This window comes from Pectinophora gossypiella, chromosome 13 (assembly GCF_024362695.1).
Source record: "Pectinophora gossypiella chromosome 13, ilPecGoss1.1, whole genome shotgun sequence".
Taxonomy (NCBI): domain Eukaryota; kingdom Metazoa; phylum Arthropoda; class Insecta; order Lepidoptera; family Gelechiidae; genus Pectinophora; species Pectinophora gossypiella.
Window position 1 is genome coordinate 433195 of NC_065416.1, and position 70787 is coordinate 503981.

At 36.6% G+C, this 70787-nt stretch overlaps 4 protein-coding genes across 4 annotated transcripts; all 4 read right to left on the bottom strand.

Annotated features, from left to right (window-relative positions):
• Positions 1 to 262: 262 nt before the first annotated feature.
• Positions 263 to 11501, bottom strand: LOC126371720 (putative inorganic phosphate cotransporter). The gene is made up of 10 exons (XM_050017053.1): positions 11241 to 11501; positions 10052 to 10356; positions 9702 to 9887; positions 9340 to 9478; positions 8475 to 8698; positions 8138 to 8290; positions 7761 to 7893; positions 7403 to 7524; positions 5726 to 5845; positions 263 to 528 (listed from the first exon to the last, which is right to left on the bottom strand). Exons 1-10 carry the CDS (start codon positions 11314 to 11316, stop codon positions 319 to 321), a joined length of 1668 nt encoding a protein of 555 aa, XP_049873010.1. The 5' UTR covers positions 11317 to 11501; the 3' UTR covers positions 263 to 318.
• A 5987-nt stretch (positions 11502 to 17488) lies between these two features.
• Positions 17489 to 27013, bottom strand: LOC126371715 (putative inorganic phosphate cotransporter). The gene is made up of 11 exons (XM_050017044.1): positions 26863 to 27013; positions 25950 to 26395; positions 25431 to 25610; positions 24595 to 24733; positions 20619 to 20836; positions 20147 to 20296; positions 19759 to 19891; positions 19121 to 19239; positions 18570 to 18689; positions 18028 to 18157; positions 17489 to 17565 (listed from the first exon to the last, which is right to left on the bottom strand). Exons 1-11 carry the CDS (start codon positions 26933 to 26935, stop codon positions 17507 to 17509), a joined length of 1767 nt encoding a protein of 588 aa, XP_049873001.1. The 5' UTR covers positions 26936 to 27013; the 3' UTR covers positions 17489 to 17506.
• Positions 27014 to 28364: 1351 nt separating this feature from the next.
• Positions 28365 to 38964, bottom strand: LOC126371721 (putative inorganic phosphate cotransporter). Its single transcript, XM_050017054.1, has 11 exons — positions 38792 to 38964; positions 38180 to 38499; positions 35897 to 36076; positions 35368 to 35506; positions 31802 to 32019; positions 31338 to 31487; positions 30369 to 30501; positions 30143 to 30261; positions 29827 to 29949; positions 29291 to 29420; positions 28365 to 29093 (listed from the first exon to the last, which is right to left on the bottom strand). Exons 1-11 carry the CDS (start codon positions 38844 to 38846, stop codon positions 29026 to 29028), a joined length of 1635 nt encoding a protein of 544 aa, XP_049873011.1. The 5' UTR covers positions 38847 to 38964; the 3' UTR covers positions 28365 to 29025.
• Positions 38965 to 41878: 2914 nt separating this feature from the next.
• LOC126371724 (putative inorganic phosphate cotransporter) lies at positions 41879 to 55688 on the bottom strand. Its single transcript, XM_050017058.1, has 11 exons — positions 55505 to 55688; positions 51157 to 51296; positions 50131 to 50313; positions 47818 to 47956; positions 46777 to 46991; positions 45996 to 46142; positions 44179 to 44323; positions 43590 to 43714; positions 43050 to 43172; positions 42407 to 42563; positions 41879 to 42032 (listed from the first exon to the last, which is right to left on the bottom strand). The coding sequence occupies exons 1-11, from the start codon at positions 55566 to 55568 to the stop codon at positions 41947 to 41949; spliced, it is 1524 nt and encodes a 507-aa protein (XP_049873015.1). The 5' UTR covers positions 55569 to 55688; the 3' UTR covers positions 41879 to 41946.
• Positions 55689 to 70787: the final 15099 nt, after the last annotated feature.

Consider the following 70787-nt stretch of genomic DNA (forward strand, 5'->3'; position numbering starts at 1 on the left):
TGTCTATGTTTATGTAACTTACCTATTTATTTCCTTACCAAATTTAAAGTAATTAAAACACATAATAACGGGTTCTTACCGTGTTTAAATCAGAGTTATGAGACTCCCGATATTTCCCTCCCGATATAAAAAAATGTGTTTTAATTATGATAATAACCGCGTAAACTTAAAACAATGTACCAATTTAAAGTGTAGTAGATACGTAGAAAATGATTTATATAAGTGATTTGGTAAATAAAAAAAATAAACCAGACTAAAAACTTATTTTTTTATTCATAATAACTTTATACTAACTCCTTCAATACTTGTTACTAAAACTCAGCTATCTTTGCGGACGGTTTCATTATTGACGCCATTATTCTTCTTATCGACCATGGGTTTGGCTTCAGGGTCCTGGTCATCCCGGTCTTCCTCAGGGTCATTCCACGGAGCGCGTTCGGCGGTCCCGAAAATTACATAGACGAGGTTGGTGAAGAAGTATAGCCCGGCGGACACGAAGAATACCTTCCTCCATTGGTATTCGCTTGTCTGATAAAGAAAAAGAAAAGAAAAAACATTAAGGACAATAAAGAGCAATAAAGAGTTTTTGTATTGTATTTGTAAGGATTAAAGAAACATTCAGATTTTTTACGATGATCAATAAAAAGAACCGGCAAAGTGGAATTTGGACTCGTGCACTCGGGTTCCGAACAAACAGTTGTAAATTAACAGAGATTGCCGTTCAAAATCTATCTTCTTCTTCTATCGTGTGGGTTGTGAGGTGGATGACCAAACTCATCAACCCTGGTGTCAGGGTTATTATTGAGACAATATCTATTGCCGTTCAAAATCTATTGTCTCCATTGACATAACTGCGATACAACAAGATTGATTACCCTTTCTCAGACGCCATATAATATTATTTAGTGCTTAGTTTGATACCTTACCTACAATTCAATTCAATTCAATTATTTATTGCATTCCATGTAGTATAATGGGGTGTTACATAGGCGTAGGAACTATAACATAACGTAACACGCCTCTATTCCCAAAGGGGTAATCAGAGGTAAGAAATAACTAGGCAGGTACCAAATCATATATTAAATAAGCCCAAATTTAACAATTTTTACGGTAAACGAGTGTCTAATTACATTGTACCTGACTTAATAAATCAGATACCAATTGAAATTAGGCATAAAATCACACCAAAAAACCTCAACAATATATTAAAAAGGTACATGTTTGAAAACCTACAAAGTATGTGACTTGATGTGTGAATTTGGAGCACCCTGTTTACGGTTAAGGTTAAGTGTAAGGTTGTAAATGTGAGTCTTGTTTGCTGCTTGCCAGTTTCTCGGAATCGCCCGCTCATACGTAGGTATGATGCGCCTCACTTGTGGCGAATTACCTATTCTACCGGTTCTTTCGTCCATGTATGCGTTTGGCGTTTGACATGTGTACTTTATTTGTTGAATAGTGTAATTAATTAGTGGTGTACTTCTGAAGTACAAACTGTAACAATAGCGGAATATTGCATTGAGACAAACCTGCAAGGTTTAGCAATGCGATTCAATTGTATCATTATGTAAAATGTTTTCAACAATAAATTAAATTAAAAAAAAAAAAAAACAAAAGGTGTATGTCTACACACGCACTCCTCGGCAGCTGGGCGAGCCAATTGCCATTAACCGAACACAAATTCTGGAATCCACATGACATAAAGTACCTTCTTATTTGTGAATAAAAGTAAAACCCTCATTACATAACGTAGGCATTATATTATCGTCTGTGATAAACGACTAACATTTATAATTTTGAGCTGGCGAATTCAGCCTGCAAGATTATTCTAAATTTAGCCCTCTTTTAAAGCATATAGAAGATAATGTTGAATGGTAGTCTTGTCTAGACGATCTTCTTCTTCTTCTATCGTGTGGGTTGTCAGGTGGAGTACCAGTCTCATCAACTCTGGTGTCAGGGTTACTATTGAGCCGCTAAGGGTCCCTGACATGACTCATGTAACGACTACGTATTTACATCAGTAAGTAGTAACCGGGACCAACGGCTTAACGTTCCTTCCGAAACACTGATCATCTTACTGTCGGACAATCTGGTGATCAGCCAGTAATGACCATAATGTAATCTAATGTATGTAATGTAATGTGTTATCTAGACGATGCAAGGAAAGGCCATGCCAAGAGCATTTTAATAAGATGAGCGTGTGTGAAGACTTTGATCTGCTTCTATTCTATTCACCCGCACTAACTGCCGGTGTTACACAGTGACTTTCAGCCAATGAGGTCCGATCAAAGGTAAACTTTTATGCCCGATATACGGACGGACATATATACAAACGGATAAACGAGGAGACGGGCGGACAATATAGTGATTCTATAAGGGTTTTTAATTTTGAGGTTCGGAACCCTAAATTGCAGACAAAGAATGTATGGTAAATATAAAAATAGGAAAGATGTAATCAAAGTGGACAAAGAGTAGAAATTTTCCGCGTTACACTAAATGAGGTTCCCTTCGTATAAAAACCCTTACCAAGGGAAGATAGTTTTTGGGATAAATTTGGACAGTAATCGACCTCCATTGTCAACACAGCCGCATTACCTGTTGTCTACTGTCCGTGATATTGTTTGCTTATTCCGGATATTGCTATTTCGTGTTTGTTATTTACCGTAGTAACATTGTCTGTTTATTTGAGGTTCATATTTCTGCCCTTATTACCATTATTATTGTTATTTTTAATAAAAAAATACATTTATGAAAAAAATATGCTCTATACTCCCTCCTGTTGATAGAGAGGAGTGTACCCAGCAGTAGGCCGTATGTAGACTGTTTGGGTATGTACAGTCATGGCAATATAATGTACCCACTTTAGGACTCTGTCGCACTAACACATTTGACATTTAGTGAGACTTACAGTTCAATTTGTCAAACATGTTAATGTGACATGGTACCAAAATGTATATGTTACCGGCCAAACCCGATTTTAGGCCAAACTAGTTTTGCCTAGGCTAAACTAGTTCATCCTATGTGCGATCGGATAAACCGGTACAGACTAGGCCAAACTGGTCTGTCCTAAGGGTGATAGGAGGAACTAGTTTATCCTAGGAGGAACTAGTTGAGCCTAATAAAAATAAGTTCACTTCAGGATAAACTAGTCTGGCCTAGGAGAAACTGGTTGGGCCTTCTATGAATGGGTACACGTCAAGAAAGCTATAGTTAGCTTAGCCTATTTTATGCTAACAGGGAATAATAAAATACCAGACATACTAGTTATAAAATCAAGAGGTATTTATCATTTGTAATTTGTAAATTAAGTACTTTACTACCTGACTTTACTACCGAACAATCAAAGCTTATTTTGCCATAAGTATGGCTCGACAATGAACACAACGCATTATACACTTTGTGTCTCGTTCGTAAAGACTACTTTAGCTTAAAACATAACTGTCATTCTAGTCCAGGTAAATACGGCGCCGACTTTAAACATTTCTGACTAGGAAATATTAGTATAGACTAGGCCAGACTAGTTTATCCTGAAGTGAACTTATTTTTATTAGGCTCAACTAGTTCCTCCTAGGATAAACTAGTTTCTCCTATCACCATTAGGACAGACCAGTTTGGCCTAGTCTGTACCGGTTTATCCGATCGCACATAGGATGAACTAGTTTAGCCTAGGCAAAACTAGTTTGGCCTAAAATCGGGTTTGGCCGGTAACATATACATATTAATGCTCGTGATAGTACCTTATGTATTTTTAAGCCCATACTTAAGGTTCTAATTACATTACCCGATATATCGGGCACGATGCGTCATTTAGGTAGGTTATAGTACGATTGAGTGTGTGTTGTGTGACAGCATACAGTATTATAGTTCTGTTATATATTTTGTTTTATTTGTATGTATTTTATATTATGTGGAAACTTGTTTATGACGTTATGGATTTCTATTATGTTTCAAATGTAATAAATGTATAAATAAATAAATCAGTTATATTAACTGTCAGACAGAGCTCTATAACTTCTATTTTGTTTATGTCACAAGCACGGTAAACAGGCAAGTGGGCCACCTGATGGTAAGTGCTTATCTTCTTCTACTGTGTGGGTTGTGAGGTGGATTAACAACCCCGTCAACCCTGGTATGTTATCATTAAGCCGCCAAAGCCCCTGGCATGACTCATGTATCGACTATTTAATTATATTAGTAAGTAGTAACCGGGACCAACGGCTTAACGTGCCTTCCGAAGCACATATCATTTTACTTTGGGACAATCAGGTGTTCAGTCTGTAATATCCTTATCAAACTAGGAATTACAAAGTGATTTTAATGTTATGTTCCCAGCGGGATTTGAACCTGGGACCTCCGGATTATGAGCACAACGCTCAAACCACAGTGGTCACCGCCGTCATTCTATATGTTGCCGATCTTGAAGAGCCTTTTTCACTCATTTTTTTAAGAACCCCATTACATAGCGCAGTGGAAAAACCTCGTATATTCAAGCATAATATCTCATTAGGTTATGTTAGTCGCAGTCTCATGTGTAATGCATGATTTCAATTGATTCTGTCAACAACAGGGTACGATATGACTGCGGGTCAGCGATTGTTGATGACCACTCGTGCGTTTTAGACTGTAATTGAACTGCGGGCTGTTTAGTGGCACAACCTATTTTGCTGACACATTTGAACTGTTCTAACATTTCATTCTATGCTTGATCAGCGACGTAAATAAAGGCTATCGGTCTCTGAATGACCTCTGTGGTCCAGTGGTTGGGCGTTGGGTTCGCGATCCGGAGGTCCCGGGTTGGAATCCCGGTGGGAAAATACCACAAATTACAGACATTACAGATCATCATCATTAGATTGAAAGTAAGATGATCCGTGCTTCGGAAGGCACGTTAAGTCATTGGTCTCGGTTACTACTTACTGATGTCACGTAGTCGTTACATGAGCCACGTCAGTGGCCGTTGGCGGTTCAATCGTAACCCTGACACCAGGGTTGATGGGGTTGGTAAACTACCTCACAATCCACATGGTAGAAGAAGGAATCAGACATGGCTTTTATAACGACTGAGTAAGTACTCGTTAGCCATACTAGTACGTACAGGTGTTAGTAACACTGTAACTAATACTGAGGGGGATGATTCAGATCATGATTCTGAGTATATATGTAGTGGAATATTCTGTCGGAAAACTATTGAAACTTTGTTTTTCTTTTAATTTTTCGACGGAAAATTCTACTTGATATCAACTCGAAATTATGGTCTGAATCATCCCTCAAAGTTTTCGTTAGAACGTCACTAACACCTGTATACGAATTTTAGTTAGGAATTTCTTAATAACTACGACATTTCACCACGTCGTTTAACGATGAAGTTCTGTCCCAGTATTTCCAAATAAAATCTCATTAAAGGGTTCACGTTTCTTAAAAGGTATTTCATTTGAGTATGTTGTTAAACAGCCTATTGTTTATTTGTTGAGGTACACACCACATCAGCCAGCAGGAGTCAAGGACCAGGGAGTCTAAGACTCATCAAAGCAATTCATCTTAACAATAATATTGCAATTTGACTTTTCCGCATATAAAAGTAAGGGCGCTATATCAACAAAATGTCAAATAGCAAAATTATTATTAAGGTGAATTGCTTTAATGTGGCCTTTGTAAACCCCTAGGTAAGACTGAAAAATTGCTGTGGCTCTTCATGGTACCGACGAAGTAATGAAACAGGTATACATACCACGTCAGTCAACAAGAATCCAGCGGCGAGGGGCGCCTGCGAGCCGACCAGGTTGGAGACGAAGTTGCTGAGGCTCATCGTCGTGCCAGCGAAGTTGGGCGTGATGTCGATGTGGGTCACCTGGTAAACAAGGAAGAATTGAGAGACACAAATACCCAATTTGGAGAACGGCTGACTTACATCGTAAAGTCACAGGTTAGAATTCCGGATTGACAATGTCAATCATATTAGAAACGACACAATCCCTCTGTCGGAGAACGACATGCCCGGAGAACAAGCAGCTGAACGTGTTCTATGTTTTTAATTGCCAGTCCAGCGTAGAAGCTAAAAATACTCTCATTTAATTAAAAAATGTCATGTCATTTTACTAAAACTACCCTTTACTAAACTTTGTCCACTGCAAAAATATCCATGAACTTCGTCCAGTTCCGCGCTGCACAAACACGATTATAAAAATCACTTTCAAAGCAAAGCAAATTTTATTTAATACTATCCATAATACGGACAATAAACTTCGTTCTCAGCTGAGGAAAATCCGCAAACAAAAAGAAGATGGCCGCATTTTCTCCCAAGCATTGGATTAAATCCAATTTTATCTTTGCCGAGAAGCTGCCTCGACGCGGCGACTCGACTATTGTTAGTCCTCCCGTCCCCGCGAGTAAATTAGTTTTTCTCCACAAAACTAGTGAGGAAGAAGGAAAGGTCCCGAGAGGACGGTATGTCCCTAGATAACCGCCCTATAACTCAGCTCTTATCAGTCACACTTGGTAAAACCAACACGAGCCGCGCAGATAATTTTGTGTGCTAAGTTGCGTAGAACAATTTATTTGAAGGGTTTTCTTGGGAGACAATTAATGTGAGAACTTCGTGATAATCGAATGAAACGTGTTATTAGTCCGACTCTGATCGAATAGATTTTTCAAAATATTTTTTAGCGATGGGTTTATTTACAGTATCTGATGAATTGTGTGATGGTGTGGGTGACGCTTACCTAAGTAAATGACTAATAAAATATAAGTTTATGTACTAAAACCTGACTATGGAAATACCACTCTCAAATAAGTATGGAACAATAAAAATATTTCTCTTCCAAATAGGTACCGACGTTAAGAAGATTTATTTATTTATTCACAATTTACATAGTCATTACAGGCAAGAAGCCGTGGTCGTATGTCGTGGTAAGCAAACTCTTAGGACAGATTTGCATACGACCACGGTTATCTCCTTCACATAACCATTCTTTTTGCTTCGACACAGTCGGGTAAAAAACAACTCGAAGCTTTCAAATTACAGTGTTCTAAAAATACTATTTCTAGTCATAACTCTTTTCGCGCAGATTTCTGTAAGATATAGCGATATCTGAAGATGAACAATAATCTGCTTCTATCGTGTAGGTTGTGAGGTGTATAACTAACCTCAGCAACCCTGGTTTTTTTTGAGCAGTCATAGACTCCTGACATGGCTTATGGCAACGACTACGTACTTACATCAGTAAATAGTAACCGGGACTCACGTATCATTTTACTTTTGGACAATCGGGTGATCAGCATATAATATTCTAACCAAACTAGGGATCACAAAGTAATTCTTGTGATATGTCTCCATACGGATTCGAACCCAACCACTAGATCACGGAGGTCGTTAAAAATAGATAATGATAATAAAGTAATTACTGACCATTGAACCAACGTGAGCAGCAATCTTGAAGGCGCAGATAAACACCAGGATACTCTCAATGACGTAGACGTCTTTAGGAGCGTAGGCCAAAACTACCAAACCTATTGCCGGCGGTACACCTCCTGGAAAACAATTATTTAACATACGCATTGTAATTATAACATAAAGAGCCTACGTATATACGTCTCACTGCTGGGTACAGGTCGCCCCTTAATCAACCGTAGCGGATATGAAGTATTCTCCATCAAAAACATTTTGTACGTTTCTATTAGAGTAGCGATTATCGAAATCTATTACCACAATTTTTCAGACTCAAATTTCAGAAAAGTTAATGACAATGTTTACATTTTTAACATACCTATGGTATTGGCAAGTTTCCTAGCATTTGTAAGACTGAGCCACTTCTTGACGATGATCATGTCGGTCAACCAGCTGAAGAAGAAGTTGGTGAACCACATCACGAAGAAGGGCAGCGCTGTTAGCATACCATTCTAGAAACAGAAAGAACCATAAAAATGTAACATTAACAACACTTGCATTTACTAAAATACTGATGACGTGAGAGTACCGTTCAATTTATTAGTGTGTATTGGTAAGAGAACACACAACTGTTTATAAGAAAAAAGCGAGACTCCATCTCCTCCATCAAACAACACAGTGCTCAATCTAGTCTGATACCGTCTAGGTGACCCGCACGAATTGTAAAACAATATAGCTTCATCTAACGTAACTTACCGCCTTGATATTCACACCCATAACCTTGTCCATGTAGGAGGGGATTTCGGTGAAGAGGGTCACCTGTCCCCAAGTGTTGCTGATATGTGCCACCATTATCGCGTACAAAGCCTTCGTCTTTAAGATCTTAACCCATGGTACGCGCAGCTTTTTCTGAAATTGATTACAATTCTTGTCACCTTTATACTCTTACTCTTGGATCTTAAGGAATTGATTTAGACATATTAGGATCTTTATTACTCATATGGGTACAAAAAAAGCCTAGAGCCTAGCTAGCTTCTACGCTGCAAAACTGCTTATGCAAAGAGCAGTAAAGATATCAATTATTATAACAAACCTGCTTCTCTCCATATTTCAACCCTAGTCCTTCTTCAATGTATCGTCTTTCAGCTGTGGATATTCTAGGATGTTGCGCGGGAGTGTCAGTGATCAAGAAGTAGACTAGCAGAGCTACCAGTCCTGATAGTACACCGAAGAAACGGAATATACCTGGCCATCCCAATGGCGATGCAGCTATGAAACCTGTCAGTGGTAGACCCAATACTGTTCCTATGGCTTGACCTGATAAAAACCAACAATATATTTTTGTGTGATATGGTCATAATGATGGTAGAATAAACATAAAAGTATCTGATCTACCCGAAATATCAAAAATACACCCTAGTTCGAAATCAAGGAACGCAACGTCAAAAGAGTATGAGTAAATAATATATTTATAACATCAAGTGACACATTAAAGACACAAATATAAAAATAACAAAATGGCAATTGAAAATCCTGCAAAACAACGTAAGACATCTTGTAAGTATATAACTTATTGTAGATTTGTTTTAGATGACATAAACTACTTGGACGAAGCAAAGCAAGTTATAGACGTCAAACAATTTAAGGAGTTAAATGAGAAACGTCATTTAAAGTATTCTCCATAAAATTACGCCGCGCTGTCTACCTACTGAATATGTATATTTATGTCATTGTTTTAAGACGAAATTTGTAGCTAACCCTATCACAGGCTTCGGTCTTTTTGGGTTGCTACTGTAACACTGCATTAAAAACAATTTATCGCGTTAACACGCTCTTTTGGGTCTGTTTTGGATAGTGGTGTAAATTAGCTATAAGAACTTGTAATAATAATAAATAAATAAAATAAATAAATATGAAGATAAAAATACAGAAAACATAATAAATAATTACACACTTACCTCCCATAGCAAATCCAACTAGTCTAGATCGTTCTTCTAAAGGAGTCCATTGTCCAAAGAATCCATACATGCCAGGTATAATACACGCTTGGCTCAGGCCTTGTACAAATCTACATATTGAAGCAAATATAAAACCTCCCTGTAATTGAAAAACAAAACTTATTAAAATATCAAAGATACAAGATGTTTATAATGAAATAATTTTAGAAGAATTCATAATATTTATCAAGATTTGCTTCGAACTAATCTAGAAATATAGTTAGGTTAGCGTCCCGCTTTAAAATTTAGTTAGTGAAAGTTTGTGAATAAATTTAATATTGTTATTTAATTTAGTAGGTAAATAATAAATAGGTGAAACTAACATAATACGAAGCCCATGGGAAACAAAATGACACTAGTGCATTGATGGTCAAAGCTCCGACGAGTAGACGGTGAGGTCCAAACTTGTGAACTAACTGACCAGCAGGAATTTGCAACAACATGTAACCCCAAAAGAATGAAGATATCACCACGTCCTGAATTTTCTTCGACCATCTGAATTTTGGGTACTGAAAAAAAAAAGGTATTAAAAACAACAAGTTCTACGCAATTTTCAGCAAACAGTAATATGGCTCTAATAATCCCGGGTCAGATCTTAATGGTGTTGCTATCTTATCTAAGTATAATGGTTAACTTATTATATTAAACTAGGATATTTCTATTAAGTACTTACAGGTGGCTTAAGAAGCATCCCATGCAAAATATCTCCTTGGTATTGAATCATTGTTGCATTTGATACTGTTTCATTATCGCTTATGACATTTACAATATATTGACTAGCATTTACAAATACACCCGTTTCGTCAAGGTCATGAACTGTATTGTTGATATGAGTGAGGTTATGGTGTGTCTCTTCATAAGGGTCATCTTCCATCATACCGACGAGGGCGACTCCGATACAAGCTCTCATGCTGTATGCAGTTGCCAGACATATGAACAAAACGAAACATTGTTGGTGACGGCAACCGAACCCTGAAACTATATATACACAAGTATTAACTACATTGATATTTGATATTAATGGAGTTATGTAGTTCGTTGTTGATAGTTACAATAAGAAGTATTTAACAGAAAAATAATCTGCAATGAGTGAGTACATTGTACAAAATTAAATTCTGATAGTTGCACAATAACAGTAAAAGTCTATTCTAAATGTTCATACGATAAAAAAGATAATCATCGATTCAGTTGTCCATAGAAAGAAACAACAACATCATAAAATATATCTACTAAAAAATAGTATTTTATGCAACAGTTGTATAAGAAGGGTCAAAAAATGCGAGTGGCGTGAGTTGCGATGTGAGCCTTGGCGAACATCGCAATAAGAGACGCCACGAGCATTTTTTGACCTAGTTATACAACGTTGCATACAATACTTTTTCTACGACGACGTAATTTTAAATGAAACAAAAATTTTCCAATTTATTTTCCAACGCGCGGGAAAATGGCGGCAAATGTTTACTTTTTTTTATAGTATATCTATGGCACCAAACAAAGTAAAGGTGCTAGTTTCCAGGTCAAAAAAAAAAAACAACAACAATGCTTTTTTGGCGACATTATAGTACAGTTACACTTTGTAAACAATGCTTTTATAGGCCATAGAGCGTACACTTTTTCAAAGAGTTTAATTATGTATGTACTTATATTAGACTTTTTGGTTATTTAAATGCCAGATTAAAGTAGAGGAGTAGAAAAAAATACCAACGTTTATGTAAGCATAGAAGCACAGTAAAAGCTTTGATATTTTACTGCCAAGGATAAGGCGGTTAAAAATTAAAATGACTAAAATTCTGATTACGTAATACTGCAACTGCCTCTATTCACTTAAATGGAATTGGAAAGTACGTTAACTAAATTCTTACCTTTGAATTCTCCATCAACAATAGTCAGACTATTTCTTCCACTATCTTTCCTATTATCCTTGGCATTCTTATTCATAGTGATTTTACCCTTATCAACAATATACGTTCTTCTCTAACATGTCTCACTATCATAATGAGAGTACAATCAATTTTCAGTGGCAGTATGTCTATGTATATTTAATCCATCATTATCTTTATGCAAATACTAGAAGCCTTTTTGTGGGAATCTTTCGTTTCCTTCTGCGTTGTACATGTAGACATCTGATGTATTTTAATGAAATTGCCGAATCTAAAGATATTGATTTTATTTCTTTTGTGCTTCGGTAACCTTAATCGCAATTTTCACTTATATATTTGGCACGACCATTAAAGACGGCAAAACGGCTGACTTATCGCGAGTAGCATTCTCCATGCTACATTTTTAAGGAAAAATTTTATTTTTCTCTCTTGCCGTCTGCCGTATTTCGTAGAACCAAAGAAAGTTTATTGTAAGTTTTAAACACATTAATAACATTATAATATGGTTAAAATGAGATGTCTAAGCTAAACGATATACCACTATAAAATATATCACACTTTATTTTAGGTAAGTACTTAAAACTACTCACATGGCTTAAATACAACATTTTATGATAGACACGTAATAGAATGAACTAACCAAATTACTGCTTTATTATTACTACTTTCGAAAAAACTTGCTTGAAGCAGTTGCACTTTGGAGAATTATTAACTTCTAAAGAATTCTTTTGACAAGTCACTCTCAAGTTCCAGTTAAGAACAAACATACAATTCGAGTGTGAGCGATTATGCGAGAAACGGCAAGCGAGTGTTTAATAATGGATGCACATTAAAACACAAAAAACCCTACTAGATATGTTTCAGAACATTCCCGATTTGGTCGATGCTTGTCATCTTAGGTTTTCTTTTTGCAGCGCTTTTAATGATCTTTGCAAAGAATAAATAATATTTATAAAATATGCAATGTCCAAAGTAGACCTTCCTCACACATTTATTCCTCTCAAAGAACGTTCTAAAGCATTATTTGTGCCGACCTGGGTATAAATAGGCAAGTATACCAACCTAGCGTCCTTAACGATCTTCATTTAGTTTTTTAGTCAAGTAATGAATTACATCTAAAATAATGATTATCACCAGATTTTCCGAGGTTGGTCATCCACCTCACAACCCACACGATAGAAGACGAAGTTCATAAATGATAATAAAAGAATCATAAAAAAATAAATGCTGCGATCTATAACACTATAATCACAGTCCAATACTGCTTTGTCGCAAAATTTTATAGAATGAAGAAGCTTAAAATATTTATTATATTCAACAAAGATTTTTCAACAAAAACTTCAAAGAATGCACTTCATTCAGCGGACTTTTGTAAACCTGACTATAAATTAGTCATCTTGGATAATTATGTTGATTTCGTGTCTCAAGGTCAATACTAAAATAAATGAGGAAAGACGCGATTTCCATTCGTAGTAGACCCAACAATGCTGAACCCATTTTTATCTCAACACTGAAAAGCATACAGATAAGCAGACAACAGTTCCTAAGTAAAGGAGACAAAGAAGATGTAATTATTATAATCCTCTCTTCATTTACGTCTACTGTTATCTCTTGATAAATATGCACGTGAACTTACTGGAATTTATATTTCTACTGTTTTACATATTTTATAGTCTGTTTCATCTGTTCCTTATGCTTGGAAGTGACGTATCACATTTTTCGTGACTCATGTTCAATAACTTCCATGAAATATGGAGAGGTTGACTTGACGGAAATTACTTTTTGTGACTATTTGATCCATAGCAACAGCATAGCAGTTCTTAGAACTATATTATACTTATTTAAAACTGGAACAAATTATTTAGACATCTTATAATGCACAATCCCCTTAACGTAATGTCTAGGTAATTCGCTCAGATTATACGAGGGGAGGTCAAAAAGTTCGCGGAATGGGGGTTGGTTTGCTCGTACAGGTAGCCGCTAGTTGCACACCTCATTAACAGTATATGTACCAAGTTTGAAGCAAATCGGGTCATTAACGTTTGAACTATCGACCAGCAAACAAGTGAATCGGGAAGAACTCAGAGAATATGGAGAAAATTGAACACCGCGCCGTCATTAAGTTCCTCACCAAGCAAGGAAAATCCGCTCAGACGATTTTTCAAGAGCTGTTAGCAGTTTACGCGGACTCTGCCCCTGGTAAAACCATGGTTTACAAGTGGCATAGTCTTTTCAAGTAAGGAAGAGAGTCGATTGAAGATGACCCCCGCTCCGGACGGCCCATTGAGGCCACCACACCGGAAATCATCGAAAAAGTAGAGAAACTTGTATTAGAAGATACCCGCTTGAAGAAAAAGCAGCTTGCAGCAATGGTCGGTGTATCCGAAACAAGTATTTTAAATATCCTACATCAACATCTTGGGATGACTAAGGTCAGCGCAAGATGGGTTCCAAGAATACTCACGCCACTTCAAAAAAGCGAGCGTGTCGAGTGTTCTCGCCAGTTTTTAGAGCTCTGTGGAGAGAATAAGGAAGAAGTTATGGCCCGGATTGTTACTGGAGATGAAACCTGGGTTCACTTCTATGAACCTGAGTCGAAGCAAGAGTCGATGCAGTGGCATAAAAAAGGCACACCTCCTCCAAAGAAGTTTAAGGTGTCACAATCGGCCGGAAAGATCATGGCCACTATTTTTTGGGATACAGAAGGTATTTTGCTGATTGATTATAAAGATCGTGGTGTGACTATAACGGGACATTACTACGCTTCTTTACTGGATAGATTGAAAGAGGCTATCAAGGAAAAAAGAAGAGGAAAGCTGTCAAGAGGTGTGCTCCTTTTGCACGACAACGCACCCGTCCACACGTGCCATGTTGCGACGGCTGCCATTCACCGATGCGGGTTCGAAAAATTAAACCACCCGCCTTACAGTCCAGACTTGGCCCCCAGCGATTATTATTTGTTTCCAAAAATGAAAAAGGAACTGCGTGGACGAAAATTTGGCGATGATGAAGAAGTCAAGTCTGCAATTTCGGCCTATTTTTGCTGTCAAGCAAAGAGAAATCTTTTTTTTATGATGGAATAAACAAATTATTTGATAGATCCGGAAAATGTGTTAAGGTTAAGGGAGAATATATTGAAAAGGAAAAATAGTTTCGTGTTTAATTTCGACCCCCTTCCCCCTCATTCCGCGAACTTTTTGACCTCCCCTCGTAAGTTGCGAAGAATTTTTGATAGCTTTTTTATTACTGTTTTAAATAAGTATGCTAAATTTTAATTTGCCCAGTCCAGAATATTGGATACAGTTCTGTTGTGATAATTCTAATTTATTGAATCTTATATCTTTTTAAATTTATAGGTGATAAAACATTGAAGGTTAGAGGAAAAGTTTTGTGGGTGAATAACTCTTTTTACCGACTTCAAAAAAGGAGGAGGTTCTCAATTCGACCGTATATTAAGAATAGAATAGAATAGAATAGAATAGAATAGAATAGAATAGAGAATAAAGAATAGAAATTGTTTATTATAAAAGGACGCCACACACAAAGACAAGACAATAACATCACTTATTTTTTTTTTTATTTTTTTATTTATGTCTGTTCGGGCATATCTTCGTCGTATATGAACCGATTTTGATAATTCTTTTTTTGTTTGAAAGGAGATATACCCAAGGGGGTCCCATGTCAAGGAAGTCAGGATCTGATGATGGAAGACCAGAGAAATCGAGGGGAATTTTCAAAAATCGTAGGAGCGACTAGTGCGTTTGTAAAGTCATATTGATCGGATCGATCTTTAGGCTTCGGGAAAACTTCCCGACCTTCGAAAACTGGTCAGCATCAGGGAGATACCCTATGGTCTGGCAAAACTATACAACCTGGAGCAATTTTTCTTTCACGAAACGTATTTAAATCTTGATCAAATTCAATCGCCGGTGCAAAAAAACAAAATGGCGGAAAAAAAAGATGGCCGCCATACAAAATTTTGTCGATTTTGGAAGAAGCCCGTTTGGGTAAAAATAATGTATGGGGCGCTTACTCAAAACGTCATGTAGAGTACGGAAATACTTTCTGGTCACCAAAAACTGCTCCGCATCAGAGAGATACTCTACGGCCTGGCAAAACTATCGCACGTGAACCAATATTTCTTTCAGAGCACTTATTTAAATCTTGGTCAAATTCCATAGCGCGTAAAAAAAAAAACAAAATGGCGGAAAAACAAGATGGCCGCCATACACAATTTTGTTTTTTCAGAAAATGTCTCGGGATATAAAATATATATCGGGGTTGTGATCGGATCGTCATGTTAAGTATGGAAATACTTCCCGATTTTCGAAAACTGCTCCGCATCAGGGTGACACCCTACGACCTGGCGAAACTATCACACCTGAACCAATTTTTCTTTCACGAAACCTATTTAAATCTTGGTCGAATTTAATGGCCGGTGAAAAAAATACAAAATGGCGAAAAAACAAGATGGCCGCCATACAAAATTTTGTTTTTCCAGAAAATGTCTTGGGGGTAAAAATGATGTATAGGGGTGTGATCGGAACGTCATCTTTGAAAACTGCTCCCAATCAGGGAGACATCCTACGGTCTGGCAAACCTATTGCACCTGGATTTTGTTTGTTTCCACGACACCCATTTAAATCTTGGTCAAATTCTGTCGCCGGTGAAATAAAACAAAATGGCGGAAAAACAAAATGGCCGCCATACGAAGAGGGACAGTTTCGAATAAACAGGACACGCGAGCTGCTTTAGCAGCGAGCGAACCACGCGAAATCTACTGTATCTATATGTATGCGTGAGTATGTATGATAGCAGCTTCCACTGACAACCACATGTGTGTATGTACACATACACATGTGTGTGTGTGTGTGTGTGTGTGTGTGCGTGTGTCTGTGTGTGTGCGTGTGTACGTGCGCGTGTGCTCGTGTGCGTTAGCGCGTGTGTGAGTGTGTGTGTGTAAACATGTTCATCAATAATAATTGTGATCACTACTAATAATATATTATATTATTATATATGAATATAAATCAGAAAATCTGTCTGTCTGCATCCTTGCTCGGTCTAACCATCACTTAAAATCGTAAAATAAAATAAAATTTTTAACAAAAAAAAACCGACTTCAAACGCAAAACTAAGAAGCAATAAATAAATTTACTTCGCACAAAGTAATTAGTACGTATTTTCAATTAGTTAATTATTTTATAATTCTGAAGTCGGTGCCAAGTAAATGCTACAACAACCCTACTACAATATCAAATTACTATGTACACACAATATTGTTTAATACCTATATCAAAGCAATTACAAAACAATGTCAAACAAAAAATTACAAAACAATCAGTATTGAAAAATATATGAATCGGTACTTCGTTGTAGCATTTCCTTGGCACCGGCTTCAGATTTATAAAATAATTAACTAATTGAAAATACGTACTAATTACTTTGTGCGAAGTAAATTTATTTATTGCTTTTTAGTTTTGCGTTTGAAGTCGGTTTTTTTTTGTTAAAAATTTTATTTTTATCTTTTAAAAGCGATATACAAAAGTGTAGTATAGTATGTCTAAGGACCTCTGCATTTATTCACACTTTGAAGCTAAACTACCCGGAATTTTGTCTTGTAATGTAACCATTTCCTCGGTTTTACTCCTTTGAACAGAACCGATGTTTGTTGTACAGTAGTAAATTTAAAACAATTATTACCACTACGAACAAGGGAGCCGTGGTAGCCCAGTTGGTAGAACGCTTGTCACTCACTTTGAGGTCACAGGTTCGAATCCAGCACGGGCCTAAACCAATGATTGTTGAATTCATGCTTTGATCATAAATGATTATCACGTGCTCAGCGGTGAAGGAAAACATCGCGAGGTAACCCACATTCCCGAGAAATACATTTCTTAGGTATGTGACCTAACCTGTATTGGGCTGGTTTTCCCTTTGCGGGGTGGAATGTTAGACAGGCAATCGCTCCTGTAAAAAAACATACCTGTCAAATCTTCAGGTTAGATATGGGGACCCTGTGAAAAACGGGATAATGGGTGATAAATTACCACTACGTACAAATAAAAGCACACTTCCTTTCTTGAAGAAGATTACCAGAAGATTTTTGGTACTCTATAGATTCTTCACTTAAAAAAAATATGGTTAAATGTGTGTGCAATAATACTATAATATACCGAAAAGCAGAGCAATAAATAAGTTAATAAATTAGTAAATGAAAAAAGCAAAAATGTTTTTAAACATTTTATTTAACTTTGTGTTTCTTTTTCGTCTTTTACGTCCTTTTCAGCTTCAGGGTCATCTTGTCCTGTTAAAAAATATCACTATCAGAATAATTAATGCTGTGAAGCCAAGAATTTTGCTTTTGTATGTAGATTTAACGAAAAATATGTTTGGTTTTGTCCCTACTTTGTATACAATCAAATCAATCAATCACACGGGTTTTAGTGAAATGGACAAAAAAATATGGGCAAGTATGCTGTTATACATATTTAGTAAATGGATAAAATGTAATTTATTCTCGTAATTTTGTGTACGAAGCAAAATTCGAACGAAAACGCATCCAATCTCCAGTTATTGGTTTAGTTTGACAGTTCTCAACTAATGTTATCACTTTTACTCTCAAACTACTTTTAAAACTATCACAAAATTTCACACCAGTTCAATAACATGTATTAACCTATGTTAAGTGATTTATACAGACAAATAAACTATTGAGTATTATTTTTTAAGAAATGAATATATATTATTATATCATTAAAATAATTACCAGCAGGTTCGTACGGGATATCATTCCAGGGTTGAACATCAGCCGACATGAAGACGACGAAGATGGTGTTGCAGACCAGGGCGATGGTACCGACAACAAACTGGATGATCCGCCATTGATGGACATCGGTCTGGTGAACGGAATTTTAAATACGTTGTAAAAATAAATATCGTTTTCATTAGATTTGGTGAAGTCGCCATCATTGATCATCATCAGGATTATTAAGTAAGGCCTTATTGTTGATCTGCCAGAAGCTAAAGACATGGCTCATGAAAGACAACGATATAAATATAGTAACAAGAATTAGAATGAACATGCTTTCTTAAGCCTGAAATTATCTTACTTTCAGGTAATGAAATGATTCAGTTAGCAGTGTCTTAAGTTAGGGTTAGCCTTCTTAAAATGGTTTTTGACATTTCCCAATCTCTTTTTTAATCTACGTCAGGACCTCCGGTTCACAAGACGAATGCTCCATCCACTAAGACAACAAATGTAAAAAGGACGATTACGATCTCTTGACCCTTAAAGGACGATGTACATACCACATCAGTGACAATGTAGGAGACAAGTACAGGCATCCCGACAGCATTGAAGTTCATCAGGGTGTTGCCAGTTGCCATCAGTGTGCCACTGAAGTTTGGAGCCAAGTCGATGTAGTTCACCTGTAACATCATTAACATCATCATCATCATTTATTCAGTCTATTTCAGAATTAATATTTTTTGCTCCTGACAAAACACCATTTGAATCGCCTTATATGGAGAGGGCTAAGATGCTAGGGGTGGTAATGAAAATGAAGCAAAAAACAAAAGAAACTTAGAGAATCACACTTTTCTCTAACAAGAGTTTTCCTCTTAGTGACCTGCGTGATGTAAGGAGAAGATATTACTATCGTCATCAACTATCTAGCTTTTGCTGTGTTTTACAGGATTCGCCGACCTAATCTGAAGGTTTGATAGATCCGAGTCTAACAAAAGTGACTGTGAAATAAATATTAAGTATTGTTTTACTTACATTCCAGAAGAGACGTAAAGATGATGAAGGAAACTCAAAAGAAAAAGCTAATAAAAGTTGTAAATCAACTAAAGCATACCATCCATCCAGTATGCGTACCGGCGTGGGTGCCCATACAGATGATGAGTAGAGCGACTGCCAACACCGGGTCGCTGGTGAACGAAACGCCGAACAGACATAATGCTGGACCGATGTTTGCTGTGAAATCAATAAAAATAGTAATAACCTTTATAGTAGATAATAACATTTAGATTAAATTGTCTTAAGTGGCCTCTACGTGTTGGCTTCAGGTCCACGCACTCATATCCGGGACTCTATATGCCCGAGATTATGGAAATGACATACAAATAATAATATTAAAATCAATAATATCATCACAATTAATATAAAGAATGAAATTGCACCTGAGATCTTTACATTGTATAGATAAGATTACGACTATATACCGTTGGCGTCCCTAATTGGAAATAGAGTAATTGTTTCTGATTTAATCAAATTGTAATTGTGAAAATAAGTTAGGCAGACGTCATTAAAAACATACTTGGTGGAAAAGGCCATACAAGGAGAGACCCTACCGTCTTGTAGGACTAATGCTAGAGAGAGAAAGAGTTTTTTAAGGTATTTCTTTTTTTAATACTATTAAAGAAGTAAGTATAAAAATAAGTGACTGTTGAAACAAAATAATGTGCATAGTAATGCAACTGTAATATACCTTACCTATAGTGTTAGAAATAATCCTAACATTTTTAAGGCTGACGATCTTCCTGTTGACCCAGTAGTCGGAGAGTATGCCCATACCAACGGATACTAAGAAGTTGGCTAAGTATGGTAACGATGAGAGAAGACCACTCTGAAAATAAAAGAACACCAATTGAGTAACGAAATAAATGGTAAAGAACTTGTTGTTAAATGGAATTAAAATTTTCAGATGTAAAGTCGTAAAAAGTGATTTTCAAGGATCAATGTTTTTAAAATTATCCAAGAAAAAATAAACTTGTCAGAGTATTATTTCCTTCATTATTGTTTTATTGTTAATTAAGAGCCTTTTTTACCACGGTGCAAGCTTGACCCTAAGACTCTGCATTATATTTTTACTATAACTTACATTTTTAATATTAAGTCCAACAACGTAGTGCAGGTAGGTCGGGATTTGAGTGAAAAAGAACAGGAAGGTGATTGAAGTCCCAATGTGGGCAGCAAACGCGGCCCAGACAGGAACTGAAGTGAAGATAGCCTTCCAGGGCACTGCACGCTTCTAGAATAAAGAAGTAGAAGAAAATTTATTTTAAGGGTTCCATCTTATAGCGGTATTTTTAATTTTTAATACATTGATTTAATATACCTATTTGATACTTTAAAATTTGTTTAAGTAGGTTTATGCTTTATGTGAAAGTTTAGCAAGATTTTAATCTATATTTTTAAATATCATTTTAATTTCGCTGTTCTTTCATTTTGTTTTAGATGACATACTGGCTTCATGGATAGACGTCGCTATTGACAATACAGTTATAAAACGGTACAGGTTTTCGCGTAGAAATCATCATTATTTACCAGCGTCTGAATTTCCAAAGACTTACTCTTTCAACATGCTCCTTGACACTCCCAAGAATGAATTTCCTTTCGTCTTCCGTGATGAACCGGTGCTGTTGAGGAGTAGGAGCCACAAACAGAGTGACCAGGGTCGCGCAGAGGATGCACAGCACTCCAGTCACCCAGAAGACCGACGGCCAACCGAAGCTGCTGGCAACCAGGAAACCACTCACGTGGAATGCCATCACCGATCCCACCATCGCTCCTGGGAAACATATATATAATATTATTTTAGTTTATGTAATCAGAAAAATAAACAAAACACTGAAATCGGAAATCGTTTATCAAGCACGTAACATTTCGCAACAAATTATGGACTATGGTCTGCAATATGCAGGGTGTTAGTGACATCGGCACGAAAACTTTGAGAGATGATTAAGACAATGATTCTGAGTTGATATCAAATGGAATTTTCCGTCGTAAAAATATGAAACGGAAAATAATAAAAAAAAAACACTAAAATCTTCATGAATTTTCCGACAGAAAAATCCACTTGATATCAGCTCAGAATCATGGTCTCAATCACCTCCCTCAGTATTTGTTACGATGTCACTAACACCCTATCTACTTGCATGTACTAGCAACGAGTAGGCGACGAAAAATTCCATTTGATACTAGCTCAGAATCATGTTCTGCGTCATTCCTCTCAGTATTATTTATATTTTACAACGCAAAATTTCTATACTGTTTCTTTTTGTAACTAACATATTCGTGAGCCAAAAGACTAAAATACTTTCATAATGAAAAGATGTTCCACTAATCTCTGTCTGCGATTAAAGTCTATTTTGTTTCTAGAAACCTGTAATTGGCTCTTTCATTTCTTGCTGTTGGTTTTCCGAAAAGTAAATAATTTAACTTTCATTTGAATTGAATTCAAACGACCTTTCTGTAGCATGACAATCGAGAACAGATAACAAAATGACTATTCACAAAGTGGTATTCCGCTAAATGGCTCTCCAACTTTACAAGAAAGGTCTAAAGCACAATACATTTACCCAACAATTACTTAAAGACGGTCTGGCAGATAACCGACCTCGATAAAAAACAATGGTTCTCAACCTTTTAGCGAGTTTTCTCTTTTATATCAAAATAATAATGGGTGGAATACGTGATTGTGCCTGGGTGTAATAACAAGGCTCATCATTTATAACCAAAAATAAAGATAAAAGATTCATGTCTGTTATCCATGAAATTATAAGGTTAAACGAAAACTAAACTGTACAGCGGCAACTACATTTTTTTTTTGAGGAAACGAATAAAGAATTAACAGGACTAAAGATTTACATACATACATACATAAACTCACGCCCGTAATCCCTAATGGGGTGGGCAGAGCCACAAGAAATCAAAGACAACTTGCAGCCACTGTTGATACGATGTCGTAAGCTGGATATGATAAACCTTACTAAAGACTAAAGATTTCGTTGACATAAATCCCCGGTGGTCCGCGAAATACAGATTGGGAACCGTTGAGTTTAAAAGAACCACCAGAGGTGAATAGTTTATGCACCACAGTGTAATGTATTGGTTTCTTCAGTAATGTATTAACTACATAAATACATACATAAAATACATTACTGAAGAAACCATTAGCATCACGCTTGTGTCCCCGAAGGGGTAGGAATATGTGTATAATAGAGGTATGAGGAGCTCGGTGGCGCAGCGGTTAACACGCTCGGTCTGCGATTGTTGAAGATAAGCAACTTTCGCAAAGGCCAGGATGGGTGACCCCAAAAAAAAAAGTTTTCATTTCGAGCTCCTCCGTGCTTCGGAAGGCACGTCAAGCCGTTGGTCCCGGCTGCATTAGCAGTCGTCAATAACCATCAATCCGCACTGGGCCCGCGTGGTGGCTTAAGGCCCGATCTCCCTATCTATCCATAGGGAAGGCCCGTGCCCTAGCAGTGGGGACGTTAATGGGCTGATGATGATGAGAGGTATGACACCCACTCCTCGCTAGCTTTCTTTAAAGCCCACATTTTATAGTCATCGTTTTCTAAGTTAATGTTAAGTAAATTTTATATGTATACAATATTGAATATGAAGCGGATATTCGTTGTTTTTATAGGATAATTAACCTCTATGGTGTAATAGCTAGCGTCACCAAACTAGAACCCCTATGTTATAACATGGGTGAGTCAATATAGAAATCAATTTTAAATCACTGTAAATTTCCATTTCAAGTTGAAATAACTTTTGTTATACTTGTGTTAGTAATGTATGAATTGTATTAGTATTATTGTCTTATAAAATCAGATAACAGTGCATAACGTCTATATTGTATCATTTTCGTTTATGCCGGCATAGTCAGCTGTTTCTACATTTTATGTGAAGTAATGATACAAGAACAACCATAAAGTTTCATCTGCAATTATGTAGAAAGCACCTATAATAAACAAAGGTATTAGGTATTTGTTACTTCTTCTTCTATCGTGTCAGTTGTGAGGTGGATTACCAACCTCATCAGCCTTGGTGACGCGGACCATACATAAACATGTAAGGTCACGAATTTATCAATTCATTCAGGTGGACAAGGATGGCTGTGAGGGGCGGTTGGAGGCCATTCGCGAGATTTCACCCCGTATTCTAACACCGTGGGTTTTTTTACCCTATATTCAGACAGCTTTGGGCACGTTGCCCATTTGTGGGTATTTTACCCCATAGGTATTCATATAACTATGACACATTTCAGTTTTGGAATGTGATACAGAATTCAGATAATTCGTGAGCTTACATGATTATGTCTGGTCCGCGACACTTGGTGTCAGGGTTATTACTTATTGGGCAAATATCCCTGACATGGCTCATGTAATGAGTATTTACCACGACCAACGGCTTACCGTGCCTTCCGAATCATCTTACTTTCGGACAAGTGATTGTAATGTCCTAACCAAACTAGGGTACGCAAAATTTTTATTGTGATATGTCCCCACATCGTGAGTCCAACGCTCAACCACTGGACCACAGAGGCCGTTATTACTTAGTAACTTGAGAGATACATAGGTTATACGCTTCCACTCCATCACAAGCGCAAAGTGCATGTTTAAAGTTTAAATAAATAAATACTGGGTGATAAATTGAGTTCCTCGCGATGGAAGTCGCGGCGTACGCTATCTAAAATTAGATTTTTCAATTTTGCTATCTCAGTCTCTATCTAAACGATATTTTATCGCGGCGAGGTATGGCGCAGCCGCAATATCACAGGTCCAGGTTGCTTTTCATAACTGACTATATTTTAGTACCTATTATCAAGAAATTCATGAAATGAGAAGTTTAATATTTTGCTTTAGAAGAAAAGGATAATGGTTTTTTTTCTGAAAAAGGAGATTATTATTTTATGTTCTAATTTTTTTATACTTATTAGGTTTGTCTCAGATAGCATTAATTATTAAAAAAATAGCATCACTGTTAAAATTCCATATTGTTAGATATAAATTAGTACTCATAAACTGCCTATATACGTCCCACTGCTGGGCACAGGCCTCCCCTCAATCAACCGGAGGGGGTATGGAGCATACTCCACCACGCTGCTCCACTGCGGGTTGGTGGAGGTGTTTTTACGGCTAATAGCCGGGACCAACGGCTTAACGTGCCCTCCGAAGCACGGAATCATCTTACTTTTTCGGACAATCAGGTGATTCAAGCCTGAAAAGTCCTTACCAAACAAAGGACAGTCTCACAAAGTGATTTCGACAATGTGCCCATCGGAAATCGAACCCGGACCTCCAGATCGTGAGCCTAACGCTCTAACCACTAGACCACGGAGGCTGTCAAATTAGTACTCAATTAGTACTATTTGGTACCTAAACTAAAAAAATAGTACTCATTCAAAAGATTGTGAAATATTGTACTCACACGCTCTAGTCTTTAAGATTTAGGGGATGGGAAAATCATATATGTCAATTTAAAGTGATTTTAGCGTCTACTCTCTTGAAGCTGTATCTCAGAACGTGTTAAACAACATACCTGTATAGACGTAGGTGCCCAGTCGTCCCCTTTCGCTGAGAGGCACCCATTTGGCAATGAGTGTGTGGATAGCAGGGTAGGTTCCGGCCTGTGTCAATCCAGTAGCAACTCGGGTCAAACTCACCGCTCTGTAACCTCCCTGGATACATAAATATATCGTGTAAGTTATTTTTCTTCTAATATCCCTTACTTAAAAGGTGTCAGAGGTTAGAGGTAGGTTTAAGTGTACTTAAATGTCTTATTAAAACGAGGCTCAAGGTTAGAAGAGTTATTAGGTATTTAGGTCCTCGACATATTTTTGCTTCAGTCTTTTTCTTAAATAGAGATTTCCTTTATAATATAACCTTTTATTATAATGTTAGTGATTATTTAGTAAATATGAATGAATGGAATTAAATCTGGGAGCTAATATTAGGCAGCCGAATTACTAAATTGTTATTTTTTTAAAAAAAAAGGACGTCTAGGACCCTGTGCTGAGGTTTTTTTTGCAGCTTCTTTTGCAGGCCATATGTGAGAAGCTGGGTAGTTTTAAGCGAATGAGACGTTCCTTATGTAAAAATATCATTCAAAGTGTAACTATGTTACCTACTCAATAAAGATATTTTTGAATTCGAATTGAATATTCAGTAAATTCTGGCGAGCAGTGGAGTATGATGTACTTCTGTCTACCCCTTTGAGGATACAGTTATCACGCCATATATTCATTACAAGGTGAAAGCTTTTACTTTTTATTAATTTTGTTAGGTAATGTATTACTACACATAAACATTATCAAGACAGGCATGAACTTTTTAGTTATTTTAATTCATAATAAAAACACTACTGAAAATCCTTACCCACACAGCAAGCCAAGGCGTGAAGAAACAGATGAATCCACTGGAGAAGAGACTGATCTGCAACGGCAGTTTCCCTCCCCACCGCTGGCTGACCACCCCCATCGGAAACATCATTATCATGTACCCCAGGAAAAATGCGCCCAACACCATCTCCTGTGTTGACTTCGGCCAGGCGTAGGTCTGTAAGATTTAAGACTATCATTGTTACTTAGATTGTGTTAGTATAGTGATCAGTTTACATTATTTCGGACGCTCCCCTTCAGCAATGAATCAGAAGATTTAGCAAGGCAAAGACTTTCTTCGTCGTGAAATAATTCCACTCAAACTGGAAAAAAAATCACGACGATGGCAAGTTCCAAGGATGTGAGATTCCAATACATCCAAACAAGAAAAATAAGTTGGTTGGGTAAAAATTGTTTAAAAGTCACACACTTGTTGTACCATATTATCATGAAAATTCCGTGCCTTTTACGAAATATTAAATGGCTCAAAAACATACAAAATTTTATTATCACTTACCCTATACACGTTCCAGATACTATCTTTAGCTTCTTGAATTTCATCAGTGTCATTTAAACTGTCACTATTTATAATACTGTTATTGAATACATCATCATCAACACAATCGACGTCTGTTTCATTTTCATTATGTTCGTAATTCATTCCAATAGTTCTATTTAAACATATTACATTCGTATTCGTTCTATTTTCATAGTCTAATGTAACATTTTGTAGATCTAGCATATCGTCTGGAAGTTCAATTTCAGTAATATTAGAGGTAGCATTTGTATTCCCTTCAGTGACATTGACTATGGTAGTTTTGGTGCTAAGATTATCAGTCATAGCTACTATTGTTACACTGAGATGTGCTCGAGCTATGAATGTAACACACAGGCTTACGAAAATTATTGCAGATTGTACATGCCGCACTCCTAAACCATATGGTTCTGGAGATTCATCCTTCTCTGAAAAACAATATATATTTATAAATATAACGTAATGTAATAATTGATTAGATATGCAGTTTTAAGCGTCCCTGAACGAACAATTTTTTATTTAATTTTACTGAGCAAAATTTATTTATTCAAAATCAAAAATCATTTATTTCGGATCTAAATATCCAGTGTGTTAAAACAAAATTACTTACATGCTAGTGTTAAGTACTTATTATTATAATAAGTACAATAAAATTAAATTAATTCTACACGTTGTGAAGCTACATCCAACACCGTAGAAGTGGAGAGTCCCATCGTTCCGAAAAATGCACTAAAGGTACTTAAGGTAAGGTAAGGTTTTACTAATTGTCATAAATTGGATTTTAGAAAAGTGAAAATTGAAACAAATCTGTAGCTATTGTAGATACGCAAAAATCGTAAAGAAATTAAGGTTCTTGAAATTCTGAGACTACAATACTTAGCTTGTATCTACTCACCATTGTCGTTTTGGCTTTCCTCACTCGCAACTTTTTCATATTGCCGTTCAGTATTTTGATCTAATTTAGCCATAATATCTTAATATCGTGTTGTCACTGTTACATTGCTCTATTAACACTAGTAGTGTGTTATTACATTATATCAACGAACATTGGTACAAAGATTAATTGTGGCTCGAAAGAGTTTATTATTGTTTACTCAATGACACTTATCTGTTAACGTTACTAGACTCGCAGTTTTGTTAATATTAATTTTACATTTAGCTTTTGCTCACGACTTTGTTCAGAAGAATCTGGTAGTATGATTGTCCTCTACAAGGTTTCAATTTTTAGAATCTTTTAGACTTCGTTATGCACAAAACTTTCTTATTTGAATGAAGTATGCATTGATACGTCAGTCAGCTATTTAGTTTTTACTCGTACCTAAATAATGTAGTGGTTACATACAATGTCAATGTCCTTCGGAGTCTCAATAGTAACCCTGAAACCAGGGTTGGTAAGGTTGAACATTGATCTCACTTACTAAATATACTTTCTCCAAATGTTTGACTATGGTTTTGTGGCTCTAGTTTATTAAATTAAAAAATAAATTGGTAGTCTTTTTATCTAATAGATAAGATTGCAGTGTAAGATGACTGTCATGAAGATTTTTATTTGAACACAAAAGGTGACAGTTTTTGAAAAGTTGAAATTTCCGTGTTATATAAATTAAATATTTGTTTATTTCTTCTATTTCAAGGTTCTCCTTGATCTAATATAAGATCAAAAGTATCCATTAATTTAAATCGTTTATTATTTTGGTCGTTGATCGGTGACATTCTACTTTTCTTCCTTATTCTAAACTACCTACTTTACATGGTTTGAGCTGCTTGAAAACCTAACAATGACAAACCATGTCAATCACATGTCACAAAGTGTGACATTTGTATTCTGAAGTCGTGTGACTTTGTCTATCTTTCCATCATAATTCACATGAATATTGCCAGTACGTTGTGATATACCGTTTATTATTTTCTATAGTATGGAGGGTCCCGGGTTCGATTCCTGGTGGGGACATATCACAAAAATTACTTTGTGGTCCCTAGTTTGGGTAGGACATTACTGGCTGATCACCAGATTGTCCGAAAGTAAGATGATCCGTGCTTCGGAAGGCACGTTAAGCCGTTGGTCCCGGTTACTACTTACTGATGTAAGTACGTAGTCGTTACATGAGTCATGTCAGGGGCCTTCGGCGGCACAATAGTAATCCTAACACCAGGGTTGATGAGGTTGGTAATTCACCTCACAACCCACACGATAGAAGAAGAATAGTATGGAGAAAACTAGAGGATAAAGATAGTTAGATAGATAAAATACTTTATTGAGCACGATGGACACAAAATACAGAGGCAAGGACAACATATACAGAAAAGCACAACAGGCGGCCTTATTGCTCATGCAGACATTTCTTACAGGCAACCTTTGGGTACAGGAAAGTCGTAATAATAGACACAAAAATCATCCCAGTAGAATCTTTATTAACAGTAGTATTAGCATTCACATTATTTATCTCAAATATATTAAAACTCGTATCTTTAGCTATTCTATGGCAGCTTTTATCTAAAACAAACTATGCTATCTGAATTAGGTATTGACAATGGAACGCTAACGTCCCGCTTGTTGAGCTACTTATTAATTTTATAACATTCATCATTTGAATAGCTATCACTCTAGTCTCACAGTAAAATACACTTGCTACTAAATACATGATATTAGAACATCGTCATATCAGCCCTTTAAGCCGGAAGGCATGTTAAGCCGTTGGTCCCGGTTACTACATACTGATGTATGTAAGTAATCGTTACATGAGCCATGTCAGGGGCCTTTGGCGGCTCAATAATAACCCTGAAACCAGGGTTGATGAGGTTGGTACTCCACCTCACAGCCCACACGACAGATAGAAAAAGATACTAAAATAATGTATCTCATAATATTAACCTCTAAATATATGGAAATATTTTTAATAACCTCGACCACGACTGGAACCACTCAGTTGTCGCCTTCTACAATGTATCCGGGATTGTCAGTAGCATATAAAATTCTTAGCTTTTATTTTGCACAGCACTATAATGGACTTTCAATTACAGCTATATTTTCATCATTAATACTATTAATATTTGGTATTTATTTCTTGGCTATGTAGTCTTGTGAATTGCCTTGTTTCAACATCAGTTTATTATCTTTTCTTTGTTCTGTAACAGAAAAAGCATTTAAATAATATTATATATTGTAGTACATAAATAATAACAATTCAGAATCAGAATCATTTATTGAACGTAATTATAACTATTAAATAGCAAACAGTGCTGTAGCTGTAAGAGTTCTTTGATTAAAAGTATTTCGCTCCCACTCCGCGCAGATTATTAAAAATGTATGTTATAATGTATACCATATCTGTGTTCATCATGGAAGTTCCAGGGTTGGACGGAGCCGCGCACAAAGACAACGAAGACGATGTTGGTGGCACTCTGGATGGCAGCCATAATGAAAAACATGATCTGCCACTTGTGCTGGTTTGTCTGGAGGAAATGATGGAAACATTATACGGGTATAACACATCTTAAAGATGGAATGGTATGTTTACAAAAAAATAGATCGAAATCACCTAATTTAAACTTATTGGAAGTTAGGTTTTTAATTCGAATAAAGGGAATTATAAGGAATAGTTGACGGTGAACAAGTTGAAAATCATAATGTTCAAGGTACACAAGCATATTAAGGAAAACCTCCTGAATGTCATAAACATGTGAGCAAAATTTATGGCTATGATCACTATTACAATGGATATTATAATTCAGCTATAGAAAGAAGTAAGAACAGATTTTAAATACTCGGCTCTTAAGTGTACATGGGATATTTTTACTGATATCTTATTAAACTCTTACAAATATCAGAAGTGAAATGTAATGTAAAAAAGCAGCATACCGTATCATCGCCGATAATGTTGGACACCATAACTGGGACGATCAAACAGGCAAGATTAGCCAGCATGTTACCAACTGCCATGATGGGGCCGGCGAAGTTGGGAGCCAGGTCGATGGAGTTGATCTGTTGGATGCAAAGCATAGTGACAATAGTGGAAAATAATGGTCTCCGACGACTGGAACTACGAATAACTGTGGACATTTTGTAGTAGCTTAAGGCGATTATGAGAACAATAATTTCAATCGTAGTTCTTGTGGTAATTATGATTGAATTACCACAAGGACTACGTTTCTTACAGAATAGTTATATAACTTACGTGAAAGCCAATGTGAATGCCGGAATGTGTGGCAAGACACATCACTAAAAGTATAACTCCCATAAGAGTACTGGTGACGAAGCTGAAGCCAACCAGAAACATACTTGATACCACCATGCCTGTAAAAGGTGTTACTTTTATATTTTTGCACGATACAACATCAAATACATACATTTTATTTTTTCACAGTGCGATTCATTGTGGTGATAAAATTTGCAAAACTTACCAATGGAATTCCCAACTCGACGAATGTTGGCAACAGAGAGAATTTTGCGGTTGACGGCCCAGTCGGCGAGGTTCCCGAACAAGATAGTGGTCATGTACATCGCAATGTACGGAAGAGATGAGTATACACCGTTCTAAAAAAAGAAAGATTAAATGAAAAGGACTATAAAAGAACGTATTACTGGATTACAAAATCCAGTTTAAAAGAATGAAATAAGAAATTAAAAAAATAATTATTAAATTGTAGAATTACATACACATCCTTCAGCGCTTCCTTTTATGCAAAAAAATTGTTTACCTTTTTTTATTCAGGACAAAATTCGGATACGTCACCGTACGTAAAAAATAAAAAGTAAGTACTTATTCGGCTTCAAATTTACGATTATTTTAATCTGTCGAAAACTTATTAGGATAGCCCTCGGGATAACCGACAGATTAACTGCCCGGTAATTGGAAATGGTTAACAAAGTTAAGTAAATAATCAAACCAATTAGGAATACCGTCATTAACATCTCAGTAAAATTAAATGTCTTTGGATGGCTTGACTAAATTGAGTATGACATTTAGCGTCGACGCCTTTGTTAATTTCAGCCGCATCTTTGAAAAAGTCGGTGTTATATCTATCCATCCTAATATTTTATACTAGGTATGCTTAGAAGCAGTACAAACTGTTCCAAGTACTGTGCTAACAGTTTGGTCCCCTATATTAGTGTATTTTTTTTGTAAAATGGATTTGAACAGTCTATGTGCACTCCGCAAATAGGCGCACATCTCTACGACTAAGCAAAATATTTGTTAAAACAGTAATGAACACCCCGTTATGAAATTGCCAGAAATAGCTGTTATTGTTACCGGTTACCGACGCGCGTGTATGAAACAATTAATAAATGGGAAGGAAGCAAGATACAATTACTTTTGACAAATTGATTGAATTCGATATAATCATGTTGTCATTGTATATATTAGGTACCTTCTTAATATCAACGCCAAGAATCTTGTTCATATAGAGTGGGATCTGTGTGAGGACGAACAAGTAGCCCATTGCAGAACCAACGTGGCTCGTGATCAGCCCCCATACCGGCGGTGACGTAAGGAGTTGCTTCCAAGGCGTGTGCCGCTTCTGCAGTAGATGAAATATGGTCAAACTACAGATCATCCAAGTTTCGAATTAATTTTAGTTATAAAATTATATGTTCTTGAATAACCACAAAAATAAAACTGAAACCTTTATAACAATTAGAAATATTTTAGACTACATGTTTTATTTAGTGTGGTCGTATTAAAAGTAAACGTTATTGGTTGTACATAATATTTCCTCGTATATGTTCAATACCGGAGTCGAACTTCCACTTACTTCTTTTTCATCGGACTGTAAGATAGACTAGAAAACTCCAAAAACATAAACTCCTCACATCGTTGAAGATATCTTACTACCTTGGTATCTGAGCTTCCATCACCCATGATGTACTTGAGCTCTTCGCTGGTGATAGAGGGATGTTCATGAGGAGTGGCTGCTCCTAGCCAGCCGAGTAGGACAAAGCAGGTGAGGCTCGCAGCTCCACAGAACCAGAATGTGGCAGGCCACCCCAGGCCTGAACTGCCGGCGAACAATCCTGAGATCTGGAACGCTACCACTGTGCCGAACGGAGACCCTGAAACAAGAAAAAGTCGCGTATTATTCTTGATGGAAGCTGGTTGCTCCCCTATTACATGGGACTTAAACATAGCTGGCATGGAGTGAGTGTATGTACTATACACCTCTGCCCACCTCTTCGGAGAAAATGAAAAACATAGAATAGTAGTAGTTCAGTGGATTTTGGTCAAGGATACGTTGTTAAAACCGACTAACGATTGTTAAGTCCTCATCCACAACTTATACAGGCGACAGCATGATCCTAGTATATTATTTTCACCATTGGGTAAAAAAATACCAAGGAGAAGCAGGCCGTCACTTGTTACATGCGTAAAAGGTATTTAAAATAAAATCATTAGCACGACTCTTTGAAGATAAAATTGTAAACAAATCGTAAGTTAAGAAATTTAAAATATCCTTGATTTTGACTTAAATCTTCTACTTACGCGTATTTCCTCAGTTCCCAGAACCGACGTCATTTAATTAAGTTTCAGTGAAAAAAAAATTAAGAGGAAGGGTATTTAAATCCAAGTGAAACAAGTCAAGCTGAAAACGTCTCCATTCCATTCGTCTCGATCTCTATTATTATTATTTTGAAAGGGAATCAGCAATCGAAGCTTTCATTCCCAAATTGTATTACACAGGATGTGAATGTCATTACACACTGAAATTAAAACGGTTTGTTACTGATCCTTTTGTTACGATTCTATTATAATTGATAATTTACTTTCTTTTTCTAAATAGAAATAGAAAATACGTGGGGTATTAAATGACTTCTTTAGTTACTTTTAAAACAAATCTGTTGCTTTGTAAAAAGGTGGTGCTAAAAATACACCAGGAAAACTAATTATAAATTAAAATAAAATCCGTAGCCTGTAAACGGGATAACCAAAACCTATTTTTAATCTACATTAATATAATAAATGTTAAAGTGACTGTGCATGTCTATCTGTTAACTGTTCACGCGTAAGTTGACATGGACAAATTTGGCACACAAATAGATGAAAACCCGGGCATAACTGAAATTATTTGCACAAAGGGATTTATAACACACCAGAGACGGACTTAGTTTATTTGGCGCGATAACCGAAAGCGCGAACAAAGTCACGGGTGGATAGCTACTTCTTAACAAGTTTTTTTTATTTTCTTATGTATATTTGTACGCCTGCATGCAGGCCGAACACATCACAACATTGTTATTTAAATTATTTTACCACCTTTATTGTATCTATGTGTTCTCGCAAATAAATTGATTTGATTTGATTTGATTTGAAGATGTGGCTTCAGCACCTATGTGCTTCTAAAGTTGAGGTCGCCTGCGACCAAGGCCAAGTACGACATGCGAGTTTGTACTCAATGAGGCGCTTGCGGACTCTTTGCGGGGACTTACTGAATTCTAGATTCAAATAACTAGTATTGAAAGAAGTAGCCTGCAAATGCGCCACCTGAAAATATTCTTACTGAAAGCAAAATCGTTAGAATACAATTTGTAGCCAAAGAAGTTGTCTAGCAGACTCTTGACGTAAATATAGATTAAGAGAATAAAGAGGTATATATTCCATCTCTGTTCCGTTAAATAATATACACTTTTCAAATATAAACAGGATATGAGTACATTATAGTAATATAAATTGGAAAAAAAGAAAAAGTTGTTGGCCTTCCAGAGATCAGGATCGGTCGAAAACTATCAGAAGTTTAGCTGATGAGGCGTGAAACGTTCGGCCACGGCAGCCAATCCGAATTTATCACGTCATAGCTACAACTTTCTCGGGAATGAACGAAACTTTGTAGCTTTTAGATATCGTCTGTCCAAGTAGGCAGAATTTCTTGATATTATTTTATGTTTCGTGTCGTGTCCATAAAATATTATCCATCATACATTCTGGTTGATTGAGGGCGCATAAGGCTGTTTATGTTGACAAATTGAATCAAGATAGTGATTTGATACTTTACATTGAGACTTCATTAAGGATCATAAGTCAAGAGCAAACTCATCTTAATTAGAAAAAAAAAATGTATAACATACATAAAAGTGAGAACGAATGCCCACACTTAGGTTAGAACACGTAGGTTGCCTGTGTAATATTGGCGAAGATGATCGGACCTTCAAGCAATCACGTTCTTTTTCCTAGTCCAGTTATTGTTTCATATAGGCATTCGTTAATATTCGTCATTTTATTTTTCGTACTTAAATAAATAATATTTGATCGATTAATAAAGGTTGGTGAAGGGATAGACTGGTTTCTGAGGCCAAACTTACTACTTGGGGGTAAAAATTATGCAAATGTATTAAGTTTAAGTGGCAATTCTTAGAAAACTTTATAATATATTTGATCGATGTATGAAGGTTTGTAGAAGTAATCGATAGGTTTCTTAAGCCAAACTTAGTTCTTCCGAATGTAAATGATGCCAATGTATTGATTTTGAGAAGCAACTCTAAGAAAACTATAAATATGATCGATAAATAAAGGTTGGTAAAGGGATCGACTGGTTTATTAGGTCAAACTTACTAATTTGAGAATGAAAACTATTAATTTAATCAAATAAAAAAGGTTAGTGAAGGGATAGACTGGTTTCTTAGGCCAAACTTACAACTTGGGGATAAAAATGATGGCAAAGATTTTGAGTGGCAACACTTAAAAAACTATATATTTGATTAATGCCAAACTTATATTCCAGAAAATATTTTTCAAAAATCTGTTTTCATACATAAATGTAAAGAAAATAGACTTTTGTTCCAAATATTTTCCATGACAGCCGGCTACTGAACAAATAGCAAAAGATAATGTTTTCTTGGCAAATATTGTACTTCCTTTCAAAGATAATTATTTTGCTGTACGTAGTTAAATAAAACTCAAATTCAAATTCGTTGGTACACACAAGTTAGTGAAACGCTTGCCTGTGACTTTGAGCTCGCAGGTTCAAATGCCAGCATAGGCCTAAACTACTGTATGTCGAATTTCTTTTCGAATTCATGTTTGGATCATAAATGATTATCACGTGTTCAGCGGTGAACGTAAACAACGTGAGGAAACCCACATTCCCGAGAAATGCATTTTCGGAGGTATGTGACCTAACCTGTATTGGGCTGGTTTTCCCTTCGTTTACATTTTGTGGTGGGCCCACCATTCGTGTTTAAGCCGGTTAGGGCGCTAAAACACACCCCGGACACTTTATGTAAAACACCTCGTTTCAAAGAGACACTACACATTGACGCGCATATGATTGTGTGTTTGACGACTGACGCCTATACAATTGAAGACTAAAGTATGGCCGAGGGGGGGAGGGAAACCTTGTTCAGCCGCTGGTGGGGAGCGGAGAGTTGCTGTTAAACGGAGTATTATTCCTTATTTTCTGCGTAACTCACCAGTATAAACGTAAGAACTGAGCCGCCCGCGCTCGCTGAGAGGCGCCCACTTAGCCAGCATACTGTGGATGCTGGGGTAGAAGGCCGCCTGCGTCGCGCCCTGCAGCACACGACATACGCACACGCCTAGCCAACCGCTCTGCAAAGTCATAATAAATGAATATTTTGAAAGATGAATTAAGTAAGTTAATGACGGTTCTGAGTGTCAGAAAAGGATAAAGGCATTGGAAAGTGCGATGTGGTGTGGCTAAATGTAGTAAAAACCTAAAAATTATGGAATTGACTCCAATACTAATAAGTCTGATTGCAAATATAGTGTCTTCTTATAAAATTGTCTCTATCTGTCAAACTCCTTTACCGTATCTTTGGATTGCGTTGATCTAGAAGCTTGATTTTTTTACAGCTGCAAGGGACCGATAACTAAGCGTTTCCAAGAAATATAGAGTTTTGGACAAACAACAAAATGATCCCATTAAGTGTTCCGCTTTTTTCTTTTCAGTTTTGGAACCCTAAAAATAATTTTACTTACAAATATGGGCACCCAAGGCGTCAATATGGACAATACAGCATTGGCTCCAAGCGCCACCATGATTGGTATCTTGCCACCAAACTTCTGGGCCAGCATGCCTGTCGGTATCATCATTCCGGTGTACCCCACGAAGAAGGAGAACAAGATCATCTCCTGAGTCGCCTTATTCCAGTTGTAAATCTAAAAGAATATAAAAATATATTAATTTTCTTCTTCTTCTTTCAGAAATTTGGTAATGACTAAGGGTGGTATTTATAAACTGATCTCAGCTTTGAGATTGCACTCAAGATCATGTCAATGTGACAGTTCTCATATAAAAACAGGGACTTGAGCATGACCTTGAGGGTAGTCTCAGCTGAGATTAGTTTATTAATACCACCCTAAGGCGATCTTGTCATTACACCAACGAAACTGTAGTTCTCAGATTAAAAAAAAATATTGCTCTGTATATACATACTATGAGTCCCAAACCTTTGAAAGGAGTGGGAGGGGCTGAAGCCAATACGTAGGTGCCCAATACGGAAACATTTTAAGCTTATGGTGTTGGTACACCAACCGGCGATTATGTGTGCAATTTATTATTAATCATTCTCACATTGGTTCTTGAAAGTTAGTCACAAATTATAATCACACAAATATTTCCCGGTTATGAGTTTGTGTTTCCTACTTTGGCTAACCTAAACGGCTAAACTGCTATACAGAACAGCTTACGATATACGTCAGACTGCTGGGCACAAGCTTCCGTTGATCAACCGGAGGAAGTGTGGAACATAATGTGGGTTAGTGGAGGTATTTGGCCTAGTAACCAGGGTCTAACGGCTGAACATGCCTTCTGAAACACAGAATCATCTTACTTTTCCGGACAATACAATGTCTTAGCCAAACAAAAGACAGTCAATTATTTCAACAATATCCTCATCGGAAATCGATAAAGACTTTTCGAAAACCAATTTTGACGATCGATTTATGAGCATGCCAGCAGTAATATATCGACTGTCGTGCGATTTGGTACCATGTCATAAAAGGAAAGACAATTACAAGCATGCTAGTTGGTATATTTCAATTTTAAAACATCGACCTACGCAATGATAAGTATAATAGGGCGCCTTATAGCTTTGTACTCACGTAAAGAACTCTCTTTTTGAAATATTAATTATAAATTTCGTTATTTCAAAAACAATTTTAGAATTTAAGAACAATTTATTTCAATGAACAAGGTTTTATTTTCGTAACATTATACAAAGAAACAACCATTCTGAATCAACTTTTTATCTCATCATTCTAGAATATCCAACCAAAGTAAGTTCATAATTAATTATTGTTTAAATAAATAATATTTTTCCTCAGCGCCGTCGGAACGTTGCCCTATTATTTTTATAACAAATTATTTTTAATTAAACTTTGCTTAGATATATTTTAAGAAACCTTAAGGAACCGCAACTTTGTTGTGATTCAAAACACATATTATTTCTCAAACTTTTAAATATTTCACAAAGTTCTAGAGCAAGTTGTGTCTACCGCCTGTTTCTAGCTGGATTATTTTGTCAAATGACGTAAGCCCTGTACAATATATTAAGAAACAAGATTTTGCGGTAGACGCCGCAGCACCGAAATAGTGCCGGGATAAAAAACCGGCGTTTGTATGGATTCTTGGTGCGCCGCGACTCCCTGTATAAACAGGTTCATAATGACCTTGAATATTACAAGAATTCCCTGGAACTCTATCTGAATTGAGCTTTGTTGTGATATTTATGAAATTGTGATATCGTTATTGTCGTCGTTATGTCTTTTGAAGTCAAATATTGAACATACGAAACATTTGTAACAAAGAAAAATTCACGAATTTCCTGTACCATAACGGTTTCGTATAAATATGTTGTAGTGTGACGTGTGCTAGAAGTACGAGCCCCATGGTCCAGTGACTGAGTATTCAGCTCACGATACTGTGGTTTTAGGATCGATTGCTGTTGGACGTCTTACAAAAAGGACGTCTCTTTGTGAGATTGTCTTTGTGTTTGTCAGGATATTGAAGGCTGAAATCACCTGATGATTCCGTGACTCAGAAGGCACGTTGAGCAGTCGGTTTTGGCTTCTATTTACCTAAATAAGTATGTACTTAGTCGTAACTTGAGCCATGTCAGGTTCCTAATCATAATATCCCTGACACCAGGGTTGATCAGATCGATCATTGATACCACAACCCATACGAGAGATGTCTTAGTACTTTCATACAGACCGAAGTAGCTGAGTTCCTTAGTATATTACACTATAAAATAAACTTACTCGATAAATAGTCCATCCCCGAAACTTCTCTCTTGCATTTCTGCATTCTTCTCCACCATCAATGTCTTCCGCAACTATACCAGTTTCATTATTCACATCATTAATTTCACTATTGTTAGTGTCAGGGAATAAGCATTCCCTGGAGACATTTGGATACCACATCTGAAGAGTGGAGTCACTGGTCATTGCCACCATGGAGACGCTAAGCTGAGCGCGCATGGAGTATCCAGTTGCCAGACTTATGAAGAGTAATAGTGCCTGGATGTGTCTCGTGCCCAAACCTTGTGGAGGTGTTTTAGATGGTTGGGGTTCAGCTTGATCTAAAAGAAAAGGATAACGAGTAGTTATAGTTCCATGTAGATCTTCTGATAATACGTTCAATGTTCTATTAAAATCGAAACCCCAATGTGTAGCTATTTTGTCTTGAATTTGTTGCCAAAAATGTCTTGATTACAATGGCAATAGAACAGAAAGATAGTATAATATAGCGTAATGCGGAAAGACATCAGAAAATTATTATTCTGAAAGTTATTATTCAGTTAAGATCTCCTCAAAATTTGCTAGGTGCTTCTATTCTAACTAATAACTAAGTAATAATACACTATACACTACCTTCATTATTCTCTTTGAGAGGAACACTTTTATAACCGAGTTCATCACCTGCCATAACTACCGAAAATGACAAACAAATTACTCTATTGTACTTTCCGTGTCATTTGTAAATCATACAATAGTTGTATTTATCAAGTAACTCAATGGTGATTACAGAGAATCATAATGAGAACTAGTTTACATTTTAAATAAAACTTTATCACCACGCAGTAAAGTGCTACTGCGAGTCTGCGTACGTATGTGTCAGCTTTGTATGATAGTGTTATTTACTTTTGCTTTGCACTGATTTAATGAAGAAATGTAGTGTCATAATTATTATGAATAATCTTTGACTTTGATTTTCTACTGCGTTATTTTGTATGATGACCCCATTTGCAGCATTATTTCTCCTTCCTTTTATGCAGGCACTTACCCTATCCTCTTTACTTCAGGGATGTAAAAACGCCTCATCAAAGCGAACTAAAAACTTCATCTAAAAATGCAATATTGCAATTGGACAATTGCGCACATAAAAGAAAGCAAGTAAGTAGTCGTTACAAGAGCCATATCAGGAGCCTTTGGCGGCTCAATATTGTTGTTAATCCACCTCATAACCCACACGATAAGAAGAAGAAACTAAATGCGCAATGTCAAATAGCAATATTGCTTTTTTAGGTAAATTGCTTCAATGTGGCCTTTTTGACCCCACAGTACTGGAAGTGGAGAATATACACGCGATCAGCTATTTACCATCTATCAGTCTTACTTAAGTCGACTATAGGATTTCTTTTATATAATCAATTGTTTATCTTTGGTAACCTTCTTCTTCTATCGTTGCTGTAGCGAGCTGATTCACCACATATATGGCTACAGCAAGAGTGTCGTTGATGGTTTTGGAGCAATCTCTAAACGGATGTTATTTTAAGACGCAACAAAATAAAAGCGGTGTTGAAATGCTGTAACTTTCGCGTCGCTGTACAAAATGTTGAATGTATGAGTCTGCACGGATGTCGAGCAATAACGTAAAATCTGGTCTAAGCTTTCGTTGAGCGTAGCGAGCGGATGGCTAGTGATATTATACAATCTAACTGAAAGTGTTTGTATTTCGTGAACATTGTGAACTCTCTTCAGAAGTTGGAAACATCCACTTAACGGTTATACCAGTTTACTAAGAGCGGGCTAGAAACTTTGTCGGTTTAACTTTATAGACGCTTTGTAAGTGTTGTTTTTAGAAAGAAGTTAATGTAATGCTTAGCACTACTAAACATAACGTTTAGTTCAGTACAATTAGTGTTTCATATATTTTTAATTATTATTGTATTCAATATATATGTATTATACCTCTAGATACAATTTTACAATAACTTCGATTCGCGGTACGAGTTAGATCTGTTAAAGTGCAGTAGTGTTGTGACGTTCATTAGCATAGTGATGTATCGGTCGAGTTATGACCGATCGATTCTGTTCTATCTAAAAGTATATATTAACCAACAGTTATATTTAGTGTACAAAACTCATCCTGTGGTTACAAAGTCGAATAAGGAACCGCTAACAATTTTGAAGGGTGAGGCGAATAGTACTGTGTTTATCTTTCGATCGACCTGCGACTTATATCGTAAAACTTGACTAAAGAATTGTGTTCTCGCCAAGATAAGTAACTTTTTGCTATGAACCATAATATTCATCTTAGGAGTTCAACACCAAATCACTCACTCTCACTTAATCATAATTGATTATCACGTGCTCAGCGGTGACGGAAAACATCGTGATAAAACCCACCACACTAAAGACATTTCACGAGGTTTCACATAACCGAGAAATGCATTTTGAAGTTCTGTGAAAGTCAGGCAGGCAGGCTTCCTACTGGCCCTGTCAAACTTACAGATTAGGTAGGCAGACCACGTAAAACGGGATAACGCGAAGATGTCGATGACTCCAATACCAAATCCAAAAAAGAATTAAAGATTTAGAGAATAAGTTCAGTTCTTCACGAATCAGAAGACGTGAATCAGCCCCAAAGATTACTTCCGTGAACTGCGAGCCTGTGTCACTTTCCGTACGGTGGATTAACGCAGATCCCCCAAAGATATACCAGGAACTGGAAATATTGACCCTCACTACGTTCTTGTGTTTTGCGCAATAAGGTTGACGATTTGTCCGCGGGGCTTAAGCCAGATAAGCTGATCCGATCAGGGTAGGGGGTATCAAATTTGGGGACGAGACACGAGACATTGTTAGGTTAGCAAACTTAATTTGTGATGCTTGGTGTAGCTGGTACAATGGTACATATTTGGCTCTGGTTGTGAAGGGCAAATATTATTATGTAGGTACATAAGATCACGTCTATTTCCCGTTGGGGTTGGCTTAGACCACGGTGTTGGCAACATAAAACAAATAATTATTTTTTACTTTTTAATTCCAAAAAAATGGCAATACTTTTTCCTTCTTCTTCTACGATCGACGAACTGTGAAATAACGTAATAGTAATAGTGTGCCTAATTAAATAATTCAATTGGAATAATATAACATGGTCAACTCAAAGTCGCTGTATTTTTTACCATCCTCTACACACCAGGCAGAGCATAACAACAACTGTATGCGACACACGGAATCCTACTTTTTACGGTTTTGACAAACCATCCTCGCGCAATCTAATCGAAGACTGAAGGTGAAGATTTTCAGGTTTACTTTATTCAGTTTATTTCTACTAATAAAGACATGATAAAACATGTATTCCTACAATAGTAGGGAACGGTGCTTAACATATACAGGGTTTCCCTAGTGCGGGGAGTAATGTATACATGTTTAAATTTTTAATTTGATAAATAAACATATTCTATATTCTATTCTAATCTATTCCATTATATTATACACCCATTCCTAGCCAGCTACGTTTAATTCCCATGTAATAGGGGGCAAGAGTCTTGCTGTGATGCCTATGACAATACGGTTCATCGTATCATTGGAACGGAAATCTGCTTTGAAACCTGTCGTTTTGCCTACCTCGATAGAGACACAGGCTGTATGTTTATTTTACCCTTTTTGTGCTCATACGCAAAACAAATGCCTACTCGTACGCCAATTCGGGGTAAAGCACACACAATTAAGTATAATGCAATTATTTATTATCTTAGAATATAAAATAGGTTAAATTCGATCATTACAGTAACATCAGCTTAGATTTCAGTGTTTGCAGTGTCCATATGATTCTGTTCGCTTAACTTTGTGTGGTTAAGTTCCTCCAATTCCAAATGATTTGTATCTGAAAAACAATAAGGTAAACGTTAGAAGCGTAAACAAAATCATTATCACTGATATTATACTTGTAAACAAGAGGAATTTGATAAAAAAGTATTTCGACACTTTTTTTGACGTGACTTATTGTAGATTTCCAAAAATCGCATTAACTACTTGGCCGGACAAATGGGAGCTGAGGAGTCTCATTCGGTACAAAATTTAAGTTGTAAAGTTGGGCACTTCGGTCAGGGTGTCCTCTGAGAGGATTACATTTCAAAGAATTAATCTATCCTACTGAACCGATAACGATAAGCGCTGAATGAGGGAAAGCATCGACCACGCCGGCGGCGGGAGTTGAATGGTCGCGTTTATGGCTACTCTGGTAGAAATAGTACCTACCTATCATGGCATTCTGGTAGCCAAACTTGCTCTTTATAACAATACCACCGTCCCAATACTGGCGGCCACTGGAACCTGCCACGGCGTAAACCAAGTTGCAGGCCACGTAGAAACTGGCGAGCGTCAGAAATACCGTGTGCCATCGCTTTGAGTCACTCTGAAAGCAAAATAAAATACAGGGTGTTAGGGACACCGCACCGAATACTGACGCAGATGATTCAGATGATGATGATTTTGAGAATTTTTCCGCGCTATTTTTGTGCTGGTTTCCCTTCGCGGGTTGAAAGATCACACAGGCAGTCGCTTCTGTAAAAAACCGAACCCGTGAAATCTTCAGGTTAGGTAAGCGGACCCTGTAAAAATGGGATAACGGATAGGGAGATGATGATCACGTGGAAATAAACCCCCCAGATTAAAAATAAAAACAAAATAGAAGAAATGATGATAATGTCCAAGACGAAGGTTATGACGAACCATCTGTCTACTGAATGGCTGTTACTGACCAAGGGATGGTATGCGATTTCGAGGCAGATCTGCACAGGACCAGAAAGAATGGCGTGAAAGAGAGGAGGCCGATACCCAGCAGGGGGTGGATACAGGCTGAGGAGATAGATAGAAAATGTAATAGTTTACGTATACCTACAATGTTATCTCCAAGTATAAGTCCGACCACGATAGGAACGAGTGCCCCAACCACACTGGCCACTGCTCTGGACAGCATCATCAAACTGCCGGAGTAGTTCTCGCTCATATCCTTGTGATTATCCTGAAAAACATAATAATTGAATAATGCACGAATAACTAGGGCTTCACATAATAAAGAGATTCCGTGAAAAAGGGATAGGATGCTAAAGAGATGATTGAATATCGTACGAAGTAGCATCATATTTTCGTAATATAAAAGAAGAGGGTCTATTTTCACAGAAGTTTCCTTAATGCCAAAATAATAAGTATTTAAACATTATAGGAAAGGATGTTGACCACATTTGGATCCAAGGACCGCCAATAACGAAGCTTATTGGAACAAAGCCGCGTACAACTATGGTCAATCTCCTAAAATTAAACACTATCATTTATTTTCGACAATATAGGAGACACATAAAAAAATCGATTAATCCTAATTTGTCCGGTAAAGCTTGCAGGTAAATCTAACGCGTTATTTTATAAGTAAAGTTCTGCTTACCAAAAATCCACAAAATTGGAAACCTAGTGCACTTAAAGCTGTCGTTAGGAAGACTATAACTAGAGTTCTCCATTCTGTTGATAGATTTGGTAGCACTGTCACTGTTGCCACCACTCCGCAGGCACCTGGTGAGAGAACCCAATTATAATATCCTCAGAAGATACTAGAAATAAGCAGAAGTAAAAGAAGAAACTACCGCGCTCCTTATTCCAGACCACTGAAAATGGAAAAATTTGCGAGCAGATGATAACGAAAATAATGTCAAGGAAAGGTCAGAACTATTTAACTTTTATATACATAAGGGTAACCGGAAGCATTCTAGCGGGGCGGGATTATTTAAACCACACCACTTCTAGAACATTCTACATTATCTGCATTTACTTCTTCTTCCTTTGTATCGATTAAAAAAAAAATATGTGTATTGTCAACCCAAATGCATAGCACGGACGGAAGCGCTCATTAGGTTCTCCCGCGAGCAACTTTCAAAGCACAGTGAACAGTAGCTCCACACTGTGTTCATTGAGTTTAAGTGTGGAAGAAGAAGAGACTCAAATAACTCAATTTAACTTATTAAATTTTACTAAATTACCAATAGCATTAACAAGTTTTCTAAAAGTAGTCAGGTTGAGTCGAAAGGTGACTCGCAGCACTCGACAGAACCATTCCACAGTCGGTGCTGCACTCACGCGCACCAGCCATAGTGCGGCGAACGGTAGCGATGCCTGCCATGAGCTCTGGAGGATATTTAAGAATATTAAATTTTAATCTACATAAAAAAGCAAAAAGAAAGAAAGAAAGAAAATTAAAAGATAAAAATTAAAGATAGAAAGTAAAATATAAAGCAAGTTGGAGATGCGTACCTATAAAAAATATTTTATTTACAGATAGCAGGTTAGGGGTTTGAGCCAAGTTGCAATCGATTATGAAAATTGACAGCCACGGTGATAAAAATATATGGAATGCTAATTGACGTAAGTATCTGAAATTTTTGCCGAATCTGATTTGCACCTTTTGCTACTGTCAATAAGACACAAATTATTTTACCAAAAAATTGCAGATGTGCCAGCGTGATGATACTGGATTGATGAATGTGGAGGAAGTAAGAGAAGTGTGTCAGGATCGAAGAAAATGGAATTCCATAGTCTCTGCTTACCCCAGTGGGAAATAGGCGTATGTAAGTATGTTGCAGATACGTCAGTTTGCAACGTCAGCAACGATATGTCACCTTATGTCAATCCCATACGTTTTATCACTGTCATTGTCGATTGTCATAGTCGGTTGCAACTTGGCTAAGGCCCCAAGAGGCATGAGTACCAATTTGATTAAATACAACTTTACTAGCTGATAATATTCAGATTACTTGAAATCTATGCCACGTGTGGTAAGTAAGCTAAGGAAATACGTATATAGTCAAGTAATTAATATGTAACCCGGTTGACCATGATAAAACTTAGACCAACATACATACATACATACATAAACTCACGCCCGTAATCCCTAATGGGGTGGGCAGAGCCACAAGTAATCAAAGACAACTTGCAGCCACTGTTGATACGATGTCGTAAGCTGGATATGATGAACCTTATGGTGATAAGGGATCAGCCTATCGCCCATAACATTAGCCCATCATGTTAGAGGACACAATCCCTCTGTCGGTTTTTACGACATGCCCGGGAAGACAAGCAGCTGAACGTTTTCTATGTTTTTTATTTGCTCCCAGAACAGCATAGAAGCAAGACATAGAAGCAAGACAAGAGACTTAGACCAAACGCTTAGAAAGTTTGTGTTATATCAAAGGTAAGTAACCTAACCTAACTACTTCCTAAGGTTACGACCTAGTCAATAACTTAAACGTAAACTTGGAATTCACTTATTTTGGTATGCCAAGCCACAAATAAGTTTATATACAGGGTGTTAGTGACATCGTAACGAAAACTTTGAGAGATGATTCAGGCCACGATTCTTAGTTAATATCAAGTGGAATTTGTGGTAAAATTTGTGGAAAAAGTATAGAACGAAAAATAATTGAAAAAGTAAACAAAAATGTTCATGAATTTTCCGCCAGAAAATTCCACTTGATATTAACTCAGAATCATGGTCTGAATCATCCCCCTCAGTATTTGTTATGGTGTCACTAACACCCATACCTACCTGTATGGCTACCGTATGTACTTGAACGGGGTGTAAGTGACATCTTAACGAATACTAAAACGGATGATTCAGCTCATTATTCTGAGTTAATATTAAGTGAAATCGCAAAAGTATAGAATTGAAAATAATAAAAAAAAACTAAAAGAAAACATGAATTTTGCGACAGTAAATTCCACTTGATATTAACTCAGAATCATGGTCTGAATTATCCCCCTGAGTATTCGTTATTCGTCACTACCGCCCTGTATAACTTACAGTTTTCAGAGTGCCAAATGTAAGTAAGTAAGCAGGAACATAGAACAAGAAGAAGATAAAGACGGCATTGCTTGCGGCGTGAGCAGCGGCCGTCGCCCAGAACTGAGGGGTCTTAAGGATGCTCCGCCATGGAACTTGCATCGTTCTCTGAGAAGGCACAGGTGCAATATTCATATTAGAAATAAGATTTTTAAGTCATAATTAGAGACTCAAATGTACTATTACATTGAATGATCAAAATCAAGATAGAAAAGGTAAATGCAGACGAAGAACAGTGGTAATTCGAGCATTTTCTGATAACACTAAAAACTTTATTTTTTCCTTACTGACATCTGAACTTTCCTTAATGACCAATTTTCTACACCGGAGCGAGCAATGCATCGTCGTCGAACACGGTACTGCGTGAGATTTGTAATAAAGTTTTTGATGTTATATCAGAAAATGCTTGCCCCGTCTCTGATTTAGTAAATTGTTGTAAAGAAGTAATGTTACATTGTGATTCTTAAGAGAGTAGTCTGGCAGAGACAATAATATAGTGCCAAATGATATCCAAAGACATTATGCAACCACTTCTCATTCTTTAGCCCAGCTACAATGAAATGATGAACCGTTTGGTGACAGTTATTCACCATCCCACAATCGGTCTTTACTGCAAACACGTAATTAAACACGTGATATATTTGTCCGCTCCCTGTACGGTGTAGCAGTATTAATATTGAGCAATTAAAAGCAAACAAACAAAACCAGCGTCATGAAAGAAGTGATTGACGCAATTATTCACCTTACGGTAGCAATGCAAAGCTTCTCTGATGAACTCTTTCTCAGTATCTCCCATCGCTTGATGCTGTTCAGGCGAGCTGGCAGTCAGCAGGGCACATAAACAGGCCACTGACAGTGCCAGCATCGCTTGCGAGTAGTACACCAGCTCCCAGCCCAGACGAGCTTCAGATAGCAAGCCTGATAGTGGGAGGCCTATTAGGATGCCCAAGAGAGAGCCTGAAAGGACAAGTTTCAGTTACGCATATTATGATCCTAGCCACATAATCACAATTAAGCCAGCAACCACTCTTCATATTCGTTGCAAACTCAGCCGTATATTGTAGATAGTTTAATATGGACATAGAATAAGGTATAATACTACGTATAGAATGTCAACTATCCACCCCCCCCCCCCACCAACATGTAAGCTAGGTTTACCTCACCCCCTTTCGAACATAGTTTAGACTTGAATCGTGAAAACAGCGCGCGGGCCGTTTTTTTTTTATTTTTGATTTTCGAAATTGGACGCCGACGTTCTTTCGTCTGATTTGAATATTTGATCTCACAATATTGCCTATAAATTATATTTTTTCATAGTAATTGTTCACCAAAACATGCAAATAATTGGAAACTAAGCTAAGTGCTTGATGTAATTAATGTGAATGCAATTAGTTAGTTCAGTGATTTATTAGGTCAAATAAAGCATATTCATTTTATTGTGAATTTTATTGTTACAAATTTCTTATTTGTGATTTATGTGGTAAGTAACTAATTAAATATAAAAGCATATTTCGTAAGTAGTACTACCTAACTAAATAAGTGATGACGGTATTGTAATTGACAGCCCTCAGACGTCACACACACAGTTGCGCGTGTAGATAATGTCAATGTGTAGTGTCTGTTTAAATCGAGATTGTTTGTATGAAGTATCCGGGTTGTGATATGGATATGAAGACCGGCATATATAAATTAAATAAAATTATACTTGTGATTGCAGATGGTATTAAAAACGCTAAATCTATTTGTAACCTAATTGTAATAATAAATAATGGTAGTAACATACCTGAATGTACCAGAAACCCAAAGAAATTCCTCTCATTAGGTGGCAGGAAGCGTGTGAGCAGCGACTGATTGGAAGGGGCTAGACATGCTTGAGCTGCGCCCAGCCACAACTGGGCGTTACACGCTGCTATCCACCCACCCTGCAACACCAATAAGGTCTGTAACGGTCTCAACCATCAGTCATCAGTTGGCATCGGTCCTGTCCAGCAACACGTTCAGACAGGTTTTCCTCCTGACAACCTTTCTAGAACCACTTTCAAACTTTTACAAAAAAATAGATTGTAAGTGTAAATTATGTTTTTCTAATAAAAAGGGGCATAGAATAAGAAATATATGCGCTCCCCACCAGCGTCTGAGCCTTGGTTTACCTCACCCCCCTTCGGACATAGTTTAGACTTGAATCGTATGGCGCCAGACGTCACACAGCCAGATGCGCGTGTACGATAACGTCAATGTGTGGTGTCTGTGTGAAGCGAGATTGTTTGTATAAAGTGTCTGGGGTGTGCTATTGGTCGCGATGGTCTCGAACCTTGGGTCTTCTCTTGTCTGAGGGAAATCCCGCCGGCGGGGTCGGTATCAGGAAATACACATACTCATCTCAGGGTTTTGACCTCATCAAATAGAATTATTACTGCTTACCTGAATATTAATACAGCAGCTAAATAAGTCATGTTTAAATATTCACACACCAAGTTCTTAGTGTGGTAAGCTTTAGAACTCAAGTGAACTGTAAAAGTACTTCATTTGAAATTCTTACGAATATAGCTGGCTGTGCCTTTGAAGTAAGTTTTGCATAGTAAATTACTTGGAAGTTCATGCATATGTTATATTAAGTATTATGAGCTTAACGTAGGAAAAAATTCAGCTTAAACTCAAGTTTATCAGAATATGTGTCTCTTAAAATAATTAAAGAAATACTATCTGACTAATTAAGGTTGGTAATAAAATTAGTATTCATTTGCGCGTGTTCTAAAACTTTGTTATGCTAAAATTATAATTGATAAAAACATAAAAGTAAAATGAGGCCCGTTCGGAATAATTTAGCTAAAAATCATTACAATGTTGTTAACAGTTTAGCTTAGTTTTATATGGAAAAATACTACTTACCTATCTACTCTATTTAAGTACGGTCACGAGTACTAATATGTATACAGTTTGTAACCATGTCAAATTACTTTTTTGGACAAATTAAACCGTAAGTCTCATTAAATGTCAAATATGATAATGCAACAGGGTTCTAAAGTGGGTAAGTACATGATATTGCTCATGAGTGTCATCATCATCAATTTAAGAGCCACGCTCTTGTCGGTGCAGCATTTCTGTAAAATACTCTCCATGCTACTTTTTAGGGAAAAATAGGGCAGTGGTTTCCCTCAAGTGGCTCATGACTGTACCTACATAAATATTATATATGGTTCAATCTCATCAAACTTCGACTTCAATTTAGTGTCAGATTTATTGTTGAATTGCCAAATAAATAGCATAGCAATTTAACATTATGATCTTTAACGTATCTTGTGAAGCTTGGAAACAGCTTCCTTTTGGAAAATCCTGCAATGTACTCTTACTCGTAAGTAATTAAACTATGAAGAGTCTCACAAAGTTATTTATGCGTTATCTAGTTATAATAATATTATAATATGCCCAAGTACAGGTATGGTATAGTCGTATTTTCTAATGGCATCAATGAAAACTATTAAACTCGTTCACCTTTCTTCTTCTATCGTGTGGGTTGTGAGGTGAATTACCAATCTCATCAACCCTAGTGTCAGTATTATTATTCAGCCGCCAAGGGCCCCTGACATGGCTCATGTAACGACTACTTACTTACGGTCACGACCATTAATATGTATACACTTTGGTACCATGTCACATTACCTTTTTTGACAAATTGAACTGTAAGTCTCACTAAATGTCAAATATGTTAGTGCGGCAGAGTCCTAAAGTGGGTACATTATATTGCTCATGACTGTACATCAGTAAGTAGTAATCGGTGCCTTTCGAAGAACGGAGCATCTTACTTTTTGGACAATCAGGTGATCAGCCTGTAATGTCCTAACCAAACTAGGAATCACAAAGTGATTTTTTGTGATTTGTCCCCACCGGGATTCGAACCCGGGACCTCCGGATCGTGAGCCCAACGCTCAACCACTGGACCACGGAGGCCGTTACATTCACCTTTTAGAGCTGTTATTTTTTGTCGTACATCTCATCCGCCTAAAACTATTGCAGCTGCTCACAACCTATAGCCGGGGAAAGCAGCTGCAAGAAAAACATTCTTTAAAAAAAACTGACACTGACAGAAGAAACTAACCTCCTTAACAATAGTAGGCATGGCGACAGCCAAGGCGCCGCTGATGATCAGCACGCCAGTCAGCAGATGCTTCCCAGCACTGATTCTTTGCAGGAACAACTCGGCTGGAATCAACATCAGTGCGTATCCGAACAGGAATGATGATAGGATCGTCCCCTGGATCCTGCCGTCCCAGTCCTGGGTCTGTGAAGTATGCATTAGTTAATCTACAGTCTAGTTAGTTTCATCCGCCAATCTGTGATAGCCAAGGGGCCTAAGTCAAGTTGCAAACGATCATGACAATTAAAATAAATGTGGTTGACATAAGGTAACTGACGATCTTTTAATTTTTATCACATTGCTGTTACTCTCGACTGAATCGTTGAATGTTTCGTGTCATTGTTTTTCTTTTTTATTTTTTTTTTTATTTTTTCTCTTTTTTTGTGTATTGTTTGTTTTTTTGTAAAGTGTGATTTGGATAATGACATTGTAAATCATTTTATTATTATTTCATAATTAAAGTACCTAATGATTGACATTTAAATTATCAATTTTATTTTATTTAACTATTTGCATGTTATAATTTAAATAACTAAAAATATAGACCAAATGTTAAATGCTGACCATCTGCAAACTGTAATACCATTTTGAATAAATGATTATGAATTATGAATCGATGGTTCGGGCCCTAAACCACTGAATTCAACTTCATGAGTAAGTATATAAATAATAAAATAATTAATAAATAATTGAATAAGAGAATGAGTGTTACATTGAAACAAAATGTTACATGGACCTTCAACAAGGTTATCCATGATAATTACGTTGAATAAATTCAAAATTGAAATTCAAAACTTTAATTTTCGGATTTTTTTTTTACATCCATGGTTGTTAGTAAATAAATTATGAACTATGTTACACATACAGTTATTTGTAACCAGTGTTCTGATTTCTGAGTGAATAAGTACAGATAATATCCCAGACCGCAAAGCTCCCTTATCGTGAATTTATGTATGTATGTACTTATAATAACCATTTTATATAGACCTGTATATAGGAGTCATTGCGCCTAGTGAGGTCAGTGACCGCCAAGATGGCGACGCCGGTGCTCCCGCGCAGCGCTCCGAGCGACGCCGAGCATAGGAGCATGTATGTCATCTGGATGTGGCGTACACCCAGCTTGAATTCTGAAACCGTATTCATTTATTTTTGATGTAAAGTAATAATACTATTGTAGTGTTGTTTTATTTGTTTAATTCTTATTAATAATAATAAGAAGGGGATAGAACCATCATCACTGATAAAACAGTTCATTTCAATAGACCGGATATACTATTATTTGACAAAATCAATCAGACCGTATTGCTTGTAGATATAGCCGTAAGTATGCAATACTCACAACTTACTTACTATGTACACATGCTGAAAAAATTGCCAAATACACCGACCTTGCTATAGAAATCCAAACAATGGCAAGTAAGAACTGTTAAAACGGTACCCATCGTTGTTTCCACCACAGGCGTCATACCTAAAACACTCCACACTAGTCTCCAAACTCTCAACATGCATCCATCCACACTCACACTTCTTCAAAAAGCAGTAATTCTAAATACATGCCGCATCGTCAGGAAGTTTTTATCTCTGAAACAATAAAAGCACTCTGAAACAATAAACACACAGGCTACGGCCCGTGCGACTTGAACCTCTTCGGAGAGAATTATAAATATATAAATATAAATAATAATAATAAAATTCTTTATTACTCAAACAAGGTACAATTTAAACACTTAACAGCGAGCCCTGCACTAGGGATCACCCTGTATCGCAGTGGCTCAATTAGTAAGGAAGTTTTTTAACAGTCATTATGGTCCTCTGGTACACCGTCTTTCTTCGTAGATTGCAAGAACGTTTGTTTGTGAATCTAGTCATATTGTTTAGTTAGTCAAAAATAAAGATTATTTTTATTTCTTTTATTTATTTATTTATTTATTTATTTATAGTCATATTTAATTTAATTTTATGTTTTATTGATTTTGGAATTTTAATTTTATAATTGCTAATGTAAATTAAATATGGGTTACATGCCTGAAATAAAAAATGATTTTATTTTATTTATTTATTTTTTATATATTGTTTAATTTTGCAGTACACAATGAAATTCATACTTCTCATCATTAACCTACATTTATTTCCATAATAATAACCGGCATAATAATAATAATATATTATTTTGAAATAAGTTATCATAATTTTACTTAAGTATTTGGTATTTAGTAATGAAATTTATTTGCAGCATTGCATACACGGTCATATGCCACATGTAATAATAAAATTATATAATGGGATCGCACAATAACATGCGAAGGTGACGGGTACTGGGATCGAATTCCGGTTGGGATGTATCACAAAAATCACTTTGTGATCAGTAGTTTGGTCTTCTTCTTCTATCGTGTGGGTTGTGAGGTGGATTACCAACCGCATCAACCCTGGTGTCAGGGTTATTATTGAGCCGCCATAGGCCCCTGACTCATGTGACGACTACGTACTTACATCAGTAAGTAGTAACCGGGACCAACGGCTTAACGTGCCTTCCGAAGCACGGATCATCTTACTTTTTGGACAATCAGGTGATCAGCCTGTAATGTCCTAACCAAACTAGGGACCACAAAGTGATTTTTGTGATTTGTCCCCACCGGGATTCGAACCTGGGACCTCCGGATCGTGAGCACAACGCTCAACCACTGGACCACGGAGGCCGTTTAGTAGTATGGTTAAGACACTACAGGTTGATCATCCGACTGTCCGACAGTAAGATGGTCTGTGTTTCGGAGGAAAGTATTTTTTTCTTCGGAGAACGCGTTACTTACGTATCACTTTATTTCACTTAATTCGATTTTATGATTTTGAATTCATGTTTGAATCATGAATTATTAATATCACGTGGTATTGAAAAGGTATGCCCGGTTAATATCAATAGGCTCGCCTCACAGGGAACTTAAACAAAGCTGACGAAGTGTGGATGTACTATTACGCCCCTGCCTACCCTTTCGGGGATACGGGCGTGGGTCTATGCGTCAAAGTCTTGTGTTAATGTTACTACAGCACTGGTGAATAATGACTTAATGATGGTGATGTTACAATTTGAAAAATGCTTCCTTCTCTCTTTTAAACATTTATTTTGTTTTGCCCGAAAGGGTCTGTGATGTGAAACTCATATGTAAACATAATCAAACTTGCTATGCAAACTTGTACACCATTAAAGTACTCGTATGCAAATAAAGAATATTGAATATTAAGTTACTTAATCAAATCAAATATACTTTTTTGCCCAGAACTAAATTACATAAAAAATAATAAATAAAATAAATTTAAAAAAGTAAATTAATTCATTATTAATTAATAATTAATAAATTCATTATTTTTAATTTGGTCAAAAATAGCTTATTTCCACGACATGAGACAATACGGTGCTATAACTCATCTCCAGAGCTTTTACTACGAGTAGTATGACTCCTTGTTACTTTAGTGTTCGGGAGCCTGAGTGCAAGTATTTTACGGTTTCCTGCACTCTGGTGTGACCATCCAGGGATCATAAAGTTCTGAATAACAGCGCGACACGTAAAATATCCTGATTTACCTCCCACAGACAACACTATCTTAGTAAACTTGTGATCCATACATTCTCCGGTATAGTTGAAGCCCATAGTTAGCTCTGAGTTCAGAGCAATATTTCAATTTGTCATTTTCTCACGAGCGAAATGTTAACGAATAAATGCTAAATAGCAATATTGCTTTTTAGATTAATTGCTTCAATGTGATCTTTGGCATTAGCTTTAATGTAAGTCGCGAGATTGAACTCTCGTGAACCTGTCAAATGAGAAAATTAGTGTCATGACATTTGGTAGACAAATTTCAATCTATCTATAATTCTTTACTGCACATAACAATACGACAGTCACAAATGGACAATATAAGCACAAGACGATTCATTTCAATTCCGCTGAATCTAGCAAAAAGAAAATGTATTTATAGTGTATTAAAGACATCGAGTACTTCTTTAGTGTTGTCATGGGCTTCGAAATTCTTATTTTCTTATTTATTGTAAGTAAATCCCGACACTTTTTGTTGGCACGATAGTTCAAAGTATTTATAAGCGTAACTTAGGTACTGGCAGAATATCAGTGTTGCTAAGAGGGGTATTTCTACTATCCTTCGCAACAACATGCTGAGTCAGTCCCTTTTCCCTGGCAGTGTATTTTTGATTTGTATACTTATCTTTATCTTCTCTACTATTGTACTACACTGTTTTGGGAATAAAGTTATTCTATTCTATTCTATTCTAAATTCGAATGCAACACGTTTCGCGTTTTTTACCCCACATGTGCCTTGTGACACATCAAACCTGGTGCATCCAAGTGCGATGACAACTTTACGACCTGAGTGCTCTTGCACTATACAAAACTGTAGATGACGTCATTGGCCACGTTTACGGGGAAAGGTTTCGCTCGTAACGGATTTGTGGACTTGAGCGGAATCCGGTCAAGTAAATGTTACGCTCCTCAAGTCGAATACACATAATTATTTTTCTTATTGAAAACAGTTTTGCATTTCACATCGTAAGGAAACGCATCGTAGGAGCCGTGATAGCCCAGTTGGTAGAACGCTTCCCTCTCTCTTTGAGGTCGGAGGTTCGAATCCAGCACAGGCCTAAACCAATGACTGTCTCATTTGTTTTCGAATTCATCTTTGGATCATAAATTATTATTACATGCTCAGCGGTGAAGAAAAAAATCGTGAGGAAACCCACATTTCCGAGAAATGCATTTTCGGAGGTATGTGATCTAACCTGTATTGGGCTGGTTTTCCCTTCGCAGGTTAGAAGGTCAGACAGGGCAGACGCTTCTGGAATAAACCGGACCTGTCAAATCTTCAGGTTAGGTAAGCGGACCCTGTGAAAAACGGGGTAATGCTACGAAAATATTTCGTAGGGGAACACATATTCCCGAGAAATGTCTTTCGGATGTATGTGACCTAACGTATATTGGGCTGGTTTTGCTTTCGCTGGTTAGCTCAGAGTGGCAATCAATCAGCCCAATTAGGGCTATAACTCACAAGGACACAGTGGTGACGCAACGACGGCCACGCCACCACAGCACCTCCAACTGCAGGTGACACCGAGATTACGTTTATATAACTGCATACATTTTGTAATTGACGAGACAGTGGTTGCCCCACCATGGTATTCTAGTGAGATAGGGCCCTTACAGGTTACATACATCCGAAACGCATTTCTCAGAACTTCCTCATTATATTCTTGTCTCCCGAAAGTATCCAATACAATCCCAAACACACTTGAAAAATTATTCAGTAAACGAAAAGAAATTTATTTACTCACTATTCTTAACGACGACTCCATCGTGTCTATCCTCGAACTGGTATCTCAGGAATTCCGCATCCATTGTCTTCGCAATAACATTTTCCAACAAAACAATTTTATATTACCTCCACGCACGATTTCTTTTGTCTATTAAAAAAAATGTAAGTTATATTCGAGACACGCAACTGTCTCTATAGTTATCTTCGAGACTATTTTACACAATAATAAAATGTTATCCTTATGTACACAAAAATTGTCATGATTTGCAGTGTACACAGCAGCTGAAATGAAGATACGCTCTTTCGTGACGTAACGTAGTCTCTCTTACAACATCCTCATAATTGTACGGTATTATATTATCTGTGTTGTAACATAAACCTTGTGCAAATTAAACGCGAATTTGATATGTCGGCGTTAGTTATGAATTAAGAAGAGAAATTGATCAAATCGGAAAATAAAATGAAGTTACATCACTTCCGTCATGAAGTTGCAACGCTCCGACGGCAGGTGGCGTACGGCCAGAGCTGAGTGAAGTCGAGGGAGTCACTACAGAGTCGTCGTGTCGAGCGGACGTGCACACGGCAGTGCACTCTAGTCGGGCAGTCTACCGCGAACCATCGTCATGAGCGGACGTGTCAAATAATTACGAGGAGTGCTATAGTCGCTCACCTATAACTTGTAGGGACGTCAAGAAAGTGTGATCGGAAAAAAGCACCTAGCAAGTACGTTTTCATGTCCCGAGGATTCGGTCCGAATGTTGGAACCACGGGTGGTGGAGGACCCCTTCGCGCCAACGTCTTTAGGCGCGCTAGACTACGGAAACTGTGTAACCGTTACGAATACCGTGACGTTGTGTGTACCTTATGCTGTGACTTTATTTGATTGTGATACAAAAAACCTATGTGGAAGTAAATAAAATGATTGTCTTCTAACGCCCACCCATTCTGATGATGTTACGACCCACTGCTACGACAGATATAATGTATGGGTATTGTTATTATTCATATTTAGGTTTTGTAAAACATTTCGTTTGTGGGTTTTTCTTACGTACGTATGGAACTCTAGGGCGATGAAAATTATGATAAATATTTGTAATATGTGTTGTAATGGTCTCTCTCTCATTATTTAAGAGCTGCTCTAATGGCAGTGGAGTAATCGCCATTCCTCTCTTCTCTCCGCCAAATCTTTCACCTCTTGATATGACACGACCTGCACCTTCACTTTTATTTGTTTCATAAAATGTTGTCGTAGGTCCTTTCCTCTCTTTCCTTTAATTTTTCCTTTTATGATGTTCTTTATAAACGAGTTGTCGTGTCAGGTAACCAATAATGACCTCCGAGGACCAGTGGTTAAGCGTTAGGCTCACGATCCAGAGGTCCTAGGTTCGATTCCCGGTGGGGACATATCACAAAAATTTCTTTGTCATCCCTTTGTGATCAGTTTGGTTAGGACATTACAAGCTGATCACCTGATTGTCCGAAAGTAAGATAATCCGTGCTTCGGAAAGCACGTTAAGTCGTTGGTCCCGGTTACTACTTACTAATGCAAGTAAGTAGTCAATACATGAGCCATGAGCCATGTCAGGCGGCTCAATAGTAACCCTGAGACCAGGGTTGATGAAGTTGAGGTACTCCACCTCACAACCCACACAATAGAAGAAGAAGGTAACCGATCAATTTTTTTCTCCGGCCTCTAAAGTCTGGTTCTTTTTTCTTCAACATATTTTTTCTTCATGTGATACCCTTTTATTGTAATGGTATTTAAAGGGTATTTAGTCCTTTTATAACTTCACTTATCCTTGAAAGATATGCTCTAAGGGATTACGGACGTGCAAGTTGTATATATTGTGAATTGGAATTAATATGTTTACTACTAAGTCTTTGCTTTGTTTATCAAATAAATACTCAAAATTATGAATTCTACATGTTTATTGTGTGAGTTCATAATCAGTATCAAATTATCCTCTAATTAATGCCGGAATGTAAATAAATCATTTTACAACCTACACAGTAAAAAATCACAACATATATTATGTGAAAATAGGGTTTATTCCTCGTTCGTCCTGAAGTTTTGTCCCACATTCCAAAAAATTCTTAGTTCGTCCCAAATTATAAGTAGGTACTTTAAAGGTATAGTCAACAAAAAAGAATACTTACTTACTTATTTTTTTAAAGTTAAATACCAATAAGACAAGTCTTATCATTAAAATATAAATCACTTTTATTATTCAGTATCACATTCCAAATCACAGAAATGTTATGTTATAATAATTTCAAATAAATACAGAACAGTCAGATCTATGAGAAACAATAATTAGGCAATATTTACAATTAAAAATATAAAAAAAAATATTTATTAAGTTTTATTATAATAAAATAATACGAGTAATATTTAAAATAATAGGTAATCCTTTTTTGCTGATTGTACAATATAGTAAGTTTGGCATATAAAAAAAACATGGGCCGTATAAGGAATACAAAATGGGACGAAGTAGGAATAAAATATTTAAAATTATATTTTGGGACGAAGGAAGAATATTGTTCGGGACGACATAGGATTTTTTTATGTGGGACAAAACTCAGTGGGACAAACGAAGAATAAATCGAAAATAGTCCTAACACGTGTTCCTAACTTTTAGCGCTACTAATTTGAAGCGTTTATGCAACTGAATCCCAGCAGGACTAAGGGAATGAAACCGCCATGCATATTAACCGGCTCTTTAGTTTCCGAACGGCACTAGATAAAGTTTCAACTAAAACGCAGCTTGATCTGAAACATCCATTTACAAACCGCCGATAGGGACCACAGTCACAGTATGTTAAAAAACAGTAGGCAAGCTCCTCCGACCGTTTCAATTACTTAGTAACTAACAGAAAATATCAGCAAAGGCTATCTTTCTGTATAACACCATTTACTTCAAAGGTTCGATTTGACCATTTGCTTCTATGCTGCAATAGGAGAGAATAAAACATAGAACACGTTCAGCGGAAAAAGAATAGAAATAAATTACTTATTATAATAAAGAGGCAAAACACAAACAATACATAAACATTAGGCTCAAAACATACACAAAATAACAATAAAAAAACAATGATGCTGGTCGAAATTATAATTTATGGCGGTGGTGGTCGACGTCATTAAATCTAACGTAGACCCTTTATTATACGAGTTTGTTCCTACTGTTCTCAACTACTCTACGTATCAGTGCGTGACCCGGTTGCACAAACCCTGATTACTCCGAGATTCATTCGCCCTGAATGCGGCACGATGGGACTGCAGTTGGCAATCCTTTCAGCGAGCTTGCAAGCGATAGCAAAGCTAAAACTTAGCAAATGGCTGAGTTCAAACTGATAAATACTAATAAATTGTATTTATTGAAATACTTCCATACCACTTTTCACTAAGTCCTTACGTAATCGGAAAAATTAGGAGTGTTGGAGCGTAGAATTGATACCTAAGGTTTAAGTTGCAATGGTGGGAAAGTTGTGGATGAGGTTATGGCAGGACCGGAATGAATAGTGCAAATTTCTTGGTATGTCTCGTTCACAGTAGGCTCTATTTGTCGTCATGCTTATGTGTAAAATGTATAGTCTGTGTCAGTGCATAACCCGGTTGTACAAACTCTGATTATCCGGTTTTAAATTTGACCTTGAATGCGGCCAAATGCCCGAAATTGGAAACCTGTTGGCGACCTGTAACCGATATTGTTGTACATTTTGGCCGCGACACAACATTCCATGGAAATTGCCATTGCAGCGAGGATATGCGTTGATACACCTATTGTATTCTCTGAATTGTGGCAACGTTCACAGATGCTTTTGTTTCGAATGTTTCTACTGAATACCGGTAATACTGGAAAACATTATCTGTGGTTTAGCTTTTAACAGAGAAACAGAAAAATGGAGAAACAGAAAAACAAAAGATAACCCCGAGTGAAGACAAAAGAAGACTACTCTTAAGCTTCAACAGTGTTGGGTGAATTTGGTGGCTCAATAAAACCTTAGCATCAGGATTTATGACGTCGTCAGTCACTGACCTTACAAGCCCCACGAAAAAGCAAATACATATTTAGAAATACATATACGTGAAATACCTAAACAGCTGTGCATTTAACAAGTCAGACATGTACAGGGTGTTAGTGACATCGTAAAGAATACTCAGGGGGATGATTCAAACCATGATTCTGAGTTAATACCAAGTGAAATATTTCGTCGCAAAATTCATGTTTGAAAAAAATAAATTAATTTTATACTTTTGCAATGGCAAATTCCACTTGCTATTAACTCAGAATAATCGGCTGAATCATCCCCCTCAGTATTCGTTACGATCTCACTTACACCCCGTATAAGTACATACAGTAGCCATACAAGTAAGTATGTGTGTTAGTTACACCGTAACGAATACTGAGGGGCATCCCCCTCAGTATCAGACCATGACTCTGAGATGATATCAAGTGAATTATTTTTCGTTCCAAACTTTTCCGACGGCAAATTCCACTTGGTCTGAATCATCCCTCAAAGTATTCGTTACGATGTCATAACTCCCCGTATAATATATGCATAATTTCTGAATTCTACATGCAGGAAGCATATTCAAAACGGCATAACAGGTAATATTAATTAATTAATAAAATAAGAAAATAATTAATAAAATAAATATTAGTCGTAGTTTTATTTTTCATAATAATTAACGTAATTTAGTGCAGCGTTTAATCATTAGTCAATTAATTTACTTAGTGAAGCTGCTACTGCACCTGACGGCTGTTTGCCTTGCATCGACAGTCTGTTACAGACAGACAGGTGGTTTAGAAGTTAGGTTGGAATAGACGTGTACATATATACAATTATAATATATATTGGTCATACACATAACCATTCTTTTATAGAATAAAATTAAAATTTATTTACACCATAAACAAACATACAGTCGTGTAATTAAAAACGGCCTTGAACAATTACTATGGACGAGTGCGTTTTTTCACGTAAAGAAATGCGTTACGCATACCACGTCGCCCCCCGGACTGAGAGATTAGTGAGACTCCCCGGATGCAGTGTCGCAGGTATAGTATATCCAACGGTGTTTCCTTGCCGCCATATGGCGGGGACACGGCGGCACGGGAACGCAGTTGCACATAACCACGACCCGTGGATGCCCTGGGCGATTAATGTTTTTTTTTTTTTTTGACGTGACGTATTCTAGATTTGCCGCAGATGGGATTAACTACTTGGCCGGACAAATGAGAAGCACTGAAGGCTGTCACCCGGTACAACATTCCCAGTAGGGCGCGAACCTCGGCTCAGGGCGTCGTCAGGGAGGAGATTATAATTTACTGTAACAGTTAGGCTTTAAACCGCATCCATCTCGTGACACAGTCGATGATTTTTTTTCATGAAAAATCATTTACCAAACATACGAAAGCCATGAATTATGCATGACTAGCTTTTGCCCGCGGCTTCACTGGCGTTAAATTTCGATTAACACAGTTCCCCCTTCCTGATTTAAAACACAAAAGGGAACTCGGAACAGAACCTTAATCCAAAACCAAAGCGATTGTCTTTTTCTTTAAAAGTCCAGGAATATTATAAATCTATATTAAACGAATTTGTAATTCAAATTGTAAAATAAGTCAAAAGAAAAAAAAAACTATGTTTTTCTTTATCACTAATGCAGTACTATGACCATACAATGTCGATCTATAGTAACATAATTATTATACATCAACGATATCGATATAGTAAATTATAAACAGGAAAATAAATTCAATGGTATAAAATTCAACACAGGATTCAAAACTGCGGTCAAATATGCAGAAGTGGAAACTATTAAGGAGTATGTTCCAACCACTGCCAAAATTTACCGAATATTACCCAGAAGTACGTACTAAGTTAGCATTAATCTTAGCTCTCATGTAGCACAGGTAGCATAAGAGACCATCTTCACGGTGCGGTCCGATATCGCATGGATATGTCTTTGCTAGATGACTGGTCCAAGAACCAAGATTTATCCTACCTGCTTTTCCACCGTAAATTTCTTTATCACCATTCAATGGTATAAAATTCAACACAGGATTCAAAACTGCGGTCAAATATGCAGAAGTGGAAACTATTAAGGAGTATGTTCCAACCACTGCCAAAATTTACCGAATATTACCCAGAAGTACGTACTAAGTTAGCATTAATCTTAGCTCTCATGTAGCACAGGTAGCATAAGAGACCATCTTCACGGTGCGGTCCGATATCGCATGGATATGTCTTTGCTAGATGACTGGTCCAAGAACCAAGATTTATCCTACCTGCTTTTCCACCGTAAATTTCTTTATCACCTCCGAGATTTTCTAGAATTTTTATTATTTAAAAGTTGGTCTTCTAGCCCCTTATATATCTTTATATTATTGATACCTTTTGCATAGGATGTGTTGCCCTAACTAATAGCTCAACCAGTTCAATCTCTGCCTGGCCGAACGCTGATCCCCAAGACACAGGCCTATAAGCTTAGTTTGGAGATCAGAGTTCAACAAATAATTTGTTTGTTTGTATAATTTGTATTTGATTCTTTTTAGTTTGAACTTTGTAATTTTTTTGATGACGTCATACCACATTATCTCATATTATTATGTTTTGATGCTCTGTGACAAGTTTTTCTAGGTTTTTATCTACCCTATATTCAAATCGTCACTTGTTTCGATGTCGCACAAATTCTATCGTGTCGTGGGGAAAACGCTAAGGATAAATTCTGTGTGCCCCGGAACATTATTCTCAAAGGAGTTTCCATAATTGTTTTCAATCTCCTTAATTGTTACACATAACGGTTCAGTTTAAGCAAATCTTAGAAATTGTGTACGTGGGAGTCTAATTTTAGTTTATTGTGATGTGGGGATTTCAAGCAGACGTAATATTTCATCATAATCATTATCTATCACGTCTAATATAATATTCCGCTACTAGTTACAAGTGTTTATGTTTAACAAATTTAATATTCATTTATATTCCTTTAACATAATACTGGTGCTGATTTCTACAGACACCCTATAAAACTATCTATATCCCCTTTTTTGCACTTGTTGTAAGTGAAGTGCGGTTCTATCTTAAGCTCTTAAGATAGCTTAAGATAGGTACCGCTCTTCACTTACTTAATTTTATTTTAGTCTGTAAGCTCTTGCAGACTAAAATAAAATTAATTTATGTCTGCCAGAAATGGCACAGGTGGAGGGACACATTTAGTTCATAATCCGTAACATATATACGTTTAGCGGATGCATTCGTTTTCCCTCATTTACCATGATTTCTGAGACTTCATTTTATGTGACTGGCAAAAGCTGTAATAACAACATAGTTTCTTTGATTTATTTCATTTGTAATTCTTCTATTAAATCAAAACATGATACAACAGTTATGAATAACTTTAGTATGTTAGTTTTCCTGAAGTAAATACGAATGGTTGATAATAGTTTTCATTTTTTATAGGTTCTATGGGTTTTCGACTAGCGGCAAACAGGCGTACAACTCATTTAGCTTAGTTTAGTAATGAAAAAAATCAATCATCGAAAGCTATGGCTACGCTTACGTCATCTATTGTCGTCAAAACGAATATAGCGAAGGTTGTGGTGGGACCCTTAAATAAACTTCCGTAATTGGATCCGATAATTTTGACCTTTGTTAATTGGTATTTTGGGTTTACCGCGTAATTGAGTTATTCCCAATTCCCTTATTAAAAATATAGCCCCGATCACACCGATAGGTATATCGCCTCTCATTCCACTGAGTATTCTATGAAATGTGTAATTTTCGAAGTCCCACCGCTTTTGACAGAATATTGTTATAATTTTTATATAACGTGTCCTCGTGTTTACATACTTCACAGTAATTGAATATACATAATACTGTTTCGTGCAATCAATTTCCTCAATTCCCTTATTAATTTATTTATAAAATTTTCATTAAAAAATACCCAACAATGAAACCGATACCTTCTCCGGTTTATTGAGGGGAGGCCTGTGCCCAGCAGTGGGACGTGAACAGGCTGTTTATTGAGGGCTGTTTATGTATGTTTTATGTATGAAACCAATATTAAACTAGGTACACATGTCAATGACGTCATGTTTTGTCTTTTTATATAAAGTACATAGATTTTAACGTATACTGACAGACAGCTGACTTAAGTAGATGCAATGCAAACAGCGCCTCCAGCGGCAGCGTCGCCAAATAGAACTACCTATATTACGATTCTTACAGCCGTATCTCGATATGGCCAAGTGATTAGTAGGGCAAATCTGAAAATGTTGCTCCTATCGATCTGTACAACTTTATATTGATATAATGAAATAATTAGCCAAATCACGAAAAACATTATAATATGTATGTTCGTAAATATGTATATCTTCTTCCGAGAAATTGTGAAAGGCATACTTAGAATACAAGGAAAAAAAATTGCTATTCAAAATTCTAGATTAAGTAAATTAAATTTTACAATAGAATACCCGATAATATTTTGAATTTGTCAAAAAATAAATTCACATTAGAAGCTTACTTTATAAAAAAAGATTATTATAAGATTAATGATTACCTAAATGATAAAAATGTCTGGTATTAAATGTGTTCCTCCAGTTATTAAATAACTTGTAATGTATACGCTCAATGATTTAAAAGATGTGTTGCTGTTGCCGTTTCTTGTCATTTCTTCTCCTCAGCTATAACACCTTGCGAAATGGCGTGAATTCAAAAATGTTACATTGACCTTCATTTATCAATGATTATTACGTTGAATGAATGATTCTGATTTCCAAATGGCAAAGTCGAATTCAGTGGTTTAAAGCCCGAGACACCACAATGTAAGTTACGTGTTCTCCGAACAGACCTATCACGGATTTTTACCTTCTAAGAATTTAATATTAATTGACTTATAATTAATAATTTTACACAACTTCATAACACGTAATCCTTTAATGGACTTCTATGAGATCGTATAAATTACATAGAATAACATATAGGTACCAGTTATTTTGATTAGTTTATATTCATATTGAGGGTAGTTGTAATAAGTTTCGCGTCAATCAACGTTCTAGGGACCTTTGATCTCTACAGAAAATTAATAGTGTAACCTAACCACAGTAATTGGGTATTAAGTCACAAAATTAATTTACATGAAAATACGTATAGGCACTATTTATTTTATAAAATTCAATTAAAATTTGGTATTTATAGACAAAGAGTCGAAACTAGAGACCCCCCTGAAAGATGTAACTTTGATCATAGAATAAACAACAATTTTGACACTGCACCCCGCACCAATTTGTAACGGTGATTTTTTTTTACTTTCACTCACCTTTAGTAGAAGTCGCAGAAAGCTGTAAAGAGTAAGAAAGCGGTAAAAACGAAACTTTCGTATGAAGTGTCCGTGCTGTGTTTTGAAATAAATTTTAAATTTGGAATAATATTCAAATAGTGTTCACGATTATCCTTCAGCGAAAATAAACCTTTCTTTTATTGGTAAGTTATGCATATGATCTGTGGTATTGCTAAGTTGGAATCGACTCGCACATTACACAGTTACAATTTGCGTTCTGTAATATAAACCCACCTAACAAGAATTAATCAACTTTCTCACTTTTATCCATCACACTGACTTTGTAACAAACTTTTACAAGAAAATAATCTGCTATCAAATTCGCGACGCATAAAATTTTGACTTGCGGCCAACTCCGGAAACCAGTTTTGCGAATTTTCCAGGCACGTCACTACACCGAACAACTTTTTTAATATCATTTTTACGTTGTTACTTGGACTTTTTATCATCTCTACAATTTTAATCATAATCTTTACTTTGTGGAACTCGTGTAGATTCGGACTTTATGGTAATTATTTTATGCCATCTTCCAGACTATTCTACACAGCAGGGTCTACATAATCTAGACACGCGGTAGCGTGTCAAGCCAAGTCTAAGAAACAGAACTGGCGTGCCGCACCGTGTGTAATAACAACCGGATAATAATAACATAAGATAATGTATTGTAGCCTAAGGTCTGTCTTGGCTAGTTTTCATATATAAGTTATAGCCTTCACAAGTTCTAAACCTACAAGTGTTTGTCGGTTCTTATTTTATAATTCCGAAAAGTATTGTTCGTAGAAACTAGCGATCGAACATAATAATTTGTTGGTAGGTTTATAAAAACTAGCCAAGACAGACCTTAGGCTACACATTATCTTATGTTATAAGAAGATTATGATAATTATGTTATACTGTTACTTATAAATAATTTCAGGACTGACCATTGAACTTGGCACCCATTTAGATCTCACTTCTTTTGTCGTTGAAGTCAACAACCAAAGCATTTATGTTTTTGATTGGATAATATTATTCTACACACCAGTGTCATGGTTCACGCCGCAACTTGTGCTGAGTGGAACCCTTTTATTTCAGGACGACCATCACCACCTTATGATCATTTCGACGAAAATCCTTTTTGCTTTGTTGTAATTGTTCTGTGAAAATTTTAAGCGATGTTATTGTCTTGTTTTTGAGTATGGGGTCCTTTTATAATGAACAATTTCTATTTTTTCCAGGAAAATGCGACATTTGTAAGATACATTGATCTTGATTTTGACTTATATAATTATTATTACTATTATACGGTTTCTTCCCATCCTTTCGTATTCCCTTGGATTTTGATTGATGATATCCAAGATAAATATGTAAAAATATAAAATTAAGTATCCGATTTCGGGTTGGTCTCAGGTTGTCAAGGTAGCAATAAGACTTAATACATTAAAGACTATTATCGCAATGTGACTAGATATCATTTCACCTAGATCTTATATTGACCTTGGCGCAAATTTACTCGCAAAATGACTACATAGCTTCATTTATCTTATCGTAAAATCACACACACACAACAATCGTACAGTCTGATGCAAAATGATTCTTATTTTGAAATTATACACCAATGCTCATAAAAGATTTCTTGTGGCACTGCCCGCCTCTGTAGGTATTGAGAGCGTGACTTTAGGTATGTAATACATCAAGGAAGCCTGACTGTTTAGTTGAAAAATGTAATCATTTGGTTCGAGCAAACTTTTCGCATTAATTTCCCTCGGAGCTGTTACTATCACAACCAACTTTGTGCGGCCAACAATTCGCACTGACTCATTTCTCTCTATTTTACAACTAGAACATTACTTTTCTCTTTATAGGAAATGAAAATATATTGAATATTGGATATTTAATGCGGGGAACTGTAAAAGGTTTTAAAGGTGAAATATCTCGCGCAGTGGAAAGGTAATGGATGCGATTTTTCTATCTCAAGAAAGTGATTTTTTGTACTGGTATACTGTAAATAATCTAGACTAATTCTTTAATGGCCTCCGTGGTCTAGTGAGCATTGGGCTCATCATCTCGAGGACACAAGGTTAAATCGCGCTGAGGGCATAATCATAAAAAATGTGATTTAGTGATCACAGTGAGAGTGTCAAACTGGGGTTTAGCTGGAATATGTCAGGCTGATCAGCCGATTGTCCGAAACTGACATTTGTGATTTGGCGTATAGCTTCAAATATATAGTTATATATATTTTATTTAGCTCGGTGGCGCAGCGGTAAACGCGCTCGGTCTGCGATTGTTGAAGTTAAGCAACTTTCGCAAAGGCCGGTCATAGGATGGGTGACCGCAAAAAAAAGTTTTCATCTCGAGCTCCTCCGTGCTTCGGAAGGCACGTTAAGCCGTTGGTCCCGGCTGCATTAGCAGTCGTTAATAACCATCAATCCGCACTGGGCCCGCGTGATGGTTTAAGGCCCGATCTCCCTATCCATCCATAGGGAAGGCCCGTGCCCCAGCAGTGGGGACGTTAATGGGCTGATGATGATGATATATATTATTATTACCTTTTCGATTTATAAAGTAAGCTAGGAGGAAGTTGCGAGTCATTCCCAACACAAGTGAATTATTTTACTTACTGGGAAGGCTTATTTTATGTATTACAATGTAATTAAGCAAATAAATGCCTTTTTCATTTCAATTTTATGTAGTCGTTACATAAGCCATGTCAGCCTGACCGTTGATGAGGAGATCATTGATCTCATAACCCACACGATAGAGGAATTATCACGAAACTATCACGAGATGCTCAACCTGTTCTGGTTACCCCAGTAGGAAATAGGCGTGAGTTTATGTACGTATGTGTGTATCACGAGACGCAAGAGCAAAAGGACGCTGCAAAGAGACATAAAGAGAGGCGTCCTTGTTGGGGCGCGTGCGCGCCAGTGGCAGCATCCTGCAGGTGGTCGCCTACAGTCCCGACTGTCCGCTTGTGTGGCATCTCGTGCGCGTGGCAATAGGCGCATTATAAATCCTATTTGTTTTGTGTTTAGTTATTTTACTAACCTACTTTAAGTGCTACTAACACCAATGGAACTCTTTGTTTTCCGAACTAAATAAATAAATAATAATAATAACTATTATCTTCAGCGACGGAAAGTCGAATTCCAAAGCATAATAATGCTGTCGACACGATAAAGGAAACGAAGGCACAAAATACAAAAGAAAAATAAAACCATAGAGTGAACAATGACTACGAAATCCATTAATATTTTACATTTTAATTCGTGTTGAAAGCGAAGCGCGACAAACTATAAACTAGACCAGAAATTCTATTGAAACCCAGAGAGGTCGCAGCGTCGCCGCACCACAAATCACCAACTATGTAAATTACATTCTTTTAGAAAACTAAATGAAATTCCACAGAAAAATGTGGAAAATCTTGAAAATAATGTGGTTGAACTAATTCAGTTCCATAAATTCGTGGATAAAGGCTTGAAAGAAGAGGACGACTGTGTAAGTGGGGGATTTTTCAACATTAGTGGGGGAACAGGAGAAAACTTGCGATGCGGTAGATGTCTCAGCTTGAGACTTGGCGCTGAGAACGGGGACTATTCATATTAATAAACATTTTTCTTTGTGAAGGCTGTGTAATTTATTTTCACACATGCTGGATATAAAATACTTGTTTGCCAGGGCACGTCGTAAGAACCGCCAGAGGGATTGTTTCCTTTCTTACATGTTGAACCATTAAAACTTTCGTTATCACATTTCTCACAACACACACACGTTACCATTCTCACTCACACACGTTGCATCAACAAGCATCTTTTAATTATTTTCTTTTTTTTTTCTTTGAAATGATTTTTTTTTAATTAAGATGAGTTTGCTCTTGACTTCGTTCTTCCACGAGGAGAAGAAGAGATCGACGTTGGAACGAGGTTACCCAGAAAATGCCTATTCACCCGTGATTTAAAGGACCCCAGGTTAAAAGATTCAGGAAACACCGACGCCGGCAGCCCATTCCATTCCTTGGCTGTGCGCATTATGAAGGATGAAGCAAAGCGCTTGGTATGGATTAGTGGTGAGTTTGTAATTAAATTTCTAAATACGCAATTTAGATGCACGTTTTCTCGAAAGATTTCGACTCACGAAATCTCGACACATAGTATATCGACAAACTAAATTTCGACACACGAAATCTCGACAAATGATATCCCGACTAACATTATAGGTATCCTATCCGTGTTCGATAATGACGGACAGTGAAAATTGCTATGAGATATCCGATGGATGCAGTGCGCAAGCTCACATACAAATAGTACTTCTGCCTCTTCGGATTCGTCATTCTCGGAAAAGAATCGGATTCGAATCGGACGCAATGTGAAATTAGCGCCTTAAATTTCAAAACACAGTATCTAAAGAAATAAAAATCACAATTTTTTTTACTGTTTATTCTTGTTTCATTGGTTACTATAATAAACTTTCATTGAGGTTATAATTAATATAAATACTTTCTTAGTTTTATGCAAAATGATGCGGGTAGTCATTGTCATTGTTGTCATGATTTATTGACATTTAAAAAAAAAGCTTTCAGGAATATGTATTGATTTTATCGAAAAAATTAATAAAAATAAATAGGTAATGTTTTTCATATTAAGTTTAGTTTTAATATTATTTTTAGTTTTTATAAATATTTATAGCATATTTATTTATAAATATTTATTTTTATTTTTGTAATTATATCGAATATAGCAATATACACTTGTCGAGATAGCGTGCAAAAAAATTACGTATTACACCCATTAGTGGTATGTCAACCAAATAAGGATGGTAATCCGCCGTACGTCTGGATGTCCTCCTGGATGATATCTAGTCCACATTTTTTGGTACCAATAAGTATTTATCGATATGGAAAAGCATGATTTTCCATCACTGGCATTTCACACTTACTGAAACACAAGAAATGTCACAACTACAATTTATTAATGTGATTATTTACTTAACATCGCTGTAAAAGAAATAAATATAATGTTTGGTTTTATCATCTTTGTCTTAAAGTTCTTTATCTTAAATTTTAATGTGTAGAATGACACCTTCCCTGAATTCACTAAAACTGAAGTTGTTCCTTTTAAATTGACAAACGAACAGGCAGTCCTAATTGCTTACTTAACTAATTGCTATTGGTTCACTTGTTATTTTATAGTCGCGCAAAATTAAGGGTGACAGTTCTAACTATCAATGAAATACGAAGAATGACCAATTTAGTGATTGGTCGTAATTGGCAGAGATTGACAGAATACATGTATAGTCGGAGTAGTGAGTGTATATTCACTTTACATTATAAAGCTAAAAGCACACTTAAATTCTTCCGCATTGTACGCGCTGTCAACCCCACAGACAAGCCGAGGAATTGGTTTTGTGAGGTTTTTATTGTATCAATATTTTTTGTATCCTTATGAAAATTAGACATTTTACTTACTTACAACATAAACAGCCTATATACGTCACAGGCCACTTACTTACTTATATGGAATTGTAATTGCCTACTATCGCTATCACACAACAACAAAGATACGGACAAGCTTTGGATTGTTAATTTAAAAAAGTCTAATGATCTTTCTTCTATCGTGTGGATTGTGAGGTAGATTACCAACCCCATCAACCATGGTATCACGGTTATTACTGAGCCGCCATAGGCCTCTGACGTGACTCATGTAACGACTACTACCTACCTGGAAGAGATTGCTACTTAGCAATAAGGCCGCCTATTGTACTAATTCTATTTCTCTTTTGTTTTGTATTTTGTTTTTCCTGTTTGTGCAATAAAGTATTTGTTATGTTATGTTATGACTACGTACTTACATCAGTAAGTAATAACCGGGATCAATGGCTTAAAGTGTCTTCCGAAGCACGGATCATCTTACTTTTTGGCCAATCGGGTGATCAGCCTGTAACGTCCTAACCAAACTAGGGATTTTTGACCAAGTGATTT

Coding starts and splice junctions, on each gene's coding strand:
- LOC126371720 (XM_050017053.1), bottom strand. CDS start 11,316: ATGAATAAGAATGCCAAGGATAATAGGAAAGATAGTGGAAGAAATAGT. Junction 9,479..9,701: donor TCCCATGGGCTTCGTATTAT/GTTAGTTTCACC, acceptor TTTCAATTACAG/GGAGGTTTTATATTTGCTTC. Junction 8,291..8,474: donor TGAAATATGGAGAGAAGCAG/GTTTGTTATAAT, acceptor AATCAATTTCAG/AAAAAGCTGCGCGTACCATG.
- LOC126371715 (XM_050017044.1), bottom strand. CDS start 26,935: ATGGCTAAATTAGATCAAAATACTGAACGGCAATATGAAAAAGTTGCG. Junction 20,297..20,618: donor TCAAGGAGCATGTTGAAAGA/GTAAGTCTTTGG, acceptor TCTTTATTCTAG/AAGCGTGCAGTGCCCTGGAA. Junction 19,892..20,146: donor TTGGACTTAATATTAAAAAT/GTAAGTTATAGT, acceptor TTTTATTTTCAG/AGTGGTCTTCTCTCATCGTT.
- LOC126371721 (XM_050017054.1), bottom strand. CDS start 38,846: ATGGCAGGTGATGAACTCGGTTATAAAAGTGTTCCTCTCAAAGAGAAT. Junction 30,262..30,368: donor TCGAGTTGGGAATTCCATTG/GTAAGTTTTGCA, acceptor CACCTTTTACAG/GCATGGTGGTATCAAGTATG. Junction 29,950..30,142: donor GCATTCACATTGGCTTTCAC/GTAAGTTATATA, acceptor TGCATCCAACAG/ATCAACTCCATCGACCTGGC.
- LOC126371724 (XM_050017058.1), bottom strand. CDS start 55,568: ATGGATGCGGAATTCCTGAGATACCAGTTCGAGGATAGACACGATGGA. Junction 46,992..47,817: donor TGGGTTTCTGGTACATTCAG/GTATGTTACTAC, acceptor TTGTCCTTTCAG/GCTCTCTCTTGGGCATCCTA. Junction 44,324..45,995: donor CATTTGGCACTCTGAAAACT/GTAAGTTATACA, acceptor AATATCCTCCAG/AGCTCATGGCAGGCATCGCT.